The following is a 72,089-nucleotide window of genomic DNA, read 5'->3' on the forward strand; positions in this document are numbered from 1 at the left end:
AAGAAGTTAACCACTTTAGGAAGTTGCTAGGCAACAGAAATTGCTGCATCACTCACCATCCAATGAGATATCATGCTGATGATGTAATGCTTCTTTGGTTTGTACTGATATCATTATAGAGGAAGCCAGGATGCAGTATTGTTCTGAAAACGGGGACAATTCAACTGGATTCATCCTCAACCGTCTGTTAACAAAATTGGAGCAGGTTTGGTTCTGTTCACTGTACAGCTCTTATTGCAAGACAAGAAATCACAGTACAGTAATGTCTCCTTAAAAACCCATCACTGTCCTAAAAAGTGCACAAATGTAGTAATATAATTCACCTACAAGCTTATGAACTAGACTATATGTTACGCCCACTTTGGGGAAGGTGCTATAAATAGCAGGGATGGTGAGTCCAACGTGACTTGACTTGAGTTGAGTCATGAGTCTCCTCCCTGTGACTTGACTAGGAAACAAATCCTAATGGCAGACTTTCCGAGTCACCCAGTGAGTTTTGGTGACTCAAAAAGACGAGTCTTTCCCTTTAAAAAGCCAGCCGCAGCCCCATGGAAAACAACCAAAGCTACTGCTGCATGTGTGTGCGTGTGTTGGAGTTCTCTTTAACCACTCCCCTGATGTCCCCATCCCATCTGTAAACAAGACAGGAAGGGCTGGGAGAGCAGGGACAGAAGCAGCAAGAGGGAAGAGAGTTATGTGCAGCAGCTGGGAGGCTTACCAGTATGACCCAATCCTTTGCAGTTCTACTCAGAAGTAGTCCCATTTGCGCCAGTCGTTACTTGAGGCTTCCTCCTCCCAAGTAACAACAGTGCCCAAAGCAGCCTTGTGGTTGGAAAGTGTGATTGCTACAAACCACCTCCCTCGGCTTCCCTGCCCCTCCCTGGGCTTCTCCAGTCAATTCTAAGAACCCCCTTGCACTCCTCCTTCCCATCCTTCGTCCAATGATCATTGGTTTCTTCAGAAACAGAAAAGACAGCCCCCCCCCCCCGCTGACACCACCTCCTGTTTGACACACAAAAAAAGCATTAACCCTTCCCTGCCTCCTGGCTGGAACTTCCCTGCTACTTGTCTGGTCTGAATGTTGACCCCACAAGGTCTTTCACACTGCAGAAAAAGTAAGCAAGCACACCCAGACACTGAGTGCCAAGTCAGTGGCCTCAGACGCGAGTGTACATGAGTCAGCAAAAAAACATGTTTTGCGACTTGGACTTGAGTCACCTGACTCGAGTTCCCATCCCTGGTAAATAGCATCTTCCCCTACCATGAGTTCTTCCCTTTCCTGCCACAGCAGCTAGGAGCATTCAGTGTATATAAACATATTGAGGGTCTCTCTGCTGCTGCCGGTGCCAGCCATTGATTGAGAGTGGAAGTGGATAAACACACAATGTCAACTGGTGTCAACTGGTGCCTATTTCAAGACATTAGGGAAGGGAGAACTCTTTCTGGGGTGTTATTTTTTGGCAGCCTTATCATGACAGATATACACCTGGTTCTAGATCTGGACAAATACATGTTCTCCAAAACTCGCATGAATGGTCATAATCCAAAATAATAGGTGCCTCAAGGCCCACATGAGCTCCTTACAGTGCAAATATCTCCACAAAGAAGGGATCCTATCTCCATGTGCAAAGGGAATGAACGGATTATTATGTCCCTGAAACTGAATAGGGAAGCTGCAAGGAAACTGAACTCCAATGTCTGGAATATACCTCTAGATTGGATTATAAACAACATTTTTATTTAAGTAGCATATGAAGTTTCCTTACACTGAGTTTGACCATTTGTTCAGCTAGATCGGTCTTATCTATCTGACTGGTAACAGATCTCCAGGAAGTCAGGCAGAGGTGATTCCTACTTCTGCTCCCTGAAGTCCTTTTAATGAGAGATGGTGAGGATTTAATCTTGAACCTAGTGAATGGCTGCTTGCGACAGAAATAGAACTTCCTACCTATCAGATATTTGAATGGTCCAACACTTCATAGGATACAGAAAATGGACTAGGAATATAAAGAAATACATATTAATAAATGTAAAATGTTTAACCATTTTTGACATCTTCCACTTGCTCACAATTACTTTTACATTGTTAATATAACAAAGTGTAGATCAGGGGTGTCAAACAGCATTCATCATGCCTGCCGAGGGCCAGAAGTGATGTTATTACTCATTAGGCAGGAAGTGATGTCATTAAACAGGTTATAACAAAAATAAGCACTTTTTCTCACTTAGGAACTCATTAGCTGCAAATGACAGAAAATATGCAAATCTTGATCATATATAAAGATATGGGGAAGCCCAATTTTCATGTGGTTGCCCTTTCAGCAGTAGTACGTCAGCACTGCTCAGCAGCTAAGAGCCTGAGGGCCAGATAAAAAGCTTCCGTGGGCCACATCCAGACCCCAGGCCTTATGTTTGACACCCCTGGTGCAGATCTTCAATTTGCTTTTTATGAAACTCATTATAAATACTGTATTTCGACTTCATGTAACTCTTGGTGTACTCACCACCGTGTCTCCTTGGTGTTGACAAGGAATGCTATTCATTGGGTTGTTCTGCAAAAGTCATGTTATTGTAGTTAAACTGGGTGGCAGATACTGATGAAAGAGCATGGCATGTCAATTATAATGTGATCAGTGTTGTTCTCTGGATAATTTTAGCATTCAGAATGAAGGGTAACATAAAGCTGAAAAGCAACGCTAATTGCTTTATGAATTCACTGTGACCATCTGCATGAAATTTGTACTTGTCTTCATCACATGCTGTTGCTGCTTTCCTATGTCAGGAAGCCAAAAAAGTGACCAAGGTCCTATGAAGGAAGCATTGTCACTCTTGAGACTGATGCCAAAGACCTTTTTATCTCCCATGCAATTAAGAGTAACATGACAATAACAGTGACAGTAATGGACAGCCAAAATTGCAGCATTGTGGCTTCCTTGGTTTTGCCTTACACAGGGGTGAGTATGAGCAAGGCAGTAATTGAGGCCATTCTATGTGCAGGTGCAAGAATATGTTTTATTTCTTTAAAATATTGATTTGCCACCTTCCTGCCCCATTAAAGGAACCACCACCATGGTTTACTAGACCTAATAAAGGTATTCAAAACCATTTAAAATAATCTTGATGCAGGCAGGTGCAGGTCAGCAAACACAACCAGAGCAAAAAACTGGAACTAAGCAGGAACAGAACTAATAATGGCCAAACAAAAATGACTTTTCAATGTTCTGTTTTTCCCACCCACCCCCCCCCCCTAATTAGAGGAACATTCCTAGGAGCACCTGTAGTTGGTCTATTTGGTGTAATCAGTTCTATATTGTTCCATATTTAGTTTACTATTCCCTCCAAGATGTCAGTGAATTGATTTTCTTATTAATACTTTTTTGCTCCTCAATAGCATACAATTTTTTTAAATTAGGCCAGAACTTCACCAGGCCAGTATAGGTGACTCATTATCATTCTGTACAATGACAAAGCATTTTGTGCATTGTCTTCCCATTTAACGTGGGGAATCACAGCCTGTTCTTACTTTTTGTCCATATGCTCTTAGTTTTACTTTTTATTTGTCCCTGTAGTTGGGTTTCCTCTGTAACCCAGCAACCACACTTTCAGGCATTGCATTCGTTTGTGCTCCAGTGTCCAGTTTAAAATTCACTGCGCTACCATTAGTCTCCAATGTAACACTCCAGTTGTTCTGGAGTGCTCTTCCTCAGAGGCAGAACTGTCTTCCTCCTCTAACACTGTGTGTGCATGCTCTGCTATTTTGTCTTTGTTAGTGTCTTCAAATCCATTTATCACAGTATCACATTTAGACTTTTCTGCTGTAGTTAGTGAAAAGCTATTAAGCCAATCAACATTGGAGAGTGGGAGAAGCAGAGGCTGGCACATCACCTGGACGTCACCCATTTGGCTTTGCCCCTCAGGCATCAGGAGGTCTTGAGGGGTCCTATTTACACCCCTGCTGGAGACCTGTGCCTCAGTCTTGGTAGGTACCACATGTTGTTCATTGCCTCATTGAAATGGGTATAAGCTCTGCTGTATACTAACACAAACTCTTTCTTATAACTATTTATCTTGAGGATTCCACAGCAGAAAGAGCCTTCTTGCTTGTCTCGATCTTCTCTAGTGGGTTGTCACACCTGTCACTTAATAATCTCTATCTGATTTCCTTTCAGCCCATCTGTGATGATTGATCTCCTCTTGCTCTCCTTTCCCTCTCATCAGGTACGATACTGGCTCTCTACCACCATCTGGTTTAACTCCTGGTTTAACACCAGGAGTCAGACCTGTTGCTGGAAGGGTTTGCCTTTGTTGCTCATGCCCAGTGGTGTATCTAGAGGGGGTGCAAAGCACTAAGTTTTGCAGGCAGCTTCACCATGGTGTGCAAATGGTCCCTCCCCCTCCCCTTCAGATCCATTCCGGGCTGAGGGAGCAAAACGGAGTTGTTGGCCTCTGAATGGCTCCAAAGGGGAGGGGCCACATGCAGGCAGTGAGGCTCCCTGAAAAACTTAGTGCTGTGCACCCCATCTTGCTACGTCACTGCTCATGCCTTGCCCATTATACTAGCTGTCATTTAGTGTGTGTGTGTTGGCATCCTTCAGCCTCGGAAGACTATGGTATCGTGCTCTGAATAGTGGTTCTGGAACAGAATGTCCTCTCCAGTGCGCGAAGCCTGGGTAAAGTAGATATGGAGGATAGACTGTTACCCATGCAGCAAATCCACCCCCCTCCACGTCACTGAAATGGTCCAATGGAAAGGCAGAAGCCAATATGGTTGGTTCCAGCGCCGTCGCAGGAGTTGCCAGAATGTGACTGTGTTCAGCCATGAACTGCCTCAGGGACTCCGGCTCCGGATTTTGCCTTGAGGTTGACTCCTGAAGCCTTTTCCATAACTGGATGTAGCCACAAGGCAGTTGAGGTTTGGGATCAGAGTTTTCCTTCTCTCAAGTGTGTGACTATTTAAAATGTTCTGAATCTAACTTCCTAACCATTTTGAGGAAAAAAGCGTACTCCTAGTGTCCAACCCGTGTCGGCTATCAACCACATCAAAACGACAAAACCCATGCACCAGCTTTGAACCCATTATATCATCTAGTTCATTTAAATAAATATTCTATCTGTACAACAGCTGGGAAGTATGCGGTTTCTTCCTTAAGTCTACCAAAGTGATTTAAAAGCAGTTAAAAACATTAATGTGTATGCCATTTGTAATAAATTAGGCCTGTTGCTTTTAATTAAAGAGACCAACCGATAATTTCAGTCATGTTTGTGCAATATATTTTTTCCGTGACACTTTTAAATCTCTTTCCCTTTGTTTTTCTGTGACTGAAAGGCTTAAGGAACAGTCTTTAATTAGCTAACTGAAATGAGCCTCCTAACACTGAGAACTAGATTAACAAAATCCTTTTAATTACTGGAACCAGATTTAAGTTTGATGGTGAATGCTAGTTAAATACACTTCTTAAATCAGACCTTAATTAAAAGTGGTGAGGTGCTCTTTATTTACATGAGCATCCCATTTGAGCTGGAACTTTGGCTTTGGTGAAATTGGTAGGGGAGGGTTTGCTCAAATCTTCCCCTTTGTTTAAGAATCAAACCAAAGGAAGTTAGTTAAAATTGGAAGGACCAACTACAGAGCTGTGATGCAAATTACATGAGCTCCTCTGCACTATATAATTACTTTAAGCAAATGTCTTGGGTTTACCAGCAGTCGTGTAGCCTTTGAACTGAAACAATAACCCAACCATATGCTTAGGGTATCCATTCATAAAATATCATATGAAGCAAAAAGTGCAACATTGGGTACTGTATAAAATTTTTTATTTCACATTTTAATGGTTTTTTTTAAAGTGTGTTTGCTTTTTTTTTTTTTTTTAACTAACTGCCCTGTAGTGGTTAACCAACCATCCAACCACACACACCCCCCCTGCTAAAAAATCAGGTGAAAAATGTCATTCTGCCAGTAACTTCTGGATTGAAAGACCAGATGCAAAGCAACATCTCAAGAGGCTCAGGACTCTTGAGGGCTTTTTCCAAGTGTGTGGAAAGCACACGCTGGAGCTCTACCTACTGAGCCTAACCTACTGCTGCTTGTCATATTGCATTGCTGGTCTTGCTGCCAGGTGGTGGGGGGTTCCACTGGACACCACGTCAAATACCACTAGTGGTTCGATTACCACTGGTTGGGAAACACTGGTATAACCTAAGTCATCTGTGAAGAGCTTCTTTATCATAATTTCAGGGCTATGTGTACTGTGTGATTATGTTTTCACCATGGTCTATAGCAGGAACATTTTCTTCCCCCATCCCAAGCCAGTTTCCATCCTAAAGCTTCATATTAATTTACTAAATGGAAGTGGTGAGCCTGCTTGGAAGTATGCATCACATTTTCTTCAAATAATGCCACCTTCTTTCTCAGACTGAACCTAAATACATGTTCCATGTGTTTACAGCAGAAGCTGGCTGTGCACAGCTCTGGTTGGCTGAAACTGGTGATGTCATGAAACCACTTCTTCTTCCCATCCCTGGAGCTCTTCCTCAACCATTTGAAAACTGACTCTGGTTTTTAAAAAAAGTAAATAGACAAATATACATTTAATCAACGTACATACAGTGTTTTAACATGTGGGGGAAAGGCAGTTAACCTGCCTGAAATATACTGAGGAGGAACGATAATTGACTGACAGTGCAATCCTATCCACCACCATGCTATAGCATGCCAATGGAGCATATGATGCATGCAGTGGTGGAGGGGGCAATCACAAGGCCAACCAGAGTTAAGTAAAAAAAATACTTGCCTTCTGGTTGTCTATGGGTCTGCCCTTGGATCCATGCCAGTAATTTTGTTGGCATATACCTGAGGAGACGAAGGGGGAAGAGCAGGCTAGAAAATCAGAGTTAAGATGCTGCAGAGATCCACTCCCTCAACCTCCTCACCCCAGAATGCCCCTGAAACTCCCCTCCCTGGCCCTGCCACCAAGTTACTGACACTGGCACAGTCACAGTGGGAGCCAAGGCAGATGTGCCGTACTTATGCCCATTTGCACCAGTGGCCGAAAAGCGCATGATGATGTCCAGGCAGAGGCCGTTGCGCTACCAGAGCGCAAGTTCTGGCAGCACAAGACCCAGATAGGTTTGGGCCATGACTCAGTGTTCAGTTAGTTGGTCAGTTGACCTACATCCTGAATGCAAGAGGAGGATGGACTCATGGATAAATGAGTTATGACTCTTGTACTTTTGATGTACACCCTGTACTTAAAATCAGGTCTGGGGAACATTCAAAAGCTGTTTTACTGCTTTGTAACTTTGGGTTGGTCCTAATGATATTATTTCATAGACCCTTTTGAGATTTTTATCTAATCCCAGTCTAATCCTAATCCAATTGGTGGGATTTTTGACAAATGTTTTGATTATCTGTTGAAAAGGACTGCTCAGACCAGAGGTGTAACAAGGACGGAAACTGAAGGGCACCTGCTCCAGGTTCTATGCCAAGGTGGGCACAATTTTTTCCTCTGCTCCGGAGGAGGAAGCACCCCCCCACTGTAAGGTACAAAACAAAATGCAAGAGGTATGCTTACTGACCTGCAGCATTGCTGTGGTTGGATCCTGGATTTCTGGATAAGTCACTGGGAAGGAGGTGCTGGCAGTGGCCATTTTGTGATCTAGCTGATGCCCTGTTCCTTCTCCTAAGGGGGCTCTCCTATGGAATGCCCCTTCAAGGGGGACCTCCCACAGGAGAAGGAATGGGAGCAGCCAGATCATACAGGAGCAGCCAGATCACAAAGCAGTCACTGCCAGCACCTCCTCCTTCTTGAACCTGGAAGTGATGTCTTGAAATCACGTGACAACATGTGGTCACTGCCCCAGGGTGATGGCCAGAGCTGTTAGTTATGCTTCTGGTGCAGACATTACAAACTTCAGTAGTGCACCTAGAGGGGGGAGACATATCACTCTTATTGGCTCTCCCACTCTCCTCACTTTCATCATTTTAAAAAATGTTATATTGTTTTAGTAACTCATCTACAAAGTTTAGAACATAAATAAGTACTTGTTACTACTTTAATGGAGACTGCTGCAAAGAGAAACTTTTCCCAGTGTTCCTGATCAACAAAGATAAAGGAATAGAAACTGTGGAGGCCAACCTTAAACATTGTCTGGGCATAAAATTTTTGTTCAGAATTGTCATATCTTAAAGAATGCTCGCTTCTGTTTCAGGAATTTATTCCTGCTTTTACTGTCTTCCAGCCACTGAGGAGACAGGCTGGCTAAGCTGCTGCTATTCCCTTTCATCCATGCATCACATATATTTCACCCTGAGCAAAATTTCACCCCAATATCAAGAAAGTCACAGTCAAAATAAGCAGGCACATCCAATGCCATTCACCCAAGAGCTTAATTTGCTAATGGAATTGTTCAAGTCACAGCATAACGTAAGGTAAGGTTTTAAAAAATGCTGCGTTTATAAAAAAATTCAAAGATTATTCATTAAAGTGCAAAAGTCTCATTAAACTGGTTTATGTTTTTATAATAAGAGAATGAAGGCAAAGACTGGAATTAATTTAACTATTCCCCTGAGAGGCAAATCCAATTCAGGCAGTATTTCAGATCATTGGGTTGGTTTGCTCCGTTTGCACTTATAGAGAAGGGCAAACTCCCCAGGCTAATCTTTGTGGATTATCAGGAATATTACACATGTGAAGCATATTTTTTCATCACAGCCCACGTTATTAAGAAATGTGCCCCAGGCTGAAGAGTACATGCTGAGTTCCAATATGCACTACGAGTCACATGAAGATTTGGGCAGCAGCGACTGACGTTTGATAACATTTAAAAATATTTCCTACACCAGCATCCCTTCCCGAAAACCCAGATAAGAACATAAGAACATAAGAACATAAAGATCTATTTTTGTGGTGCATAAATATTCATAAACCATTTATATTGGGGGGGGGGTGCTTAACATTTAACTTCCTGTATTTTTTCGATCCTGCCAAACACATTTTCCCATTATGAGCGCCACTTGTCTTTTATGATCAAAGACATTCTGAAGCCTTGTTCTCACAATCTGTTTGGCAGTATGTTAAAAAATCAATCACTTCTTGAATGCAAAATATCTTTTTATTTTTGCCCTGCATTTAACTAAGGAAGGGGAAAATCAGAGCAGCTTTGCTAAAAGTTTCAGTCAGTACTGTCGCAGGAGAAGTGTGGCTGAGCTAAGTGTAGAGGCTGTGACCACAATTCAGAAAACAGTCATGACTAACTAGCTTTATTGGAACTTTGGATTTCTGTATCTCAAAAAGCAGCCTCCTTCCCTTCTGGCAAATTATACGGTATGGGAGCCTGCAATTCCCTGAGAAACATCAAAAATCTCATTTGTGTGTGTAATAGTCATCAATAGCCCAATCCTATCCAGCACAGGAGGAGCGGGCACCAAACAGCAACCGCTGGATCCTGTGCTGGATCCAAACAGGCTGGAGGTCTCCTTGGAGGAAGGGAATATTCATCCCTTTACCCCTGTTCCACCCTCTCCTGCCCCCCCAGAGGGGCATTTGCCACACCCCACTCCCTCCCACCACCTTCCCCTCTCCAGTCAGTGCTTACCTATACTCCTCCAGTACCCAGGGCTTCATTTGCAGGGCCAATGAGGTAATGCAGGCCTCCCCGCCAGCACCATTTACTCTCTGGGCAGTGCAAACTTGACTTATGGCACGTTTGCGACACTCAGCACTGGCACTGATGCCCCATTAGATCAGGCTGCCCATGCGTTTAATAATGCAATCTCTGAATTGTGGGGTTTTTTTGGTTTGTTTTTTTTTTTTTAAAAAAAAAAGACTGTCTCCACTTGAGATTGTTTTCTGACTCAGAATCTTCGAGCCAGGTGGAAGTTGCACCCAAAAGAAATGCCAACAAATTCTGTGTCAGCATCACACCTTGAGTTCTGTCAGCAAGTGGAACCACTTGTGCTGGTGCCGCTGTCATTCTCAATTGCCTTGCAAATGGGTGGAGAACCAGCACATTTCAGTTCAAAATACGTAGAACTCAGAGGGACTGGATACATGGACATTTGATTCCTCTGATCCCATATGTGTGGATGCAGTCTATATTCCGCTGAAGTCGAAGGTGCTTTGAGAGAACACATACATATCATGAAATGGAAAAAGAAGGTCCTTTTCCACAACCCCTATAACATTTAGGGTGCAATCCTAACCTCTTATGTCAGTGTTTTCCAGCACTGACATAAGGGCAATGCAGCTCTGAGGTCAGGGAACAAACATTCCCTGACTTTGAGGAGGCCTCCGTGAGTGACACCCAACTGCAGGATGCAGCACATGTCCCATTGGCACCGCTATGCCAGTGCTGGAAGGCACTGACATAAGGGGTTATGACTGCACCCTTATGCTGCTCACTTTGTCTCAAACTTTGATGTAAACATACTGTCCACTACAGCATATCTCAGACTTAACAACCACAGGTGGTTTGCCTGGAAGCACCTGCTCATTTTCTCAGTAGGAAGCAAAAAAGTAAAAAGAAAGTTACTAGATAAAGACAACAGCACATTAAGGGCCCAATCCTGAACTCCCTCCGTGCCAGCGCTGAGCTCCAGTGCTGGGTGTTGCAAATGTGTCATAAGGCATATTTGTGGCACCGAGAGAGGAGGGGCCACCAGCACTTGGCATGCACCAGTTGATGCAGGAGGGCCAACTAGTGCTATATCCTATCCCCCCACCCGGTCCGGGAGACCCAACACAGATTTCCTTGAATCTGCACCTGTTCAGTAGCGGGCACAGATACAAGGAGACCCATTGGGGCTGCCTGGTAACTACATGGGGTAAGGGAACACCGAGTAGCCCAGGACTGTTTCCCAGCCCCATGGGATGCCCCTGGTGGCCATTTTGGCACTGCTGCAGCTCTGGGTGCTGAGAAGCTCAGGATTGGGTTGTTAGTCACCTCATGAAGTTCTTATTAGCCCATCAGAGAAACAAGTGCAGGATCTGTATCACTCCCCATCCCCTACAGGGCTACTGCTACCCTCAGGATGGGGCCTAAATCAGGGCAGCAGTGCAGAAGAACGAGTTAAACATTCTCTCCAGAACAAGACAAATAGGCAAACATCACAAGATGCTGAAGTAAATAAAGCAGTATAATTTATTTATAAAAGTACCCCCTATGCCTATTTTGACATAAAATAAAAATTTGGAGAGATCCAATCAGATCTCCCAGATCAAGCATGGATTGGACCCTGAACATCAAAATATGGGGAGGTGAGGGAACTGGAGAAGGGTATGTTTTGAAATGTGGTTTGTAAAAATATATTCCACAAATGTAATGTTTCATTATGGGATATTATTTATTAGTACCAGTACAGGACTACAATCTTGTGTGAATGCTTCTGGTTGACGTCATCTATCTCGCTTCACTACTTTATGGGCACAATTATTTTTCCCTGGTTGACCAGCCATCCTAACTGAGGCTGTTTACATGTTCTGTACAAGTGACATCACCCAGCAAACTCACTGAAAGTAAATGAAAAAGGCACAAAAATGCAGAATACATCCTGCCTTCAAATGCCTCGGGGTTACTGACCTGCAAACTCCAAACTGATCCCTGTGTTATGAGGAGACTTCTGGGACCGCTGTGGTGCCTTGCAAGTCTCAGGGAAATCCACAGGTCAGTAACCTTTTCTTTCTGACCTTTTAACCAGCTCTAGTCTGCCATGAAGACCTAAATGCCATTTTCGTTCAGATTCTCAGGAAGCTTCAGGCCTCTTGGAATCTAATTCTCGCTGAGATTTTGCTCTCATATATTCAGGTCACTGATATTGCAACAGCAACTTTCAGTCATGTGTGAGAAGGGAAACTTTTTGGTCATCCATGCAGTTAGTACTCTGTGACAAAAACCACCTAAGGAGCATCTCTCTCTAAGCGGGTAAGAGATTCTGGTTATCTTGCTTGCTTTTATTTCTAAAAAATGGTCTCCATGTAAACCTTGAGTAGACATTCATATACGACCACATGGAGGGGGTGAAATGAGGGCTGTGCTTACTGGCTAAATCCCTGTCCTCTTATCAGTGATTTTCAGCCTTTTTCATCTCACAGCACACTGACCAGGTGCTAAAATTTTCAGGGCACATTATCAGTTTTTTTGAAAATTGAGAAGGCACACTGCAGTGGTGGCAGGGGGCTCACATTCCCAATGGCTCTACTAGTAGATTGCTCGCCCCAAACTACTGTGGCACACCTGCAGACCATTTGTGGCCACAGCACACTGGTCGAAAATTGCTGTTCAAGCTTCTGTATGCACAGGGTCTTGCATGTGTACTTTACATGTCTACACTCTAATAGGCACCCTACCTGTGACCCATACCCTGCAAAAAGGGAGACCTGTGCTTAATCAGGTGTATGTACATAGGCCTCTGTGTAACTGTGTTGAAGTTGGAGGCAGAACTAGTGGGTGCAGACTGATCCTTCTGCTCCACGTGTTCCTTAATGGTTGAGGAGCTGCTCATTTTATCAGGGTAGTAGTGTGAAATGCTGGCAATTAACTATTCCCCTATGCCATCTTGGTGGTGAAGTGGTTCTGGAGTTGGACTTACATGGGGAAAATCAACCATGAAGCTTCCTGGGTGACCTTGGGTCTGTCACTATCTCTCAATTTCACCTACCTCACAGGGCTGTTGTGAGGAGAAAAGGATGGAAGGATCCATGTGCACCACCACCCTGAGCTCCTTGGAGGAGGAGCAACATAAAAATATGAAAGAAATAAATGAAATTGTCCCCCTCAAACCGCCATTTGCTCAAATTGGGGGAGGCGGGACAAGCATGAGAAGGTGTCTAGATTCCCTCCTTCTCCAAATGCCCCAACCTCCCAAACCAGTTGCCCAATCAAATATCTCCCCTCACCCATCGTCTCCAATTGGACATCGGGTGATTGGGCTTGAAGCTCTCAGGTTAATGCATGGTTTGTCCCTGAGCACCTGACCCAGCCTTCAGGAAGGATTCTTTCCTCTGTAGCTCTTCTTTCGTATATGTAGTCAGAGATGTAATGAAGGGAATTTCAAAGGGAATGACCCTTTTGTCAAACCAGTTCATCTCCCCACATTATATAAAGCAGCTCCTGCTGAAGTGCACACACATTACTTATATCCTGGAGTAGAAAAACAGGGCCCCTTGTAAGTCAGCAGGTTGCTGAAGTTCTTAATATGTCAGGAGAGGAGGAGAGTGGTTTTTATTTTCTACTTGGCAGTCTGACAACAGTTGTTTGAGAGACTTGAATTCTGAGGAACAGCCAACCCCTACTTGATATTTACTGACCCGGGTGCTGCTCGTTCACTCACCTCAGTCAACATGACAACTTTTCACACAATCATTTTTTTTTTTTAAGCAATCAATGTGCACTTGTTTCCAGCTTGTCGTCTGATGGAATTTTGGCTAGTTAGTGCCGCATTTTGTACCTGAAAGAGTATCTCAGACCAGGGCTTTTCAACCAGTCCTACCATTTTGATGAGAAGTCAACCATTCTGTTGACTGCCACAGTTGCAACCTTGATGCTGAGAAATTCATTTTCTGGGTTTCAAGGCCACATTCACCATGTCTAAATAATAACCTGATGTTTTGTCCTAAACTCTGTAGAGCCTTCCCCCACCATCTTACCTCCTCTGGTGAGCAGGAGAATGGAGGAGGGAAGGTGCAGGCTTTCCCATTGGTGCTCCCAGCAGCATGCAATGTGGCATGTTGATGAAAGTTTTTGTGACTGGTGCTGACTGCTTTATGTCAGTCAGTGCCAGTGGAAACCCTGACCCGATAGCAGCTGGTAAGTTTAAAATTGGGCTCACAATTGCCCCTTCTCACACTATTGTTTTCTTAACCCACTTCTGCCCAGCCCACAGGTGTACACATTTAATCCCTATTGCATGTATGCCACATTGGGCAGAAATGGCTTAATGGAAAAAAAATACAGGTGCTTTTATTATTGCCCCATGGAAAAATAGCAGCTGGGGAGAGATTTTGACCAGGAAAGCAAAACAAATTCTTGGGAGATCAATCACAGACTTTCTGATGTCTCTTGGCCCTAAATATTCATGATTTAAAAAAAAAAATTATTTTGGGTACAAGCCCTGCTCAAACACTTTCAATATGTGTTTCTTAAGGGGGTGAAGTCTGCTTAGACTGAAGAAGAGTTGTGAAGGATTTGACATCCTGTTCCGATAGTGGAAGACTTGTAACTACAGTCCTGAAGGGAAAAGTCCTATCTAGGGCAGCTATACAGATATATTCACAGTTGAGGAGAAGGAACATCATGAAAGATCAGAAAGAATGAAGGCAAAAGAATTTCTCAGAAAAGACCATGTTCCAGAACAGAATGAACTGGGCAGCTACTTGTTAATGAGAGGAAGTAGCATGCAGCTCTTGTCAGGACTTCATTATTTTTTTTTACCCACAACAAAAATCAGGTTAAATGAAGATTTAAATCACACAGAAAGCCAGAACAGTCAAAATAAAGCAAATCTAGCCTTCCTTTCTCCATTGCCATCTTGGAGGGCATTTGAATTTAGGAAACTGATATTCTGCATTAGGAGTTACATGATGGGTAAAACAGAAAAGTGATGAATTACTCATAGAGTGGCAGTAATATGACTAGATCAATATGTCTTTAAATACCGGATGGCTTTAAAGCCACATTTTAAAAAAAATAAATTTGCATCTGGTTAATGATTTGTAATTCCCAGATGGAACTTTTGCCTATGATAAAATCCTTAATTGCACAAAAGATAATAAATGCTAAGTGGAGAGATAAATTTTAAATGTCTGCAAAAATGCCTGCAACCCTCTACTTCTGTGTTTGCTATATGGGTTTACATTACTGAAAAAAGAAGCAAGAAACGGAGGAATTGATTAAAAGAGCAGCCTTCAGTAATTCAGGGAAGCAGAATGATAAACAAGGAACCAGTAAGGATTTTCCCCCCACAATTTCCAAATTTGCACATGGTGATTACTACTTTTTATATTTTAGTTATATCCCACCCACAGAGCTCAGAATAGTGCACACAGACTGCTCCCCCTCTCCATTTTATCCCTGCTGGGACAACAGCTGTGTCATCAGATGGGTGTATGTAAAGTAAGTGTAAAGTCATGCACATTGGGGCAAAAAATCAAAACTTCACATATAGGCTAATGAGTTCTGAGCTGCCTGTGACAGATCAGGAGAGAGATCTTGGGGTGGTGGTGGACAGGTTGATGAAAGTGTCGACCCAATGTGCGGTGGCAGTGAAGAAGGCCAATTCTATGCTTGGGATCATTAGAAAAGGTATTGAGAACAAAACGGCTAATATTATAATGCCGTTGTACAAATCGATGGTAAGGCCACACCTGGAGTATTGTGTCCAGTTCTGGTCACCACATCTCAAAAAGGATATAGGGGAAATGGAAAAGGTGCAAAAGAGAGCGACTAAGATGATTACTGGGCTGGGGCACCTTCCTTATGAGGAAAGACTAGGCGTTTGGGCCTCTTCAGCCTAGAAAAGAGACGCCTGAGGGGGGACACAATTGAGACATACAAAATTATGCATGGGAAGGATACAGTGGATAGAGAAATGCCCTTTTCCCTCTCACACAACACCAGAACCAGGGGACATCACTAAAATTGAGTGTTGGGAGAGTTAGGACAGACAAAAGAAAATATTTCTTTACTTAGCGTGGAACTCTAAGTTCCTTGCCTAAGTGTCTGTGGAACTCCTTGCCACATGGTGTGGTATCTGGCCTGGATGCCTTTAAAAGGGAATTGGACAAATTTCTGGAAGAAAAATTCATCATGGGTTACCAGCTATGATGTGTATGTGCAACCTCCTGGGCTATGTCAGAATGCAAGATGCAAGGGAGCGCACCAGCATGCAGGTCTCTTGTTATCTGGTGTGCTATGCAGGTCTCTTGTTATCTGGTGTGCTCCCTGGGGCATTTGGTGGGCCGCTGTGAGATACAGGAAGCTGGACTAGATGGGCCTATGGCCTGATCCAGCTGGGTTGTTCTTTGTTCTTATGTGATGAGTGGTCCAAAGTCAACCAGAGAGATTCATAGCTAGTGGGATTTGAATCCAGATCTCCCCAGACCTACACACAATCCTATGCATATCTACTCAGAGGTGAGTACGACTGCATTCAACTCCTCCTGAATACTCCTTCATTCCCAGGAGTGTGCATAAGATTGTAACCTACCCTGGCTCTCCATATCACTATACATGAGATTAGATTGGCCTGGCAGCATCATTGTGAAAGCGAGAGAAGGAACACGTAGCATTAAACCGAGTCTCACATCCTTGCAGCACCTTCCTGCTGATTTGCCACCCTGGTGCTGAAGCAGTCAAGAGGCAGGAGAGAGTGAATCATTATAATGTCAGCTGGGGCTCAAATCATGCAGGGGCTGATGGTGAGATGAACAGCCTATGCACAGCCACTGAAATAGAATGAATATGCTCAGTCCTATTGAGGAAGAGAAGTTCCCCTCCTTTCTTTTCCCAAATTGTCAGTCAAGAAAATAAGAGGTGGTTTCGCTTTCCCTTTGGTAAGGCTTTCCTGGAGGATAAAGATTCCTTCCCTTAAAAAAATCAAGTTTTTGCAACTCCCATCTCAGAAGAAGAATTTCCCACAGCCTGAGAATTCCTCCTCCTAGCCACAAAAGGGAAGGTGCCCAACTGATCTGGGGTTAGCTCTAGACCAGGGGTGCCCAAACCCCGGCCCTGGGGCCACTTGTGTCCCTTGAGGCCTCTCAATGCAGCCCTCAGGGAGTCCCCAGTCTGCAATGAGTCTCTGGCCCTCCGGAGATTTGTTGGAGCCCGCTCTGGCCCACACAACTGCTCTCAGCGTGAGGGCGACTGTTTGACCTTGTGAGCTGTGGGATGAGGACTCCCTCCACTGCTTGTTGTTTTACGTCTGTGATGCAGTAGCTGCAGCAAAGGAAAGGCCAGCCTTGCTTTGTGCAAGGCCTTTTATAGGCCTTGAACTATTGCAAGACCTTCATTCATTCATATAAATTCCACCTCTAGTATAATAATTTATTTAAACTTTTGTAAATTTATTCAAATTTTAAATGTAAATTAATTCTCCCCCCCCCCCCACACAGTGTCAGAGAGATGATGTGGCCTTCCTGCTAAAAACTTTGGACACCCCTGCTCTAGACTGAGGATAGTCTTACTGTATTGGTGGTGGTTAGAGCCCATTGACTTCATTTGTTTTAAGTCGGAGATTTTCCCCAGTCTAGTAATGACTTTTACAGCAGAGGATCCGCCTGCAGGCCAGTCTCAGAAGGTGGGCCTCGCCACATGTGTGTGTTCTCAGGAGGGAGCTCAGGGGAAGGGAAGGGTGCCACTATCAAGAGAGCGACGGGCCAGGGGAGATATGGCGGTGGGGGTCGGACAGGCCGTTACAGGAGAAGGAGAGTTAATCACAGGCAGATCATCTCCCCTTCTGGTCCCTCCCCCAATTCTCGGATGCCTGGTGGTCTTGGCGGTGAGTCCCTGGATCTGAAGCTGCTACTTTTGAATGCCAGGTCGGTGAATAATAAGACCTGTATCACCCAGGATTTGATTCTGGATGAGAAAGCCGACCTGGTATGCATTACGGAGACCTGGTTGGACATGGAGGGAGGTGTTAGTCTCTCTGAACTTTGTCCACCAGGCTTCCAGGTGTTGCAGCAGCCAACATTGCAGGGACAGGGAGGGGGAGTTGCAATGGTCTATCGTGAGTCCATCTCCCTCACCAGGTGCCCTGTCCAGCAGTCTGCTGGGTTCGAGTGCCTGCATGTTGTGTTGAGAGGACTGGACAGGATTGGGATTCTGTTGGTGTACCGCCCGCCCTGCTGCTCAACAGTTTCCCTGCCTGAGCTGACTGGGGTGATCTCGGGGGTGGCATTGAAGGCCCCCCGCCTGTTAGTGCTGGGGGACTTCAATGTTCATGCCGAGGCCCCTGCGGTAGGTGCAGCTCAGGATTTCATGGCTGCCATGACAACCATGGGCCTGTCCCAGAAGATCTTGGCCCCGACACATACTGCAGGACACGTGTTGGACCTGGTGTTTACAGCTGGGCATGGGGGCAGTGATCTGGATGCAGAGGAGATCAAGATCACTCTGTTGTCATGGACAGATCACTTCCTGGTAAGGTTTAGGCTTGTTGCGACTTCCTACCTCCGCAGAGGCGGGGGACTGTTTTCTATGGTCCGCCCCCGGAGGCTAATGGATCCTGAAGGTTTCCTGAGGGCTCTGGGGGATTTTCCCACTGCCGAGACTGGCGTCTCATCTGAGGCCCTGGTTGACCTCTGGAACGGAGAAATGTCCAGGGCAGTGGATGAGATTGCTCCGGAGCGACCTCTGCCACGTCGCAGACTCGGAGCGGCTCCTTGGTTCACTGAGGAGCTGTGAATGATGAAGCGGCAGGGCAGGCGTCTAGAGTGACGGTGGCAGAAAACTCGTGATGAATCCGATCGAACACGGAGTAGAGCTCATTATAGAGCCTACTCCGTGGTGGTGGTAGCAGCGAAGAAATTATTCTTCTCTGCTACCATTGCGTCTGCTGATAGCCGTCCAGCGGAGCTGTTCCATGTGGTGCGGGGCCTCCTCCATCAGGCCCCGCCAGTGGACCAGGAGGAATACACAGTCAGCCGCTGTGACGTGTTTGCGCAACATTTTGCAGATAAAATCGATCGCATTCGTTACGACTTGGATGCCACATTGACAATGTCTGATGATGTCCCCCTGGCAACTGCTTGTCCAGTGTTGTGGGATTCTTTTCAGCTTGTGCAGCCTGAGGATGTGGACAGATTCCTTTGGAGTGTGAGGCCGTCTGCCTGCCTGTTTGACCCTTGCCCAGCTTGGCTGATAAGAGCTGCCCGGGGTGGACTGGCTGAGTGGACGGGGAGGGTGGTCAACTCTTCTTTGGGGGAGGGGACATTGCCGCCTGCTTTGAAGCGGGCGGTGGTTCGCCCCCTCCTGAAGAAGCCCTCCCTGGATTCCACTGTGTTGAACAACTATCGGCCAGTCTCCAACATCCCGTTTCTGGGCAAGGTAATTGAGCGGGTGGTGGCGGCCCAACTCCAGAGGGTCTTGGATGAAGCGGATTATCTGGATCCTTTTCAATCTGGTTTCAGGCCGGGCTTTGGGATGGAAACTGCCTTGGTCACCTTGGTGGATGACCTATGCCGGGGACTGGACAGGGGGAGTGCATCCCTGTTGGTCCTGCTGGACCTCTCGGCGGCTTTCGATACCATCGACCATGGTATCCTTCTGGGCCGATTGGCCGAGCTGGGAGTTGGAGGCACTGTTTTGCGGTGGTTCCGCTCCTACTTGGAAGGTCGGTTCCAGATGGTGGTGCTGGGGGATGCCTGTTCGACACCCTGGCCACTGAGGTGCGGGGTGCCACAGGGTTCAATTCTGTCCCCCATGCTATTTAATATCTACATGAAACCGCTGGGTGAGGTCATCCGGGGGTTTAGAGTGGGGTGTCATCAATACGCTGATGACACCCAGTTTTATCTCTCCTTTCCTCCAGACTCCAGGGTGGCGGTTGAGGGCCTGGAGCGCTGTCTGGAAGCAGTGAGGATCTGGATGGGGGCTAACAAGCTGAAATTAAATCCGGATAAGACAGAGGCTCTCCTGGTTCGGAAATCCTCGATGCAGGTGCTGGATTATCGGCTTGCTCTGAATGGGGTTGCACTCCCTCTGAAGGAGCAGGTCCACAGCTTGGGGGTCCACCTGGACTCGCAGCTGCTCCTGGATTCCCAGGTGGCGGCTGTGGCTAGGGGGGCCTTTGCTCAGCTTCGGCTGGTGCGCCAGCTGCGTCCGTACTTGGATCGTGCAGACCTGGCCACGGTGATCCATGCTACGGTGACATCGAGGTTAGATTATTGTAACGCGCTTTATGTGGGGCTGCCCCTGAAGACGGTTCGGAAACTGCAATTAGTGCAGAATGCGGTGGCCCGTGTGGTCACTGGAGCTAGGCGGTTTGACTCTGTCAGCCCGCTTCTCCGGGGGCTGCATTGGCTGCCCATTCGTTTCTGGGCCCAATTCAAGGTGCTGGTTTTGACCTTTAAAGCCCTATACTGCTCTGGGCCAGGTTATCTTAGAGATCGCCTACTTCCGCACAATCCGGCTCATCCTCTCAGGTCATCAGAGAAGGCCTTTTTACAAGTGCCGCCGCCCAAGGAGGTTCGTGGGGCGGCGGCAAGAAATAGGGCCTTCTCAGTAGTGGCACCAACATTATGGAACTCCCTTCCCATTGACTTGAGAGTGGCTCCCTCTCTTGAGACCTTTCGGCGAGGCCTGAAGACCTTGTTGTTTAACCAAGCCTTCTGACTTTATGGCCTTTTTAACATCTTTTATACATCTTTTAGTTGCTTTTTTACAGGCCCGATTCCTCTAAGAACTGCTGTTTTATGCTCTTTTATTCTGACTTTTATCTGACTACTGTTTTTATGGGTTCTGCTAATGTGTTTTTTAATATGTTTTTATCTGTTGTGAAATTATGTTTTAATCTGTTTTATATGTTGTTAGCCGCCCTGGGTCCCTTTGGGGAGAAGGGTGGGATAAAAATAAAGTTTTATTATTATTATTATTATTATTATTAGTAGTAGTAGTAGTAGTAGTAGTAGTAGTAAGAGAAATTGAGAGCAAAGCAGGCTTCCATGCATATAAGATGCAGAGGCACAACCCATCTAAGCGGAAATGCTTTGTCTAGATGAAAATTAATTTGTTGGGTAGTTTTTTTTTTAATGCATATGGGCATATACATTCCCATCTGGAGCCAAGCATTTTTAAACCTGTCTGGTTTGGCATCTCTAGAGCTGGATTGGGGACATGGACTTTCAGTAATAGAATCCCTTGTTTCTCTGGTTCTTAAACCTATAAATCTTGTCATTTCCTCAGTAACTTTTCTGATTTATAGTCTTAGATTTCATACACTGGATCTCGTGTCCCTATGACACGAGGAATGAAAGAAATGAAACTGTCATTCATTTACTCCATACAGGGGTGACTTATGTGTTTTTAAGTGGGTTCTGCTACAGAATGAAACCAGTTTCCCTTGACAGATTGCTTTGCTACTGTATTTGATTTCAGTTTCCCATTGAATTGTAACACACACAATCTGTTCTGCTTTAACTTATAATATGACTTTCCCGAGCAACACAATCATATCAATCATCCCAGGTCTTTTAAGTATATGTTTTTAAAATGAAACAAGTTCAGTGGGCATTTTTTTCAGTCTGACCTTTGGACCCACCATCTGAATAAGCTGCATTCAGATTATAATGATAAACAAATGATACATACAGGGTTAGTCTTTCTTTCCAAATTGCATTGCTGTTGGTAAAAATCTGCTACCTTATTTTATATGCATGGTGGTGGCGGGGGCTGGAACATATATTTTAAGTAATGTTAAACATGGGTATTTGTGGACAAGATCATGTGACTGCAAGATTTCTGTGTCTCATGCAACTCCCCTGGTTAGGACAGCATTCAGTGCCCAAGCAAAAAATAAATGGACAGGCATCCTTGCCCTGAATGTATGGATGTGCCTTATACTAAGCCAGTCCAACTCACTAATCTGAACTATGACTGGCAGCAGCTCTCCAGACTCAGAAATGGAAGTGCTTTTCCCATCACCTGGCACAAAAATTTGTCAGCTAGAGACACTAGGGGTTAAACCATCTGATTGCAAGGCAAGTTCTCTGCCACTGAGCGATGACCCTTCCCCTGGGACCTTTCCTAACTCTGGAGCAAAAAGCCACAGGGACTGGTTGGGGGCACAGATTGAAAGCCCCCCACTCCCATACTGTAGTCCAGAGTGGTGATCTGCACAATTGCTATGGATATTTGGAAATAACATGCATGCAGGTGTATTGTCTAGCTTGGCCCTAACTGGAGGCTCTGTTTGGTCCTCTTTGCCCCTTTCCTCCATATTTCAGCCTATAACTATCATGTGGTAAACACTGGCCTTTCCAGATAGCCAATTCGAACAGATAAACACTCAACTGTATCAGCTTCCTGGTTTATATACTTATCCCCTTGTCACGCTTATCATAAATATTTGACTGCTCCTTCATTGTTGCTATTGTTGTTTGTTGTTTTAAGTTCAGTAATTGCTTATTTTAGCTGTGGCTCTTGACAGTGCTCTGTTTTTACTGAGGGGGGTTTGGACCTTCAAGATGCTCTGATGTCCTCCTTGCCTTTGATCCTTCTCAGGCTTTGTTGCCTTGCTTCTGGGATGGTCCATTGTGTGTGGTCAGTTCTACAACACTTAATTTTCCCACCTGCTGGTTGCTTTCCTGGGAAGATTCACACCCTCTCAAGACTGTCACTCAACAGCCATGAAACATGATTAAAATACCAGGTTCTTCCGCTGGACCGTTAGTCCACTAGCTCAAAGCACTAACACTCACCTCTCTTTTTACAACCTCTCCAAGATTCCAGAATTTCAAACATTTCAGCATAAATCTTTTAAAAATATTTCCTAACCTCCAAAAATGTGCTGTTTTTGCCATCACTATGTAAACAACCCTGTCTGTTGCAGAAGGTCAGGAACCTACTGACTCTTAGGCTGCAATCCTATCATATTTTCCAGTGAGTAAGCCCTATGAAACACAAGGGGATTTGCTTCTATGTAGACATGCATAGGACGTTTTTTTAAAATAAGCCAATGGAAAATATGGGTGCAGGAAGCTGTCATATGGCACAAAATGGGACTGTCAAACCAATAATGTTGACACAGTTTTGCTGTGGCTCTCCAAGGGTCCAGACAGAGATTCCTCTCTACCTTACTTAAAGATGTTAGAGATTGAACTTGGGGCCATCTGCGTGCAAAGCTTGTGCTCAGCCACATAATAGGCAACCTAATCCTAGGCATGTCTACTCAGAGGTAGGTCCCATTATAAAGTGAAAATATGTCACTTTCCTGTGAGTAAGCCTCATTGGACACAATGAGACTTATTTCTGATTAGACATACATTTAATTAACTAATTAGACTCAAGGTGTTTTGAGAATGGGCTGTAAGTTGCTCACTTGCAGCATTATGAATTTGACTTGGTCTAATTATGGCCCAGTAGACTTTGTGTACCTTGGCTCAACGATCTCCGACACTCTTTCTCTCAATACCGAGCTAAACAAACGCATCGGTAAAGCAGCTACCACGTTTTCCAGACTCACAAAGAGAGTCTGGTCCAACAAGAAGCTGACGGAACATACCAAGATCCAGGTCTACAGAGCTTGCGTCCTGAGTACACTTCTGTACTGCAGCAAGTCATGGACTCTTCGCTCACAACAGGAGAGGAAACTGAATGCTTTCCACATGCGCTGCCTCCGATGCATCCTCGGCATCACCTGGCAGGACAAAGTTCCAAACAACACAGTCCTGGAATGAGCTGGAATCCCTAGCATGTATGCACTGCTGAAACAGAGATGCCTGCGTTGGCTCGGTCATGTTGTGAGAATGGATGATGGCCGGATCCCAAAGGATCTGCTCTATGGAGAACTCATGCAAGGAAAGCGCCCTACAGGTAGACCACAGCTGCGATACAAGGACATCTGCAAGAGGGATCTGAAGGCCTTAGGAGTGGACCTCAACAGGTGGGAAACCCTGGCCTCTGAGCGGCCCGCTTGGAAGCAGGCTGTGCAGCATGGCCTTTCCCAGTTTGAAGAGACACTTGGCCAACAGTCTGAGGCAAAGAGGCAAAGAAGGAAGGCCCATAGCCAGGGAGACAGACCAGGGACAGACTGCACTTGCTCCCAGTGTGGAAGGGACTGTCACTCCCAAATCGGCCTTTTCAGCCACACTAGATGCTGTTCCAGAACCACCATTCAGAGCACGATACCATAGTCTTTCGAGACTGAAGGTTGCCAACACACAGCAGCTGGTCTCCAAGCTCTGTGTCTTCCAAGCTCTCTCAGTAGATGTGCAAAGTCAGAGCATCTTCTCAACCATTTAGCCTGATAATTGTTTGTGATACCTTATGGCTATTCCTTTGTTTTGAAAATTTTTGTGCTTGTCATCATGATTACTGCAATTCTCCTCTCACCATTAAAAATAAAATCCTGGTCACATGAAAGCACCTATGCCTTTGGGAGACCAAAGACCAATTCTGACAGCAGAGGCAATGCTAAGCCTTACTACATGAGCATCTAAAACTCATATAATTGCTGTGTAAAGAAGGGAGGGTAAACCAATTTAGCTGAATTGGGCAAGCCCTCAATGAGAGAGGGGAAATGTTTAAGCAGAGCAAAGTGCCTGGGGCTACTCCTGCCACAATTACAAGCTACAGTTGAGATAAGTTAATTTTAAAGTACTTTTTTAAAAAAATGAATGAATAAAAGGAAATGAATCAGGCATGAGCCCATCTGCTTCAAGGCTTTTTGTTGAAATCAATGTAATGCTGGATAAAGATTTTTTTTTTTATTTAAAGGAAAACAGCAATTGTACTTTGACAGGTAATCACTTCTCCCAGGTATGTGAATTATTTTTTGGATATTTAACTGCCACTATTTCAAAGTCCTGGTTAAAGAAGGAATGAAATGCTCAAGAAGAATGTATCCTTTTTCTTGCTTCAGGAAAGAAGACTCAGAGCATCAAGTGAAAGATTTATCACTCATTCCAAGTAGTGAATTACTGTTTATAGAGAAAAGGTGACAGAGTGGATGCATCTGCCTGTGAGTCAGGGCATAGGGGGTTGGCCAAGTGAGGAGGAATTAAAGAACCTCTTGATGAGGGTGGAAGAGGAAAGTGCAAAATGTGACTTGAAACTTAACATTAAAAAAAATAAGATCAAGACATCTGGGCCCTTCACCTCATGGCAAATAGAAGGGGAAGAAATGGAAGACATTGCAGAGTTTATCTTCTTGGGCTCCAAGATCACTGCAGATGGAGATTGCAGCCATGAAATTAAAAGATGCTTGCTTCTTGGGGAGAAAGCTATGGTAAACCTAGAAAATTTAGGGCACAATCCTATGCATGTCTATTCAGAAGTAAGTCCTATTGTGTTCAATAGAACTTACTCTCAGGAAAGTGTGGCTAGGATTTCAGCCTTAATTAAAAGCCAAGACATCACCTTGTCAACAAAGGTCCTTATAGTCAAAGCTATGGTTTTCCCTGTAGTAATGTATGACTGTGAGAGCTGGACCATAACAAAGTCTGACCTCCAAAGAATAGATGTTTTTGAACTATGGTGTTGGAGAAGACTTTTGAGAGCCCCCTGAACTGCAAAGAGATCAAATCAGTCAATCCTACATGAAATCAATCCTGACTGTTCATTGAAAGGACAGATACTGCAGCTGAAGCTTCAATACTTTGGTCATCTCCTGAGAAGGGAGGACTCTTTAGAAAAGACCCTGATGCTGGGAAAAATTGAAGGCAAAAGGAGAAGGGGACAGCAGAAGATGAGATGGTTAGATAGTGTCACTGAGGCAATGAACATGAATTTGGACCAACTTTGGAAGTTAGTGGTAGATAGGGAGGCCTGGCATACTGGTGGTCCATGGGGCACGAAGAGTCAGACACAGCTTAACAACTGATCAACAACAATAACAACAAGTTGGGTACTGGCTGATGATCCCTGCCTATTGGAGGTCCACTTGACTGGACCCACTCTTTGAGCCTTTCCTGCTGCAACAGATTCCCCTTCTGCCATTTGCCAATGTTGATGAGTGTGAGGAGCTACTGCATTATGTCTTCTGTCAATATGCTTGGGGGAGGGATAACAACACAGTTCAAAGCTTCCCAACAGCTTGGAGTCAACACTGTTAACAAGTGTGAAGTAGAGAGAATGTCCAATATGGGCCCAAACTTAGGGTTTGTTGTAATGAAGTGTCATTGAAATCAATGAGATTTGAGTTAAACCACAATGTTCCATTGATTTCAACAGGAGCAGAGTGTGATGAGGCCTGATCTACATAGTCAGCAAAATGAAGTAGGTACAAGGTGGCGGAGTTCTGAGGTGGGAGAAGGGGTAGCATCAGATCAGACTTCAGGGCCAGCCCATCCATGAAGAGGATAATGCAGCTTACATCAAGTGAAGTGAGGCAGGGAAGTGACAGACTTGGTGTGCCCCCTCACTCCATCTGCTGCTGCCTCCCTGCAGCCCATCACCATGAAGCAACATTGGCCCACCTCTGTATCCGCTCTGCTCACGCCTTTCTCACATGGTCCCTCTAAACTTGAAAGGACTGTGCAAGGAAGGAACAAGGCAGTGGTGCTAAACAGGACCATTGCCACCTGCTGTGGAGTAGTAGTTTTCCACAATCTCCATTGGGGGGAGGGGATGGGGGTGAGGATGATGCTTACTGTGATTGCATGGCAAACATTGCATGTGCAGCCCTGGCCCCAGAAATTGAGCCATACAGGGCCAAGGGCAGGCAGGAGGACCAATTTTGCATAGAGGGGGAAGGTGACTGTGCAGGTGCAGGGGGTGACACAATGACCCAGGGGTATCCATCCCCCAACTATGCTACTAGAGCAAGGTAAGCGGGTAGGGAAGCTGATCACTGCTGACCATGCCCCCAAAATCTCAGGGGGCCCAGGGACAACCTGCTTTGCTATCCACTCACCTCATTTCTTCCTTACTGTCTCTTAAAATAAAACAAGAAATGTGGGACACGTTGGGAGCTGCAGCATGACCCACACTTCCTGTTTTGTTGAAAAGCATGGGGCCAGAACACTGCATTTTTCTGTCCTGAGTTTTTCTTTTCTTTTCAGAGGGCATGCAAGACAGCAGTGGGCCAGGGTGGTGTCAGGCACTGGATCTGGTTGGGCTATCCCTGGGTGGAACATAGCATTTTTGAACACTCTTCTATATGATAAATGAATAGAAGACTAGCATTTCAGGGAGAAAGATTCTCTCCTGGACTTCATTATTTGCAGGGGAAAAAGAAATAAAAGAAAGTACCCTTTATGACATCATTGGTCATGTCATATCTTTTCTATTATTTTGTAACAGTTCTTATAAGTGTGCACATCTTGAAGAGTCCTCATACATTATTTCATTGTATTGATAGTATCAGATGGCTGCTATGAAGACTCTTGTTAGGGGGGAAGGAGTTGATAAATGAAATAAGAGGAGACAGACAGAGAGAGGGGGGGCATTGTGCTATTATTTTACAAAAATTGCCCTAACAACTTTCTGGTGTCAGAGAGAACACCAAAAATGCTTAAAATGCACTTTGTCTAGCACACTGTTTGCTTATCTGCTGGCAAGAGATCAAAAGTGAAGGCATCAGAGTACATAATGGGGAGCAGAGCCAGAGAAAGGAGGCACCAATTCAAAATGGGTCTGTGAGAACTAATCGGAGTTCACTGTGACTTTTAGCTTCTCCTGAGAACTGTGTGAACCGCAAACTTTATTGACTCATGGGAAAGTCACAATAGCCTTTCACTCCATTGCCTCGTGATCAGCAGTGGTTGTGATTAAGGGAAGGCTATGTAACATTTATCTATATTTTGCTGATGGTTTGATTTGCTCTAGTAGATATCTGAGAGAGCAGGAGAGCAATGTTAAGTGAGGACCTTTCCAAACGGATGCTCTCTCCCAGGCTGATCATGCAGAAACTGAATTTGCTCAGGTGATGATATTTCAGCAAATTCTTGTTTTCCTCTTGAATCAAGATCTGATCATGAGGTCCAATCTGTGGATATGACCATGGTGGTGGGGGTGCGATGGGTCCATCTCTGCCCCAGTCACCTACATATTTCTTAGAAGGAACACAGCCTACATGTGAACTAAGGAATGACTGCAAACACCTGCACAAGAAACTACAAACAGCAGGGTTCCCAGTTGCATGGAGAGTTCCCATGTGGGTACACTTGTATACATGTTGACTTAATTGTGATCTTCACAAGCAGATCAGGGCAGGGCTGGTGGAATGATCCCAGCTCCCCCTCCCCCACATTCTGAAGCATGAATATGATTACATGGACAGAAGCACTGTTTCCCAGCAACCAACTAATTTTAGTTACCAGAAAATAGCAATTTTTGCATCAGCAAGCACAAGAATTGTGTGGTAGCCTGTTGGGAACAGTAGTTGCTCTAGTTGTCATGCGTACTATTGATTGCCAAGTGTATTGCTAGTCTCTGGGCCTTCCCTTTCATGCAAGGCTCACTCCCAATCACAGAGGTAGATCCACCAATTTCCAGTAGGAGGGAGAGAAAATATTGCAAATTGTGACTAGCATGTATCTAGCACTGAGATACTCCTACAAGATGATGTATGGTGTAGTAGAGGGGATAAAGAGATTTCTTTTCCCCACCTCTCAGAGTTGCTCAAAGAAATGGACTTAAAGCAGTGTCAGGACAGACAAAAGAATGTAATTTTACATACTAAACAAATGGAACTCCCTCCACACAAGGTGTGGTGATGGCCAATAACTTAAGGTGGCTTTTTAAATGTATTTGCTAAATTGTTCTCTGCATATTCAGTTTCTGTTTCAGAACCTTTATTGGCATATTACACATATACGTAGACAAACAATTCATAGACTTAAAAAAAAGTGATACTAATTCCTAGGATGTTAAGAGATACACCCCATTTCTCTAATACTATTGATTGGACCCAAATGTTTCAGGAGAAGCTTTAAAAATGCCCCCAAAGTCTCAATTAAAGTTGGATCCTCAGATGACAGTAAGTTCTTCAATTGAGTATCATTGGACCAGTCTGTTCGCTTGCTCAAATAGGCAGCTAAATATTTCCTATGGATCGTTTCATGAAGTGAACACTGAAAGATCATGTAGGAAAGAGATTCTATTTTACCCAACTCGCATCTGCATCTTTCATTATATGGGGTGCTAAATTGTTGGAGGATAGGTCTATCTATGGTCAGTCACTGTGACAATTAAATGGAACCTCCGAGTAGCATTAGCACTAGGTTGCTGGGGGTCCAGTCTTGCGCTAGGCCCCCCATGGTACTCCCAATGTACCCCTTGATGTTTTACTACTGCCACTGGTTCAGGGGCTGACCCAGCTGGGTAGACCCTTTGATTGTGTTGCCCCATAGAAGGTGCTTGACCTAACCAATCCATGACACCATCCCTGCCTCAAGATCCAGAAGTACTTTCTCCCCAGCATTTGATATCCAAAAATAATAAACACTGGGGAAGGGCTGTCATCTTCATGGACACATCTGACTGGAAACAGAATACTAAAGCAGATGGAGTTGGGGTTTGGCTGTGGTCTATCAAGGCTCTTTTATGCTCTTCTTATTCTCTCTGAGAGAATGTGCGTGTCAGGAAGGGGGAGGGAAGGAGAGTCAGACTAGGTACAGGCTGCACATTAATCTTTTCAAAAATGACATTTTCTTTGAAACAGGGCCTGTTTGTGTACAACTGGACTCCCCTAGAGACCTCTTTCAAGTTCTGCTAACACGTGGTAAGGTGTGATCACATGAGGGCTTTCCTGATGTATAAGATGAATGCACTGGGGTGGTGGTGGAGGGAACTGGGATTGCACCACTGGGTACTCCACCCTGTCCCTGACCCATGTTCATGTATTTGAAAGTCTGAAGGGACCATATGTGCATAGAGATCTTTCTACACAATTAAGAAGCCTGGGAAAGCAGGGTGCAGAATTGCGTGGAGGAATGCATGCAGGTTCACTAGTATGTGTATAGACACTCTTCACGCCTTCAGATGAGCACATGTAGCTCATGGGGGCAGAGCCTGGCTCCATGATCCTCTTCCCCATCATGTTAGTTCATCTACCTGAACAGAATGTCTGCAAAGCCCTTTTATGTCATTGCATGGTATGCTGTTCATATGCAATTCTGACTAGCAGATTGGGGTGAATGTCTACAGGCCAGTGCAAAAGCCCCCCCCCCCCCAGCTATGTGCAACTGGATATGGATGGCTTTGACCACTTTGGTAACTACCACCATGTGTAACAATTTCTAGCATATCATGCATTATTGTTTTTCATTCTCGGTGGTATATTTTTTCAGAATCACATTTTATATTTCTTCATTTTAAAAAACAAAGTCCTAAGAGCTGTTAATCATTTTGATGTTTAAAAAAACCAAAAAACCCAGCCAACATATTTCTGGATGCACATGACATATAGAACAAACTGCAACTGAGTTGAAAGAAAGAGTGATTTTCAGTTTGTCTATCAGACCAAATGCAAGAATACATCTTGTGTCTCCCACATCCTGTTTCACAAGAATCAAGCATTCATTCTCCATTAACAGCAAAACTCCCTGGAGCCAAGGATCCTGTAGCATGTGATAGCACCATCAAATGCTACATTATCCGCTGGTATTAGTCCAAGGCTTGTGCAGAGTGCTGTAAGCAAGAGAAACAAAACCAAGCACTAACCGCTTCCTTTATGGTTTGCAAGCTTGCCTGCTCTCCTCGCCACATACTGTCTAGAACAGATGCAAAAACTAAGCTACTCTGTCAGCTGAATAGATCATCCCCAGGTGAGCACCCAACAATGGCTTGGTCAACTTGGAAGAGCTCTGTTGGAAGCTCAGTGCTAATGTACCCTGAGTTATTCTTCTCCCTGAGAAAATCCAGGGCTTTTTCACAGGCTTTTCTTTTCAGGCTGGAATTATTCTTGAGATAAGCGGTAGCCAGAGGCATGAATGATGGATATGGTCTTTTACAGAATGTATAAATATATGCATAATCATGAAGCCCCATTGATTGTGCATGAGATGGCATGAGAGCATTTTATTTCAGGATAAAACTGAAGGTATTATCAGAAAGCCTTATTCAAGCAGTAAATACTCTTACAGTGCATGCCTCTTCAGCTTTACTCAGAAGTAAGTTCCACTTTGTGTATCCTATACACACTTACCTGGAAATAAGGCCCATTGAATTCAGTGAGACTTCTGAGCAGACACAAACAGGAATGCGCTGTTAGAAATGTGAAGTCTTGGGAGGGCGAACCCCCACAACAATTCGAGGGGAAAAACTTTTTTCCCCCCTATTTTTCTTTTCCAAGGCCCCAAATGAAGAAAAGATAATTTTTAAAAAGCTATTAAATATCCCCCCCCTCCCCGGTTTAGAATGAGTGCAATACTTTTTAAGGCAAAGGTGTTAAGATAATATTATTGCAGCCAATTTCCACTGCTGCAAATTTCATGATTCAGAGGTAGTGATGTTAGGGGATCATCTGACTGGATGCTGCTGTATTTGACAGGTTTACTATTCTTCAGATTTGATTCAAGAAAAGTACTTTCACCTGCTTCAGAATGCTGAAGATCTTCAGGTATTTGATCCAGGAGTGCAATTTGGGACACTGTTAAGCACACTGTTCCTGGTAAAAGGTCTTTCTACACTGCAGCCTCTGAGATCTCTTGATTCCTATTCTTATTCATTTATTTTATTTAAGAAATTTATAACCCGCCTTTTCCATGTCAAAGCAAGGGCCCAAGGCAGCTCACAAAGCTTTATAATCAAATACAAAGTATCACAGCAAGTAAAAACATCAAACAAGGCATTAAAACATTAATTTTAACATTACATAGTGAAAAATGAATACTAAAACAGAGCAAAATTTAAGGGAAAAAGAAAAAAAGAACTCATGGAGCCAATGGAGAGCAGATAAGTCCAGGAGGCAGTCCATGTGGCCTTTGGCTTGTCCTCTTCATCTTTGTTCCCCACTGTGCCCAAGCTTGAAGCACTTGTGATAACATTTGCCCATATTAGTTCCTCCCTTCCCTCTTATCTCCCCACTCCATCGTTTTCCCATTCTCTTTTCTATTTTTGATTGACAGTTTCTTGGGAGCAAGGTCTTGTCTATGTAACTCTGTAGGTGCCCAACATATTGAACACTTGAGTGGTTTTGTTATTGAAAAGTGGCATTAAAATGCTCAAATAAATGAATAAATAAATGAATAACCATGGATGGTGCACTCTGAATGATTGAATGAAGATATTCCAGTGTGGAAGCTGAGGTACAATTTGGTCAGTTACATGAAGTGTAGTGAAATATTGCCCTTTATGTACTTATTTAATCAACTGTGTACCTTTTCTGATCTTTCTAACAAGTAAGGACTCCAAGTGTCAGGAAGCCCAGTTCCATGTGTGCTTACTCAAAAGTGGGATTCACTTGATTCAGTGCAACTTCCAGGTAAGTATGCCCAGGATTGGCACATTAGCAGTGCATGCTGTTCTACATTGCTTCTCAGTCACAGTGCAATCCTGTGCGTGATTATTCAGAAGTCCCACTGTGACTTACATGAGTCCCACATGAGACTTACTCCCAGGTGAGAGTGTATAAAATTGCAGCCTCACTCCTCTATTCTTTCTACATAGCTTCAAATGCTTATCTCAGACATTTCATTTCCTTGTGTGCACACCTGTTAAGTTATATCCTTTACATCTACATTCTGTGTCTTTATCCAAAACTAATCTGGGGGGGGGGGGGAGAATAAAAGCTTCTTAAAGGAACTATTAGCTCCAGCATTTTTCTTAATGTGGTCAGGAGGAAATCTAGGGCTGTAAACAAATACAAGAGCCCTTTGAGACTGTCCCTTGAATAGCCAAGGGAACAATTAACACCTTATTGTTAGCATAAGCATTATGGTGTTAGCATCAAGGCCCTTTAAATGGGTACTGCTGTTTGTAGTTCAAAGTGTGATTGCACTGTAGTTTGCAATGGAAGTGGAGATCAAATAACTTCCAGAACAAATAATTACATGAAAGTAAATTCCATCAGATGTAGGAAGCTGCTTGGAGGTCTCTCTCTAAAGTAGTTAATACTTGGCACAAAGTAGCATGTGAGCATTACAAAAGACAGGCTGACAAAGGGGAAAACTGCCCCTCTCACTGATTTCTGAGCAACCCATTCATTTTGACCAGGGTGACTGTCTGCTGTGTCAGCAGGTCCCTTAGGAGACACTTGATTTTCCAGGGGATGGATTGTAACTCAGCTGACACCATTTGGTTAGGGCATCAATTTCGTTTCCCTTGTCTGTGTGGGGGTCATCTTGGTCTGCCTGGTTGTTTTAAAGGTGATGAAAAGAAAGCCTCTATACCAAAATATGGCTGGTGTGCATTTTCTCCACTTTGTCTACCACTGACAAATGTTATTAACCCAGCACATGGGACTGGAAATAAAATACTCCTCCATGTCTGAAATGGAGGTTTTCATAGAATAACATTACTTGATCCTAACAATTTACATTACTTAAGCACCGATGATGATAAAGCACCTGGTTCAGTTCAGTGACTAGACCATGTAAACCACTAAGGGCCCAATCCTATCCAATTTTCCAGTGCCAGTGCTGCAATGCCAATGGGGTATGCACTGCTGCTTGTGTTGGGGAGGCAGTCACCAAGGCCTCCTCCTTGAAGCTGCATTGTGACTGCACCAGTGCTTGAAAGTTGGATCCATAAGGCTGCAGTCTTATGTGCATTTTCCTGAGAGTAAGCCCCATTGAATATAGTGTGTCTTACTTTTGAGTAAGCATGCAAACCTATGGACTGCATGAAGTTTATGAAGATATGCAAAAATAATGTGCTCATTCCTAAACTTCTTAGTCACATCCATATCTATTCAAATGTTCAGATTTGGTCCTTAACTTGTAGTTGCTCCAGGGGAGACTTGAGAAGAGCTTTCCTTCCTCTTTCCTTTGTTTTGCTCCATCATTTCCTATACAAGTGAGGATCCTTTGAAAAGGTTCACTGGAAATAGTCCTCTTACTCCAAGACTGTTTCTTGTGCAGGAAAGAAGGCCATGTTTAGCTAATGCAAATGTTTTGACACAAACTGACAAAAGCCAGGAAACTGACACTTTGTAGTGACCCTGGTGATTCAATAGGCTGAGTGAGTGCTTTTGTTTCCAAAGTGGTGCTAGTTAAGGACAGAGGATCAGCTTCAGCTTTTGAATATCCAAGCTTTTGCCCTGGCCCCAGAACACTGTACCAGAATACCTTTTTCTGTCCTTGACATTAATGCAGAAAAAAGACTTTACATTTCCAGTAGCTAACATCTAAGTAGTGGAAAACATGGGAAAAGCCTTTCTGGGAAGAAGGCAAAGCAAAAACTTTGAAAAATGGCTCAGAAGGGGTTCTAGCAGAAAATAACTTCCCATAAATGTGCCTTTGGTTTTTATACACTGGGGTCAACTTGGATTTTTTTTTTTAAATCCCCTTTGTTCTGTGAGTGCTGTCACTGCAAACATGTTTATGAAGATGCTTGTTTTTTTTCAGGGGTGCCCAATAGGCTATTCCTATCAAAAGATCCAAATCCTGGCAATCTTTAAAAGCCCATTTTCAAAGAACAACAATGAGATTTATAGGGACATTAGCAGGCAAAGGATTCCAGTTCATCTTCCACCTTGGTACAGTGTTGGGGTCATTGGAGCATCTTTGAATGACTCCTGGGTAATTTCCTCCTTTAAGATGCATGCAGGAAAGCATGCAACCCCCATTAACCTTCCTGGGAGTTAATCCTTCCCTGGAGGTCAATGGAGTTTCATCAGGGATGAACTTACCCCTCGGGATGGGAATACTTTGGAGAATTCACAGAATTGTGACTCTGCATTTGAGGTAATAGGAGTTTTATATGAAAGGCAAATGAGATTGACTCCCTTGAGGACACACTTGGGAGCAATAGGCTTTCATTACAAATGTGGTTTCACGGGGAATTAAAAGGATCAAAGAAACAATTGCAGAATAAGCATGAACAAGGAAAGCCTTTTGAAACTCCAGTTTGTGCCTAACAACAATCCTGTCAGCAAGAAATTGGCCATTCCAAACATGCATGAGTGCAACAGCTCCCCCATAGGGGGTGTACACAGTTTCTGTCTAGCCCTTACATGCCAAATTGTTGGTTTAGCCTGGGCCTGACCTGCCAAGCTGAATGCAGTCCAGGACTTGATTGTAGTCTACCAAGTGCCTGGCAACCTGTGGGGGGCCCCCCCCCCACCGTTCCAGGCAAACAGTAAAACGGGGAGGTGGGCTAATACTTTGGGGGACTACCTTACAGTGGGGTAATACAACTACTCAAGGAAACCATCTCAGTGTTGCAGGCACTGAAGCAGACATACCATGGACCCTCACCTGTTAAGCGCAACATGGGCTCCCGGTATCTTGTGTGCTGGATCTCATTCGCTCTTTTGGAAGGACCATTTGCCAACACTGATGCTTTGTGAGATGAGTGCAAATGTGCCTGTGTTGAAATGTCCAGGTGCATTTGGGCAGTTCATCACCTTTTGGATGAATTAGGACCCAATCCTACCCAACTTTCCAGCACTTATGCAGGCACAGTGCAGCCCTGAGGTAATGAAATAAATGTTCCCTTACCTTGAGGAGGCCTCCATGATTGCCCACCACCACAGGGCATGCCCCCTTGGCACAGCTGCATCCGTGCTGGAAGGGTGGATAGGATTGGGCCCTTAGTCCCTTCTTTCATAGGGAGTTGTTTTCCTATTCTTTTAAATGAAGCTTTATAAGAAGACTCAATATCAAGTCATATAAAAGACTCCCTATTAAGACTCCCTATCAAGCCATATCAAAAATGTCTTGATGCTGCTCTTTCTGTTCTTCCTGTACTTGGAAGAATGACTAGTTTCTAATCTAGTGGGTTGACTGGGCATCTGATCATAGATCCCTGTGGCTTTATTTGCCACAGTGGCAAGAGATGTGGATGCTTGGTGAAGTGCAAGGAGGGCAATCATTTTCATGGGCTTGGACTGAACTCTGAATGTTTGTTTTTTACCATTCTGTGCCTCCGATGCGAGTTATGAAACCACAGAGCAGGTTGCTGCAGCTTAATAATAGCTGAAGCCCACATTTCAATCAATTTGTCAACACGTTTCAATAGTTCCCAGCCATTTAAGGCTGCCAGTCCATCTGCCTCTCATGCTTCTCCTGACTGGGTAGGGAAGAGGAGCTTTGTCCTACAGCAAGAGCTCCTCACCCATTATGCCTGAAGCTTTGTGAGTTGATTCCTTTAGGGGAGCTTTTGTCCCATGAATGCCGCCATCCTGGCCTATTGTCCGGAAGCTTGGCAGGGCAGTGAGCTGACATAGGTCATGACACTGCCTAAAGTGATTGTATTCAGGCCATATAGACAGAAATTGTCATTTGAGTGCTAACCCCCTGCCGGCAGAAGCCCTGTGTTCTTTTGTTCATATCCCAAGGCTCCTTTTCTCCCCTCTCTGCTGGCCTTAAAGACTGGTCCATCCAAATGAAATAAGGAGTTAGTAAAAGAAAAGGTTTCCTTGAGAATTGTAGGGAAGTCACAAAGAAGTGAGTGACAGGCCTCCTCTGCCAAGAGGCAGCTGGTGTGAAGAGCATTTGCACCTCCCAATAGAAGCGATTGTTCTGGGCATTTGAAGAACTGCTTATTCATTAGATCTGTTTCCACTGGGTTAATGAACTTACTGGGCTGGATTCTGTTTCTCTTCTCAGTTACAGGAATCATGTCATTCCATTTAGGAGGAATAATTTCCAAAGGGGCCCACAGTCTTGGAATAAACCATGTTGTAAGAAAATGAAGAAGGATACACATTCAATCATTTGAGTTTTATCTGGAGCTAAAACTTGAGGAATAAACATTTAACAGCAATTTTAGGGCCACAGCAATATGGCTTTTCCATTGTTGTCCACGTTTCCATTGTAAAGTGTGCGTTTGTGTGTACTGGGGCAGAGGAGACTTGGGCACTGTGTGTATTGTGGATGTGAGACTGCTGTGCTCTTCACTTATTGCTAGTGCTCTCTCCTGTAGCTAGGACAGCAGCATGTTCATTCTGCAGAAGCAAGCAAGGGAAAGAGGAGCAGTCACGCTGCACATAATTGAGATGTACAATACAACACTTACAATATTTTGTGTGGAGAGAAAGAAGCATTTGTCCCTCTCTCACAATACTAGAACTGGAGTTCCTCCAGTGATTGGTACGGGATTTAGGATGGACAACAGAGAGAGCACTTTGCAGAGTACATCATTGATGGCAAGAGCTTGGCGGCTTTAAAATGGGATTGGACAAATTCATGGAGAAGAGGTCTATCAATGACCCCTAGCCATGATGGCTTTGAGCTACCTTTGAGTTCATTGGCAGTCGGCCTCCAAATACCAGTTGCAGGGGAGCAACAGCAGCACAGAAGTCTGTTGTCATGAGCTTTGCCAAGGCAGTGGTGGGCCTTTGTGGGAAGCAGAATGCTGGATGGGCTTTGGTCTGATTCAGCAGGGCTGTCCTTATGGGCTGGGCTGGGCTGTATGGCATTCTACTGACAATGGAAATAACTGTTAAGAATCTTATGGATGGGCAGCCCAATTCTGAGCTGCCCGGAGCTCCCAGGCTCGGCGGCTCTGTGGAGGGTTCCTGCTGGATCCTGCGCCTCCCACGCTACCGTGGGAGGCACCTCGGGAGAAGGGGATGTTTGTCCCCTTCTCCCGAGTAAGGGAAGCAGCCCCGCAATGGGGCTACTGTCTTTAGTGCTGACCAAAAGGTCAGTGCTAAAGTAAAGGTGTTTGTGTAGGGCGCGCAGCCTTGCACAAGTGCCTGGGTTCCTGCGGAGCTCAGCTCCATGGATCCGCCTCTCTCCCTCCCCCTCTCTCCCTCCCGCCTCTCTCCCTCCCCCCGACATGCCTCCCACCTGCCCCTGGCATGCCTCCCGCCGGCCTCTCCCCTCCCCGGAACACCTCCCTCACACCCCAGCCACGCCCCTGCCTCCCATTCTGGGTGACCGCCGAGCTGTGGAACCCAGGCCAGCGCCACGTGCTAGCCCAGCTCTGGCTGGCCCTGGGCTAGCTCTGGCAGGAGCCCGGCGGTGAACCCCGCAAACGTGCCTTACGAATTGGGCTCTCAATCAAATACACACACACACACACACACACACACACACACACACACTGCACACTTGCACACACATTTCACAGCTTTGGATGGAATAATTTATCTTCTGTTTCTAAGAAAGAACTGCTTAAAACACACCAAACATTGATTTATTGGAGCAATAATAATTAAGCATGTTTTCAGGTGGAGGAAGGGGAAGAACAGAGCAGGGCTTGGAGCACAGAGAGGGTATATCAAGGGTGACAAAGAGGTGGTCATCAGTGGCAGTGCTTCTGTCCATATCTTATCACCCTTCTTGGTGTCAGTCAACCTCCCAGGGTCCTCTCAGAGTTGCTCCAACCAAAGAGCTGGGGCAGGTCCAAGTAGACCTATCAGGGAAGTGGAGACGTACCTCAATGAAGATTCCACCTCGAATCCCCTTCAGTGTGGGAGAGAGGTGGGATATAAATCCTGCAAATAAATAAATAATAAATTCTGTGACTGCCCTCTAGCAAGTTGCAGTTTGCTTGCAGCTTGCTGGAGCAGCTGTACTGGTGCAGGGAGATTTAGTTTACTGTACTGGGTCCGTTTAGGGAGAAGGGTGGGATATAAATAAAGTTTATTTATTATTATTATTAGTTAGGATTGTGCTGTCAATAATCGGGCACCCAGCTTTCAGTTGTATGATTAATATTATATTTTGCTGTCTTTGTCCAGTTTTATTTTACATTTTTGTTTGCAAAAGCCTTTAGCAAAACTGGAAACAAACAGTTAAAGTATTTAACTACAGAAAATATTTATTGTTGTATTCGATCTAGATCTATAGATTTTCACTGAAAACAAGAGCTTGATATTATTTTGCAGTGACATGCATCTAAATGGGCTCAATCAGTTTCCAAGTCACTTTTGAAAGTGCACATACCTGATCTCGGAAGCTAAGCAGGGTCAGGCCTGGTTAGTACTTGGATGGGAGACCGCCTGGGAATACCGGGTGCTGTAGGCTTATACCATAGTCTTTCGAGACTGAAGGTTGCCAACCAACCATGTTTGAAAGTCAGTGCCTGATGAACTGAACTCTATGATAAAACCGCAGTGTACTATAATGCAGGCAAGGGGTATGAAGGTGAGAGGTCAGGAAATGTCTAAAGTTCATTGGGTTCCTATGCTAGTGAGTCCATGGCAGAGAAAAGATTTCAACCTGGGATTTACTGATCTACAGTTCAGTTTCTTAGCTTCTGCATGGGTCCTTTCAAACCAAGTCTCAGCCTAGCAATTTGGTGCTAAGAGTTATGGCTTGCATGAAAGGTGGAATGAGTTTGCAAAGTGCATAGAAGAAATTCAATATGAAAGTCAAAAATGATTTATGCTTTACATACATACCTAGGGTACCAAAGGACTTCATTTAATCCAAGGACAATGTAAGCAATGAAATTTCACCCCTTTGGAGGTGGTCATGTTAGACTGTACTGTTTGGAACTTTATGGAGCTCTGGTTAAATGATCTGAACTGCAATTTGGTGGTCCAGCTTCATTGGAGAAGAGGCTTGAAGTGTGTAGTGGGCCATCTGTTTTAATGCCAAGGACATCGACTTGGGCTTGAGGAGGCCTTGTTTTTCTTCCCAGTTCAGTCATTGACTTTTGATGTGACTGTCAGAAGCCCAGGTTAAGTCTTTAATCAGGGTCAAGCCAGGTCAGGAACCAAGAGGTCAAGAATCGTGAGAGAGATCATAGTCAATGCTGAAGAGCCCAGCTCAAGAGCCAGGAGAATGGATGTTGATGTGAGAAACCAAGAGGATAAGGCAGAGCAGAGGTCAGAAGTCCATGCTGACCTGGTAAACCAGGAGTTCAGAGCTGGGGTAGAAGGCAAAGACGGAAGGAGGACTAGAGCAGAAAGGCGGCCAGGCAGGAAAAACATAGAGAAAGGAGCAAGATCAAGGCCGATATTAGAAGCCTATGCTAATGTGTAAGACATTTTTTTTGCAAGTGATGCATACACTGGTTGAGTTTGGGTTTGGTTTTTTCATTTCCTGTGTCTTTGTAACTTGAGTGTAAATAATGGGCTGGTTAGCACATTTGATGTTTGGTGACGCTTGCATAGGGCAGTGATTCTCACACGTTTAGCACCAGGACCCACTTTTTAGAATGAGAATCTGTCAGGACCCACCAGAAGTGATGTCATGACCGGAAGTGACATCATCAAGCAGGAAATTTTTTAACAATCCTAGGCTGCAATCCTACCCACACTTACCCAGGAGTAAGTCCCATTGATTATCATTGTTAAAAAAATATACATAGTAACTTGTTAAAGGTACAGGTTTGTAACATTTCCCAAAATGCAGTAACATACTTGTAGCATCAAGTCTAATATATTAAAAATAAAATATTGAAATGAATTCAGCACCATTCAGAACACCAAAAACTAATCTATTACCATAAGGTCAAGATTAATAAAATGAACAGTGGCGTAACTACGGGTGTGTGTGTGTGTGTGTGTGTGTGTGTGTGTGTGTGTGTGTGTGTGTAACACCACTACTAGTCAAAAATTTTAAAATCTTTGTATTTTCCTATAATACCATCATGTTATATATAATTTGATGCATAATTTCATGTGGAATGAAATGAAACAACCCGCGTTTTACTATCTCTATTCTATCAAAAATTATAGCCAAAAAAACCAGCGAGGATGGGGCAACTGTGCATCACCATGTCCACCACCTGGGTCATTGCCCTGCCCACTGCATGGGGGAAGCTCCACATGGGGGTGATGCACTGGCCTCCCACTCCAGGTGACTCAAACCCTTGTGACGCCACCGAAGACGAGCATCTCCATGCCAGGCTTCTGCTTCTGAAGTGACTGCTGGTACCAAAATAGGATGCTTCAGTGCTGGAAACTTGGATAGGATTGGGCCTTGAGAGGCTAAGTTTTAGCCATTTTTAGGCCATGGTTGGCCCCAGTTTTATCCCCATTTTGCAAGGGCTGGCAGTCTTGTGACACCACTCGGTTTTGTCTCAGGTATTTCCAGTTGTTCAGTCACATTTTTAAATGTATTTTTGAAAAATGATCTCCCACCATTCAACTTCAAAAGTTTACAGGGCAGCTCATAAACCAAATATTGCTATCAGTGCTAACCAGCCCCTCCAACAACAGCAGAAGTGGTCAGAATTGATATAGAAAACAGCTAAATATAAAAGAAGAGAACGTCACAAGCAGGCCAATGAATCAAAACAGGAAGAAAGCTGTAGTTGAAACGCAGATACAATCATTTAGGGAGCAGCAGCACTGAACTGAAAACAGGCTTATTCCTGTCTGAGTTTTGTGTTGCTGGGGGAAAACAATCCAATAAGATTTCCTATCCGTCAATCACATTGTTGTTCCTGCAATGTGTTTAGGGATGTTTGTGTGGGCTTTGCCAGAGGTTCTTGGAACTGCAAGCTGATGCGCGCTTGACTTTTCATACACAAATCTCCATATGTGCCCTCTGTCAAGTCAGACATGGGTTCTCTAAAAAATCTTGGCAGTGAGAGCCAGGAAGACATTAGGCTACTATCAAGTTGCTTAAAAAAATAAAAAAAAAGGAATACATACATCTTATTCTCCATGCATGCATCTTTCACATTTAACATAAAAACATAAGAAGAACCCTGCTGGATCAGGCCGAAGACCCATCTAGTCCAGCTTCCTGTATCTCATAGTGACCCACCAAGTGCTTCAGGGAGCACACAAGACAACAAGACACAACCTGCGTCCTGGTGCCCTCCCCTGCATCTGGCATTCTGAGGTAGTCTATTTCTAAAATCAGGAGCTTGCACATTCCTACCATCACTTGTAACCTGTGATGAGTTTGCTGGGCTGTGCATCCATTTTACACTCTATATCTGTGCCTGGGTTCAAGAAAAACCACTGTCGTTCCTGGAGATGTGGGGCGGCGGGGCGGCAAAACACTAAGTTTTTTCAGGCCCCTGAATGTCAGATGCAAGGGAGGGCAGCAGGATGCGGGTCTCTTGTTATCTGGTGTGCTCCCTGGGGCATTTGGTGGGCTGCTGTGAGATACAGGAAGCTGGACTAGATGGGCCTATGGCCTGATCCAGTGGGGCTGTTCTTATGTTCTTATGTGGGCCGCTGTGAGATACAGGAAGCCGGACTAGATGGGCCTATGGCCTGATCCAGCGGGGCTGTTCTTATGTTCTTATAATACTGGAGTAAAGCACCCCTTCCTCCTTACCTTTGGAAACAGTTGTGGCTGTGAAAGCAAAACAGAGGAGACATTTCCACTTTGCTTTCGTAGCCTTGACTGGCTCTGAAGGCAGGGGGAGAGGCTGCTTTACACCAGTGTTCAGGCACCTGAAAAACTAAGCAATCCCCCCCCCCCTTTCCAGGAGCATCAGTGAGAAAAACAGGTAAGAATCAGCCCTAAGACTGCACGTTTGGGCATCAGTTGCTTTGAATGCCCACTTGGGAAAAATATAAATTTGTAAATAAAATCAAATAAGGGTCACTTTCAAGATGCGATATATAGTTAAGAAGACAGTCAAGGTTCTTCCTGGTTTAAACCACAAGGATGGACATCTTTTCCACCCCTACTACAGTACTGAATACTGGAAATATGAAAGAGGAAACATGAACCTCTTTGCTTCAAAGGACTCATGGATCACAGAAGTAAAGGATACATAGATTCAGTCAATAGGAGTAAGGAGTTCTCTAAGGTAGATGTCCCTTTGCATCAGTTAGAAGGCAACCTGACTTTGAATTTGTAGCAGAGTGCTTTCCAGTTTTATCAGATAAGACCCTCCTTGGAGTCTTTTTTAAAAACAACCCTTTGTTCCATGGCAATGTCTTGGGCAAGCAAAGCCAGGCATCCCTGACTACTGAGAAGTCAGACATTCCTACTGAACCAGGCATTCCTACTGAGAAGCTGGAAGAGCTCTGCACTTGCTTGAAACTAGCAGCATTCAAGCAAGATCCTCTTTGTTTTCATGATAACCAAATCCTGTCTCCTCTCCACCCCCAGTCCTTTGACAGGCCTAAGGGGCATTGATGAAATTAGAAAAGCTCAGCAGGATGTAAGGACTTAGTACAATAATAAACTTACTTTAATACGTGCAGTGCAGGTACATCCCTGGTTTAAATCATAAGGAATGCCATTGTATTACATCAAGGATTATTTGGTCTAATACATTTTAATAGTCTCCTTAAGGTATTCATTATCGCCTAGGATTCATTTTTGTTACAATATTTATCACGTAGCTCTTGGCACAAATGGCTGTTTATTTTTGGCAGAAATTTGGCATATCCTGGAGCAAGTAGTATTTTTATTGCGAGAGAGCAAGAGAGTGCAAGAAATAAGAAAATGAACTAACTGTGGTTAAATGATACCATATTCTGCCTTCTCTCGGGCTAAGATTAATTATTGCAGGAAATACTTTGTCTTAGGTACTTAATATGCAAACTCCAAATCTTTGAAGGGTTTAGCCAATAGCAATATGACAAGCTAAACACAAAATGTGCTTTATGGAGACGGATTTAATTATCTTGAGTAATGGAGTAATGAACTGCTGGAGCTTTCTTTTATTATCAGGAGCTTTATGTGCCATTAAATCTATCAAACAAAAACCAATACTTAGTCCCAAATAAATAAAATCCAAAGATGAAGCAAATAAAACACTAAAATGATTCCAGTAACATATGCAAGGAATTATATGAAACTGAGTTGTAGCAATGGAAGGGCTGATGATCCTCATGAAAGATGCAGCTAATGGCTGGGGGAAGCATGAGTTCTAATGTTCCTCATTTCATGGTGCCATTTGGCTGACAGTGCAGCCAACACCTTTTGGCTTTTTCAGCCACACTAGACGCTGTTCCGGAACCACCATTCAGAGCGCGATACCATAGTCTTTCGAGACTGAAGGTTGCCAACACTTCACACACAGCCAACACCTACAATTAAGGCAATGAGGAATGTGGCTTCTCTTTCCCTTTTCAGCCAATGCCAATGCTGGAGGTTGATGGGACCAAACCAAACATGTTTCCATAGGATCCCTGAATCAGACTGCTCTTGCTGGTAGCCAACTGGCTCTGCTTTCTAGTTTCTTATTTGAATGCCTGTCCTGCAACAAGGGAGTTCTGCTAAACAAAGTGTCCATCTTTGTTCTGTCTCAGTTGCACGTCTTACTGTGTTGTTTACTAGGGTCACCAGCCTCAGTACGACCTGGAGGCAGAAGGTCTTGAGGAGGAGGAGCCCAGATGGAGCCCAGAGGCTTTTATAAATTTAAGCCTGGATCCTAGCAGTTTTGTTGAGTCCATGATAGTTCAGTTATCACAAATATCACAGTGCTTCATTTGGGGGTTGGGAGAGGGCAAAGGGAAAATTGGGATCCCCTGGAACATCTCTGTGCACCCGGAGGTCTCTCAGGAAAGGGAACACCCAGTAGCTTAGCAGTTTGAAGTAAAACTTCAGGCCTAGGGGTCTGGTGATGTCAGTGCTGCCCCTTGGGCAGAGATGTGGCGAGAGAACAAAGTGAACAGTCCATGAATCTGACCTTCCCAAGTACCTTTTTAACAGAAGCTGTGTAGTTTCACTGCCAGCAGGAAGTAGTCCTGGACCAGGATAAAACTAGGGTGCCCATTCTTGCCTTCCCCCTTGCCTATGGTTAGCCCCAAAGGCCAGAGTCCTCCTATTGGCATGGAAGCTAATGGCTAGAGGAGCATTCCAGAAAGCTCACTGACCAGGCAACCCCCAACACTGAAGCTCCCACCCTTGCCATGAATAGCATCAGCCCTGAGCAGTCATCAGGCTGAGGCAAGAGAGCTTTTCACTCTGGACCAGGAGTGTCCAAAGTTTTTGGCAGGAGGGCCACATCATCTCTCTGACACTGTGTCATGGGCCGGGGAAAAAAAGAATTAATTTACATTTAAAATTTGAATAAATTTACATAAGTTTACATAAATGAATATATTAAAGTTGAACTTATATGAATGAATGAAGGTCTTGCAATAGTTCAAGGCCTATAAATGCCTGGCACAAAGCAAAGACAGCCTTTCCTTTGCTGCCACTGCTGCATCACAGACATGAAACAGCAAGCAGTGGAGGAAGCCCTCATCCCACAGCTCACAGGAGAGGTCAAACAGTTGCCCTCATGCTGAAAGCAGTTGCATTGGGCCAGTGTGAGCTCCAACAAATCTCTGGAGGGCCAGAGGCTCATTGGAGACTGGGGACTCCCTGAGGGCCGCATTGGGAGTCATCAAGGGCCGCAAGTGGCCCCAGGGCTGCGGTTTGGGCGCCCCTGCTCTGGACAGAAAGAGACGGGCAAGTCTAGTAAAAATTGCAAGAGTTTATTAACACCCCTCCCCAAAAGAAAACTGAGAAAAGGACAAATGGCTAAAACAGGCATTTACACTGAGACAAGCTAGTCTTAGAGGCAAAATGAAAACAACAAATTCTCATGTGTCTGCCTAGATCAGTGATTTTCCTCTCAGGGAACACTGACAAGGTGCTGAAATTGTCACCATACAGCTGTTGGGGGGGCTCACATCCCCCACAGGCCCTAATAATAAATGACCCTCCCCCAAACTCCTGCAGCACACTTGTGGACCACTCACGGCACACCAATGTGCTGCAGATAATGAACCCTGTCTAGAGAAGCACTTGTGTTGTTGCAATTGCCTCATTCACCTCTGAGGGAGCCGGGGGGATAGTCGGAAACGGATAGTTCAGCTTTGGTTCCAACTGGAACAAAACTTGAACTCAGATTTGAATTGTAGTTACTTGTATGGCTTTCGGGTGGCTCCTAATTATACGGTTCTGATTGACAGAACCAAAGGTGGGCAATCTGTGGTGAGGTTCTTTAACTTGCCCTTGGTCATGGCCAGGTCTATGTAAATAACCAGGTATTAGTAAGACTCAGCAGGATGCTGGTCATTTCTTCTCCAGTACTTTGTTTCACCTGGGTCAGACCAGACTCTCTGGCATTCTCAATACACACCCTAGCTAAGCTGCTCCTACAGATGTTCAGGTTAGAGGTGTCTAGCAGCAGATGCTGCCCAAGCTGACTCAGGGCACAATCCTAATCAGCTCTGCTCAGCAGTAAGTCCTATTTTGTTCAATGGGGCTTACTCTCAGGAAAGTGTGGTTAGGATTGTAGCATCAGGCTAGCCAGCAGCATATGATACACCATGAAGGCCTTCTAGGAGGATGAAGGGTTTCCCACTGACCAGGGCAAGTAAAACAAATGCTCTGTCCAGGTCAGCCTTATGCAAAATGTTCATCTTTCAGTGCCAGGCCTTCTTACCTGTAATGCAGGGGTGCCCAAACCCTGGCCCTAGGGCCACTTGCGGCCCTCGAGGACTCCCAATGTGGCCCTCAAGGAGCCCCCAGACTCCAATGAGCATGTGGCCCTCCAGAGATTTGCTGGAGCTCACACTGGCCCGACGCAACTGCTCTCAGTGTGAGGGCGACTGTTTGACCTCTTGCATGAGCTGTGGCATGAGGGCTCCCTCCACTGCTTGCTGTTTCACATCTGTGATGCAGTAGCGGCAGCAAAGGAAAGGTCAGCCTTGCTTTGTGCAAGGCCTTTTATCAACCTTGAGCTATTGCAAGACCTTCATTCATTCATACAAGTTCATCTTTAATATATATATTTATGTAAACGTATGTAAATTTATTCAAATTTTAAATGTAAATTAATTCTTTTTTCCCCGGCCTCTGACACAGTGTCAGAGAGATGATGTGGCCCTCCTGCCAAAAACTTTGGACACCCCTGCTGTAATATATTAACATTAATTGGTTGCTTTTTACCAGGTCCTTGTGGCACTCCATTGGCCAGTGTTAGAATTTTGTGTTAGATCTGTAGTAACTTAGGTGTCAATTGGTACTTGGACAGCTCATGGAATGCAATAGATAGTTGGCTCTTGTCTGGAATTACCATTTTGCATTTCACTCTTGCACCCACCTCAAGTTGCTGGGGACCTTTGGGTGAAAGGGACCTTTGGGCACATCCTTGAATTGGTCCCCCCAGTGGTACCTTGGATGCAACCATAGCTACCAGTACTGATGTTTCAGGGTCAGCCCAGCCCAGCTGATAAGCTCATCCCCCAAAGGTATCACCTCCGTTGATCATGTGAGCTGAATTAACCCAGAAGATCATTTTGCAGAGTCATGGTTTTTCCTGTAGCACCAGCAATTATCATTTGATAAACAAATTGTTCAGGTTTCTGTCATGCATGTTGCCTCTTCTCATGAAGCACTTTTCAAGAGGACACCTTCCCCCCTCCCCACATGCCCGTGACATGGTAATTTGATTCAATTCTTAGAACTGCTTCACATTGACCAAATTTTCTAGGTGGAATCTGCTTCTGTGTAAGCAAATATCATCAAACATTTTCATCACACGTGATTATTGTATGGAACAGATGTGTACTTATTGCCAAACATGACAATCTATGTATGGCTTTCATATCTTTTTTTACCCTGGATGGATTCCCTTTGAAGTACATGTCGTGTTTACATGACCCTTAACTGCTGATGTTTACAAGAACAACGGGCATACACACAAGCAAAGACATTTACACAATGAAACAATGATAAACCTTCCTTAACACTCGCACAGTTTGGTTCAACTTATTTACTGCAGAATAGTCTGAGTTTAATGGCACATCTCCAGAGTCAGAGGTCTAGGAATTGTTGCTTGAATCTGTTATTTTATAAATACAATTCCATCCAGCTGAGAAAGGCATGCAGAAAGTTTGCAAACAAGCAATCTGACTGACAGAGTCTGGCTCTGGGGGAACCCTCGGGATTGGCCTGTTTCCACTGTCTGTGCAGAGATCAGACACAAGAATAGAGGGTCAGGCTGTCTGAAGGTTGGAGCTGCCAAAAATGCAAGTCACATGGGCACGGCCATGAGAAAGAATACAAGCTTCTGCAAAAGAATGGGGTGCTTTCCCTTCCTCTTTGGAAGGCTCGGGTTTTCTCCTTCTTGGCTGCTGCTATTCCCTCCTGCTACTGCTATTGAACATAAGAACATAAGAACAGCCCCACTGGATCAGGCCATAGGCCCATCTAGTCCAACTTCCTGTATCTCACAGCGGCCCACCAAATGCCCCAGGGAGCACACCAGATAACAAGAGACTTCATCCTGGTGCCCTCCCCTGCATCTGGCATTCTAACATAGCCCATTTTTAAAATCAGGAGGTTGCACATACACATCATGGCTTGTAACCTGTAATGGATTTTTCCTCCAGAAACTTGTCCAATCCCCTTTTAAAGGCATCCAGGCCAGATGCCATCACCGCATCCTTCGGCAAGGAGTTCCACAGACCGACCACACGCTGAGTAAAGAAATATTTTCTTTTGTCTGTCCTAACCCTCCCAACACTCAATTTTAGTGGATGTCCCCTGGTTCTGGTGTTATGTGAGAGTGTAAAGAGCATCTCTCTATCCACTCTGTCCACTCCCTGCATAATTTTGTATGTCTCAATCATGTCCCCCCTCAGGCGTCTCTTTTCTAGGCTGAAGAGGCCCAAATTCCGTAGCCTTTCCTCATAAGGAAGGTGCCCCAGCCCAGTAATCATCTTAGTCACTCTCTTTTGCACCTTTTCCATTTCCAGTATGTTCTTTTTGAGATGTGGTGACCAAAACTGGACACAATACTCCAGGTGTGGCCTTACCATCGATTTGTACAATGGCATTATAATATTAGCCGTTTTGTTCTCAATACCTTTTCTAATGATCCCAAGCATAGAATTGGCCTTCTTTACTGTTGCTGTACATTGGGTCGACACTTTCATTGACCTGTCCACCACCACCCCAAGATCTCTCTCCTGATCTGTCACAGACAGCTCAGAACCCATTAACCTATATGTGAAGTTTTGATTTTTTGTCCCAATGTGCATGACTTTACACTTACTGACATTGAAACGCACCTGCCATTTTGTTACCCATTCTGCCAGTTTGGAGAGATCCTTCTGGAGCGCCTCACAAATCACATCTGGTCTTCACCACTGGGAAAAGTTTGGTGTTGTCTGCAAACTTAGCCACCTCACTGCTCAACCCTGTCTTCAGGTCATTTATGAAGAGGTTGAAAAGCACCGATCCCAGGACAGATCCTTGCGGCACACCGCTTTTCACTTCTCTCCATTGTGAAAATTGCCCACTGACACCCACTCTCTGTTTCCTGGTCTTCAACCAGGTCTCAATCCACGAGAGGACCTGCCCTCTAATTCCCTCACTGTGGAGTTTTTTCAGTAGCCTTTGGTGGGGGACCGTGTCAAATGCCTTCTGAAAGTCCAGATATATAATGTCCACAGGTTCTCCCGCATTCACATGCCTGTTGACCTTTTCAAAGAATTCTATAAGGTTTGTGAGGCAAGACTTACCTTTACAGAAGCCATGCTGACTCTCCCTCAGCAAGGCCTGTTTGTCTATTTGTTTTGGGATTCTATCTTTAATGAGGCATTCCACCATCTTACCTGGTAAAGATGTTAGGCTGACCAGCCTATAGTTTCCCGGGTCCCCCCCTTTTTAAAGATTGGTATGACATTTGCTATCCTCCAATCCTCTGGCACCATGGCCATTTTGAGGGACAAGTTGCATATTTTAAGAGATCAGCAACTTCATTCTTTAATTCCTTAATAACTCTTGGGTGGATGCCATCCGGGGCTGGTGACTTATTGACCTTTAATTTATCAATGAGATCTGAAACATCTTCTCTTTCAACCTCTATCTGACTTAATTCCCTGGTCAGGAGGGGCCGTTCGGGCAGCAGTATTTGCCTGAGGTCTTCTGCCATGAAGACAGATGCAAAGAACTCATTTAAATTCTCTGCCATCTCTAAGTCTCCTTTTATCTCCCCTTTCCCTCCCTCACCATCCAGAGGGCCAATCACTTCACTGGTGGATTTCCTGCTTCTATGGGAAGCAGTCCCAGGGCAGGCCTCTGCCCCCCAACTGCAGGATGCAGTACATGCCCCACTAGCACAGCTATGCCAGTGCTGGGAAGTTGGTTAGGACTGTGCCCTAAATGACACATGTAGGCATCTCAGACCAGCTACACAACATTCGTGGCAGCAAATACACAAATGCTGTTTATGGGTAGCAAGAATAATACTTTCTCTTTTTAGAGAGAAAATTCTTTTGCAGGTTTAGAAGAAAACATGTATACTATTTAGGGCACAATCCTAACCCCTTATGTCAGTGCTTTCCAGCACTGGCATAGGGCTGCCCATGGGACATGTGCTGCATCCTGCAGTTGGGAGTCACTCACAAAGGCCTCCTCAAAGCAAGGAAATGTTTGTTCCCTTACCTCAGAGCTGCACTGCCCTTAAGTCAGTGCTGGAAAGCACTGACATAAGAGGTTAGGATTGTGCCCTTAATTAATTAATACTATTAATACTAACTAATAATTTAGTATCAAATTAGTATTTATTAAAAATCATTCAAACAATTAATCAATCAATTAATTAATGGATACTCACCTCTTTGTCCCCAAAGGGACTCTCAAGGTGGCTTATAATAAAAGCATTAAACACTAACACAAAATGATACAATCTAAATCAGAAAAAGGGCAGGCAAGCTAAAAATCAATGAAGATATCCATGGGTATGAACTATGCCATGAGAAATTTGTTGTTCTCCAGATGCCAGACTCTCTCTTGTTTTTGTGGCACCAGACCAACACCGCTACCCCTCTGGAAGCTATCCCAAGCCATGTGTTTTATAATCAACTGAATTTGAATTTTGGAGACCTGGTTTGTGCAAATGATGAAAAAAGAGTACGAAAATCTGATTGGGGCAATCAATCCTGGTCTCCCAGAAATATTTGCATTGCTGTCAGACAGGATAGGACAGCTTGATCAAAGTGAGATGATACAATGAATGTTAAGTGGGTTGAATCTACTGTTCAGACTAGTTGTCTGGCCTTTAGCTGTCTAATGCAAGCAGAGCTGACAATATGGAAAAATACAGCAAAGAAGGCCTACATTTTGGTTAATGTATCACATCTATGTCTAATACAAGCATATTTTTCTACCCTTGTCACACACACCATTAGTGTAGTTAAGTCCTAGGAATTGAGCATGTTTTTTGTCAGCAGTGTTCCAAGGTAACAACTGCAATCCAAGCAAATGCATAAACAAACATTTGTGGTGTTTAGATACACCAGCATTATTTGCGTTATATGGAATTAAAGTGCTCCACAATAGTTACACGGAGATTCCTCTACAAACTTTATACTTTCATTGCGTTTTGTTCATGACTATAGGAACAGAATGCAGTCAGCAGCATCTACCCTAGCAAAGAAGAATATAAATAATTGCACACTCCCACCCATCATGCCCTAGGAATAGATTGTCTAGACTTTTTGAACGAACTAGTGGATGATTTTTCTTGTTTTCTGCCATCCACAAGATGAAGAACGTATGACCACATAACTAGTGGTTTATGACCATATAAAGGGTCTGGATATCTCTGATCTCAAGAAGGTGGGAAAGGGGAATAGATGTTCAATTATGTTAGCCACATTACGGATAATGCCCATCTGGCATTCTGTTATCAAAGTGTATTGTTTCTAAATCACTTTAGTTTAATGACTGAAACATGAACAGTTCTGTATATTAAATCTATTTTGAATTGTCACATGAAACAGCTGTCTGACACTAGCGTATCAAATTCACCAGCTCCTACAGCAATTATTTCTGATCTAATGCCTTGTTCGTAACTGATTATAGTATCAAGAAATGAACTGAGTGCTGCATTTCATGACATTTTGGTGCAGAACCGTTTGAGCTGGAACAACTGGAAATGCAAAGTCTCTGCATGAGAGCTAAGTATGTTGGCTGGTGAACAACTTTTGTTAAGCCCTTAGGGCTTACTGATAAATAGGCCTGTTGTGATAGTTGTACTATGAAGTACAAAAATGTTGTTAATTCTTTGAAGTGGAACCAATTCAAATGGCTTCATTTAGGGTGAAAGGATCAACATTTCAAACATAAGGGACATTACAGAACTGTGACTGTGTATAATATGATATAGTAGACACTGATAATGTAAAGGATATTGCACATTATTCTTTTTTTGTTATTGTTCTTGGGCTTGATTACTGGGGAACGCATAAACAGCTTGATGGATCTGGTTGAAACTTTGAGAAATAATTGCAAGGAAAACCATATTGTTGTGGGTATGGCAAAAAAAAAAACTTGGTCTGTTTTATGCTACATTTTAATGAAATACAAATAGATGAATAGAACAGTCTCTCCCCATTTTGTAACATTTAAGTTGGCTCCAGCCTTCCTCACGGTTTAGAGACAGAGGTTTTGATTCAAGGCCAATTTTAGTGCTCTGTAATAGCTATTCAGTTCAATCTGGTTTAGCATTATATTCTCAAGCAATTTGGGGGATGGAGTTGCATTGAAACGAACTCCTAATATTATCTTTTAAAGATATCAAGAACTGGGGATCGTATAAAGAGTGATATCCAATTATATACCAAGAACTGGGAATCGTATAAGAGTGATATCCAATTATAGTGCTGTACAATTGATGAAAAGAGAATTGCACAGGTTCCTTGATATTTTCAAATCTCATTTATTTGATTAGTGGGGACCAAAAGAGCATCCTGAGACAACCGTTCATGTCCATAGAACAAAAGAATCCTGGAATATGTTAGATCCCATAGGTGATATTCAAGCAACTCATGCATTTGCGATTTCTGGCTGAGGCATTCATAGTCTATTTATTTCTTGAATTACCTGTTTACATTAATTTAATTTGGTTTGCAAGTTATAGAATTAAATGTGCAAGATAAGACCAGGGCAACATATATTCCCAAAAGCTGTGGGACGTTAAACTGAATTGGACTGTTTCTTGGATAGCTGAAAAGATTAATTGATGTATCTTTCTAGCCCCAAATGTTCTAAAGATCTAAGCCAGGGGTGCCCAAATCCTGGCCCGGGGGCCACTTGCGGCCCTCGGGGACTCCCAATCCAGCCCACAGGAAGCCCCTGGCCTCTGGCCCTCTGGAGACTTGCTGCAGCTTGTGCTGACCCAATGCAACTGCTCTCAGCATGAGGATGACTGTTCGACGTCTCACGTGAGGTCTGGGACAAGGGCTTCCTCCTCTGCTTGCTGTTTCACATCTGAGATGCAGCAGCGGCAGCAAGGAAAGGCCGGCCTTGCTTTGTGCAAGGTCTTTTATAGGTCCTGAGCTATTGCCAGACCTTCATTCATTCAAGTAAGTTCCATCTCTACTATATTCATTTATGTAAATTTATTCAAATTTTAAATGTAAATTAATTATTTCCCCGGCCCCCAACACAGTGTCAGAGAGATGATGTGGCCCTCCTACCAAAAAGTTTGGACACCCCTAATCTAAGCCATGAAAAAGAAATTAGCATTAGATGCAAACTGTGGAAGTACGTATTTCTTCCCAGCTACTTGACAAGGGGATTTTGATGGGGAAAAATACCAATGGGGATATATTTGGAGGATACAGGTGTTGCATGCAGGTGTAGTATTGGGACTTCAGACCATCCACTAGTGCTCTGTCAGCGTGAGTCAATCCAGGATGTTGTGATGGTGTGGCAGTGAGGATTGAAGCCACTGCACCACCTGTTAGTGCAGATGGTATAGCAGTCATATAAGGCTGAGAAATGGACTTTGTGGAGCATGGTGCTGGTGAAACAGAGGTCGAAATGGTGATCACTCCAAGCCCAATCCTATTCCCCCACCTGCTTATGCCACCAAAAATGAGCTCACTGCATCCAGTGGGGGGGAGGGGGACCGGGAAGCTATGCAGGGGAAAGGGGAATTATTACCCCACCGCTGCCTTACATAATCAGGAGGTTGCTGTGGGAATCAACGCAAGAGGTGGCAGCGATCCCAAAAAGGCTGCTGACAGAGCCTGCACGCTCCTTTGGTGGCCATTTTATAAGAGTGGAAGACTCTTCCACTGTCATAAATCCCCCAACAGCCCAATGTGGGATAGGATTGGGTTGACAAATACATACCCCCCACTGTATGTAGGAGCCATGGATGCAAGTGATGTGCCAAACTATTTCAAAATGGGGTTGCAAGGAGTGGCCAGGGCACTTTGACCAGTGTGACGAAACAGGTCCTTAATCATAGCCATGATATAGGTGAGTCTCGAAAATAATTACCGTTCTGTTTAATTTCCAGCGAGGCCTTCCTAGTTCTTGTACTGGACTAGCAGAACAGCAAGCACTCTTGGAATAAGAGTGTTCAGAAGTAACAACACACATTTTTCATTTAGGTGGCAGCTGCATGTTTTCAGTTTGGTCTCTGCATATTGTTTTAATTTGCCATGATGCTCTTTTATTATTCTATTGTTGTTTCTTTTGTTGCTGTATATTGTTCTCATGATTGTAAGCTGCATGGGGCTACAATGTATAGCAAAAGGGAGACAAAAACGTTTTAAAGAACTAAACTGAATTTTGATAACAGCAGAGGCATTCCGGGGGGGGGGGGGCATAGCACCACATTTTGAAGGGTGTCTCAACGCTCCATGTACGCTGCCCCTCCCTGTTGGAGCCATTCCAGGCGGTGAGAGCAACGCAAAGGAGATACGTCTGTGCTGCTCTTACCGCCCCGAAGCAAGGGGAAGGAGCAGTGTACACAGCGCATTGAAGTGCCATGCAAAACCTAGAGCTGTACCCCCCTCTGGGAATGCCACTGGATAACAGTGTGCCAGGCCTGCATTTTCTGATTCCTGGGAGCACCCCTTTGTGTTACCCTACCTTGTCTATTTTTCAGAATGCTATGTATGCTTGAGAACCAGATCTTGCTCTTGCATAGTTCTCTCTCTCTCTCTCTCTCTCTCTCTCTCTCTCTCTGTATATATATAGAATTAGTATACTCACTGCAAGTTGCCTGTCCTGCACAGTACTCATGCTGCAGCTAGCTTTTAGCCTCCACAAACAAGGGCCATTTGCCATCGCTCCTCTTTCTCCTTTTAGGCTGAGAGGCGGTGACTGGCCCAAGGTCACAGTATCATGGGGATACAGAGGAGATTTGAACCTAGCTTTTCCTGGTCCAAGTCTAACACTCTAAACACTATGCTGCACTGGCCAATTATATGATCAGAGCTTATGATGGTCACTCATTGCCATCCTGAAGGAGATGGGTGGATGAAGCACCCAGCCAAGCAACTGACACAACTGCCAGCCAATGGGAAGTTGCAAGGTGATGAAAGGAGAGATTAGGAACTATGATGGCCTGCTGAAAACTGGGTTGGGGAGAGGACTTGCTACTTCCAGAGCAATACCAGGCAGAAGGAGCCCTCATGTAATTGTATATTATTATTTTATGTAAGCCACCTCCTGGATTGAAAAGCGGGACAGAAACCAATCAAATAAATACATAAATAGCTGCTCCATTTGGGGCGGGGAAGAAAAACCTCAAGTCAGCCTTCTTCTGCAAAGCATTTGCAAAATCATCACTTACGCTAATATGAAACATTGCATAATAAAGGAGCTTGTTGTGCCTTGGCCTATTTTCTGCTACAACAATATTTTCTGTTGCATCTCCTTTATGGAAATGCAGCACACCAGAACTACCGGCACCAAGTAATTAGCCTTCCACCCAGAAGGGGCTTGATTGGAAGTTGTCAATTACCCTCCAGCCATTTCCTGGAGGGCTACTAGTGCAATGCTGACAATGTGGCCACAAGGAAACTCTTGTGTCGCAAATCAGATCACAACAGCAGGTCAAACCGTGTAATTAATATGTGATGTATGGTGCAAGCAGCAAACTGACGCCGGCCGACCCACTGCTGTACAAATGTAATGTCAAATAAGCATCAGCGTATGAAAATATGCAGACAAACGTTTTCCTCTTTAACTCGGGATTAATTAGTTGGTGGCTCTTGCTGAGCTAGGACTTGAGAAATGAGCGGAAGATCATGCTTTAATCTCTCTGTCTCCCTCCTTGTTCATATCAGAATTTATATGATGGTTTCTGGAGCCTTGCCAGAACCATAACAAGAAGGATAGGATAAGAACTAGGTATAAATACCTAGTTATTATTATTATTATTATTATTATTATTATTATTATTATTATTATTATTATTATTATTATTATTATTATTATTATAAGACACAGGGCCATTAACTCCCAATACAAAGGATGTTTACTTGGGAGTAAGGCACCACTGGATTTAGTGTAGTTCCAATAAAAGCCCAATCCTGAGCTTTCCAGTGCTACTAGAGCAGCAGCACCAAATCAGCTACTACTATATCCAGCAGGCACCAGGAAGCAGCCAGAGGGGATTCTTGTCCCCTTCCCAAAGGGAAAACTGAAGCTCTGCAATGGGGATTCTCAAGTCTTTGCCGGCTATTTTGCTTGACATCGAGTTCAGGATATGAGGGTGCAGAGCTCCACTGGTCCCACCTCCTTCCTGCCCCAGTTCCTTCTCCTGCCCCGCTCTCCCCCCACACCCTCAAGACCACGCCACCCCCTGGTGGTCACCTTTACCCCCGGCAGCGGCGCAACCTCCTTCTGCCAGCGTTGGGCCCAGTGCTGGTTCTCCTTACTTGCTGGGTGCTGTAAATGTGCTTTATGGCATGTTTACTGCACCCAGCGCCGGCACTGGCTGAGTTTAGGATTGGAATTATACTGCAATGAATAGTTACCACGAACATCGTGGTAAAATGGCACAAGCTGGTGCTTTATTGCAAACATAGTTATTTGGGGAACCTGCTTTCATTGGGAGGAAGGGCCATAACTGGGAAGCTCACATGCTTTGTATGCAGAAGGTGTCAGTTTCAATCTCCAGTATCTCTAGTCAGAGTTGGGAAAGACCTCCATCTGAAACCCTGGAGAGCCATCACCACCACTCAATGTTGACCACGCTGAACTAGGTGATCCAGTGGCCTGAGTTAGTAAACGGTGGTGTCATCTTTTAATTCAAAGGGTCAGAACTAAGGTGAAAGAAGACGACTCTGAAATACAAGCCAGAATGGGGCACTGTGTGCTCCTCTGAGGGACATGGACTATGAAGTCAAAATATTTCTAAAATAGCACTTTGTTTATTCTCTGGTTCAATTTCACCACACATCCTGTTCGGCCATTATTTTTCCATGTGTGTTCCATGGTGGCTCATACACTGATAATCTTCTCATTTTGTTCAGTTCCATAAACTGTATATGTCTTTGTGCCAGCCAGAAAAATAACCGTATGCAGAAAGCTATTTTTGGGGTGCTTATGATGGAAAAGTGCACACCTGGAACAACAGGAAGCTGATTGTGTTTGGCCTGATTACTGTGTGAGAAATGTGGATTTTGAACAGAGATTACTTGATATTGAACTGTTCCATAGAGCCATTGATAGATCCCTTCTGACCCCCATATAGTCAAACCCCCTCATGCATTAAGTGCGAGTGAGACAGGTGTACAATTTACAGCAGTGTGTTCCAAAACATGCAAAGACTACCAAACAGGAAACAGCTCAATTAGAGTTCATTCATGTTTACTAGTTCAGAGCCCAGCAAATAAAATGATGGGATGAAATGAACTGTGCTGAGTAGGTCAACTGGATTAGATTGATAACACCCTCCTCGACTAAGTGCATTCATTTTCCATTAAGTAAACATGTTCCTTAATTTATTGCATTACTTCCCAGTGCAATGTCCAGATCACTGGTTTTGCAATGGCTTGTTTCTGGGAAGAGTGCTAGGACGATTTATTTATCTTAGGGAGAAATTCATCTCCGGGTGAAAGGGATGGTGAATACAAGACCAATCTTCTGCTTATTTACTTAGCTGGGAAGTGCATGTGGTCTAGCATTTATCATTTTTGTTTATGGCTTGGTTTTGATTCTAAAAAATCTAGGGCTGTGATAAATATTCATCCATTTTGATTCCATGGTTTTTGAAGGGGTCAAAATCCCACTACCTCTTGCTCACCTTCTGTGCTGCCTATTAATATGTGATTGGCTGAAGTTTCAGCTGCAGCTCTTTCAAACTAGGTCATCTTCTTCCTGGACATAGTGAATTTAGGGCACAATCCTATCCTGCGCTGGAACAGGTAAGCCAAGAGGCCACTCAGGATAGTGGCCAGAAGTGGCTTACCTGGGCAAGGGGAAATTTTTCCCTGTACCCCTGGGTAAGGGCCGCTGGCCCCTATGGGTCTCCTCGGACATGCGCCACCTCTGGAGGTGGCACAAGTCCAAGGAGAGTGGAGCAGCCCGAAGCCACTCCATTCTCTCTGGGAACGGAGAACATTCCCAGGGTTCAACGTTCATGACTGCCAGATCCCAGCCCCGCCTCCCTCTCCCCACCCACCCGCCCCTGGAGGAACACCTCCCTCCCGCCTCCTCCCTGCTCATGTCCTCCCCGGATCATGTTGTGAGAGTGAGGATGTCAGGAGGTTACATACCAACAGCCCATTCCTACCTAAATCCCCTTGCAGTGATGCAACATTGCCAGCATGGTGTATGCTGCATCCTGCAGGGGAATTTGGGCTGCTGGAGGTTTCTTCAGGATAAGGGGACATTTATCCCTTTACCCCAGGGTGAGCCCCAGCAGCTGTAATGGGTCAACTTGGACCTGTACCAGTGATATCGCTGGCACAAGTCCTTATTTATCTGTGCAGGCGGATCAGGCCCAGGAAGGGGATTTGGATACGGCATGCGCCGGTGCCACTGCTACTGTACACACTGGCGGAACATGTGTTCTGCCGATGCATGCCCTGCATAGGATTGGGCCGCAAATCTGATTTGGCTCTGTGAAAATATCACAAAGCTGACTGAGAGTGGATTCAGTACTTTGTGGATCAGCATTGCCTTCACTCAGAATACTCTTGCCCCCTATTCTACAGCACTTCCTTAAAAAGTTGCCAGAGAATGTATGTATTTTTCACTATTGCCAAAAGCTGTCCTGAAAATCTTCTCCTTGTGGCTCAAGCCTAGTAAAATCATACACACTGAGCATTCTTATAGATACAGCAGTGAGAAGGAGGTCGATCTCTCACAGCCTGATAGGGGTGGGCAATCTTTTCAGAATAAATGGTAAAGTGCGATAAGAAGGACCCATTTTGTTTTGTTCCGCCTCTGCAGGAGTCAAGTGCAATGGCCATAAACAAATCCCAAAGGAGTGGCAGACCAATTTGACATTTAGATCTCCTTCAACTCTTATTACTTCCACCTACACAGCAGCCACAAACAGAAGAAGGGAATGAGAAAGAGCAGGGAGAAACGTAGCAGCTTAATTCTTTCAGTTTTAGACTCAAACACATTTTCACAAAAGTGCCCAAGAATCTCTTAGGACTTTTTGAGACACAGAAACTCCAGTTGCAGTGGCTAAATGGCAAGGAGGAGGAATGTTCAGAAAAATAAAACACAGGCACCATGTGCTCTCTTTAGTCATCTGGATGGGTTTGGCCTGGTTCTGACTGGAGGAGGAGGAAGAAATGTTGCAGATTTTTCTTTGCTGTCTGCAAAATTTACATTTTTTTCAGTTACATGTTGCCTTTTTATCCCAGAGTTTCAGTTTGTCATTTGCAGATTTTTGTGCTGGGCAGGAAACAAGTACTGTATGTCTATTTCCATTTATGATTTTGAAATGCCAGCATTATTTCTCTCAGTCTGTTGAGGAATGAGCTGCACTTTTTATTATCTTTCAATTTTAATTTCCACCAGTCTGAAATCACTCTACCCTAACTTTCGTATACCAGTCCATTTCATGTGGATTGGCTGGGAAACCACATGGTTATGGGCAGATGAACTGGAGATGGTTCCCCCACTGAAGTCAATGGTCAACCTGCAGTAGGGGTGCCCTTTTCAATTTCCTGATAAGCAGATCCCTGGAAAACAGGCTTGATCTTTTGAAGCAGTCCTCTTTTTAAAAAAAATAATTGTGCAGTGTGGCTGAAAAACAGTGAAGGTAAGGTCAGAAGAATGGTTGTCCAGTGAAAACCAGTGAGGACTGAAAACGGACAGATCAGAAAATGGAAGTGGTCAGGCTTTCCTGATATCATGAGTGTAATTCCCACAATGCACACAGACACAAATTACATGCAAAAAGGAAGAGAGTGAGGAATGTTTCAATGAATAGATATGGGCGGGTGGTGATATCACATTCACTAGCTCCATTCCCAACTCAGATCAAATGTTCATCTGATGTTGTGCTCATCATCTATGTTACCTACAAGCTTTGTATTCCAACTGCATGGCAACAGCCTACATAGCTTGCATTTTTACAGATTGTGTGCACTGATAGTGTGTTGGTAGCAATGGAAGGAATGTAGGAGGATAGATGGCAGTAGAGAGTAGAAGGAGGATGAGAGAAGAGGCCTCTGAATGTCACTTTTTTCTAGTTCAGACTTGACTGATCACAAACATCAAATGAACCACGAACACCCAATTCTACCATTACTCCAACAGGGGAAACACAATTCAGTCCACACAGAAAAGCAGGGGGTGGTGGTGGTTTGAATCTGATGCTAATGTACTGATACTGCACCTCCCTCTCACATTCTCCCTCTTCTGATCCTCCAGGATTAACAAATGTCTCACTACTGCTTGGTGAGGTTGCTGACCTACTCTTTCCAGTCAGGCCTCTAAGGCTTTGCAGACTGCATGACAGACAGTGAACTAACTGGTGCAGCCGGACCACACTGGCACCTGTTACTTGGCTGCATTGTTGGATAATTTGCAATTGCACAATAACCCTGCAAGGAGGAGATGGTTGGCAACCCCACTTGTGTTTTTCTCTTTGGATGCTGCTCTATCACTGTTCAATGAAAATCTTTTGTTCAATGGAAACCTACATTGTTATAGCAGGGATTCTTTCCTCCCATCTTAGTTGCTTCTATTAACTGGCCTCAAGATGGCACTCTGCGAGTGGGGGGGGGGGGATCTCTCTGCTCCCAGAGTCCTCAGCATCCTCACTCCATGACTTCTTGGGTGGGGACTCTCCTCACTAATTATGAACCCCATGTTCTTTGTTGTCATGGTACGTGGTGGACAGTGGCAGGGGGTCAGGAGAGGCAATATACTGACAACTATTACTGGGAAGGGCTACACCAGTGCTGCTTTGCCCAGACAATCTTGGCATTTGACCCTTGTTGTGCTGGTGTCAGTGTGCCATCAGTGTGACATTGGCAGGATGGCCTTAGGGTATGATGGACATGCACTGGTATCCATATGATGTCAACACAATCTCCAGCTAGGATTGGGCCATTAGTGGATTACATACTGTGAAAATGCTCTGGAATAAAATGAATGGTGCTTTCAACCAGCATGGCAATGAACAGATTAAAATGGAGAGGCAGGATGTGCTCCAAGTGCGAGCAGCTTCCTATTTGGCTTGCCGAAGCTGTAGTCTAACTTGAAGGAGGGAATAGGATGTTCAAAGGAACACAGAATAAAGGACACCGTGGCCTGGGGGGAAAAAATCATATGTCAAAGACTTGCAAAGCACATTTTTGCCTTTTATAAAAGGCTTTGTGAATTGGTGTGCAGAGAAATTATAAACAGACCATTTTCCCAAAGGAGGATGGGTGGTGTGGGATTTCATGCAGAAAATTTAAATGAAATGAAGTGAGAATAAATGATGCAATTTTATGAGAAGAAAGAAAGAAAGAAAGAAAGAAAGAAAGAAAGAAAGACTTCTTAGGGCAAGTGTGAACTACAGGGATATTTGATGGAAGGGGATAAAAGCTATTCTTTCTTCATTTCTCATCTTCCTAGAATTTTCTTTGTCTGCTCTTTGTGAGTGGGTGGTTTGCACATGGAACAATTGGAATCAAAATTACTCATAACTAAGCACCACGCATTTTCATACCCAGTTTCTTGTGAGCAGGTGCCTCATGCTGGGGTAATTAACTGTGAGTAGGTCAGGTGGCAGGTAGGAGTCGAGCCCAATCAGTTCCAGTGAAGCTGGAACAGTGAAGTGGTGCACCTGTCATCATCTTGGAATTTGCCTAAGAGCCTGGCCTTAGTCAGGTGAACAAAGGAAGTGGGCAGGATGTTGCTGAGTTGGGCTCACAACTAGGACCAACCCAGCCAGAAGATAAGTACAGAAGAACATAAGAAGAGCCCCGATGGATCAGGCCAAAGGCCCATCTAGTCCAGCTTCCTGTATCTCACAGTGGCCGACCAAATGCATCAGGGAACACACTAGACAACAGACACAACCTGCACCCTGGTGGCCTTCCCTGCATCTGGCAATCAGAGGCAGCCTACCTCTACCTTGCACTTACCTACCATGATGACTTGTAACCCCTGATGAACTTTTCCTCCAGAAATTTGTCCAATCCCCTCTTAAAGGCATCTAGGCAAGATGCCATCACTACTTCCTGTGGCAAGGAGTTACACAGACTAATTCCACAGAGAACTGACAAGTTCCACAGACAAGTGACATGGTAATGTCAGGAAGCAGATTAGGGGAGCACCCATTCCTGTCCATCTACTTGCATCTACTGCTCCTCTTTTTCCTTTCGCTCTCTGCATTAAAAAGGAAGATGGGGACAGAGAACAAGAGGAAATGTGGAGGCAAGAGGCAAGATTCAAAGTAATTTAAAAACAGATTCTTGGGCCCCAAGCGCCAGCAGATCTAAGCTCCTCCTTCCCCCAACACAACCCCTGCTTCTTCCCCAAAATGCTTCATTACTCCAGTGGTGGACCTGCCATTCACTTGATGGGGCAAATGCCCGGGCACAGAGCCTTGTGCACCTTTAGGACCCCGCGGAATCATCTCTGAGGTTCCTGATGCGGTCGGAAACTGTGCTCCTGGTTTGCCAGAAGCACAGTTTAAAATGTTTGGGAACCTACAGGAGGCTTCCCAGACATGTCCTGAAGTCGCGTGAAGTCCTCCATGCATTCTAGGTAAGTGGGGGGGGCTGATTTGCACGCAGGGGGCAGTGGGATCCTGCAGAGGGTGCCATCACGGACCTTTGCCCCAGGGCGTGGGGCTGGGGAGGTCCGCAACATCGTTCCTCCCCCTCCCTGCCTCCCCACCATCAACTTACAGGTATCTGTGGAGCCTCCCAGACTCACTGCAGCACACACCGTGCCTCTCACAATTTGTGTCAACAGCCCTGCGGCGAACAGGCGTGACCTGGCTTTTGTGCTGCCATAAAGGGCCTTGCTGTGCAGGAATGCAAGTTCTGGCATCTCCTGGTCACTTGGGGCCCAAGTCTACCTGTGGCTCTGAGAGAACCAATCTAGGTATGCAATACTGCCATTTTAAGGAGAAAAAAGAGGGTTTCCTCTGGAGAGGGGGACTAGCGCACAGAAGCTTGAATTTTCAGTTGCAAGCCTTTGACACAGAACTTCTGGTCCTGCTTTTGAAACTCCAAGGTATGACTACAGAAATGTTGTGATAGAATCCTAGTTAATTATAAAACAACCCTCTTTTGACATGTGACATTTGGCACTCCTGATCCGTAGGAAGAATTATTGGCAGCTTCTGTGCTAGTAAAAACTCTGCTGATTGTTTGCTGGGCTATGAAGTTATAGCTAAATCCTGTTCAGGCAGAACCCTGCATTTTTGTAGAAGTTAATGGAGGTTGCAGGGATTTAATAGCCCAGAATTTGTTTCTTGCTGTAAGCAGATAAAGACATTTCTCCCTTGATTGTAGAAGGCAATTTTTATAAACCTGTCAGCCTTATCTCAAGTCATAAATATAACTTTTTTTTTGGTAACAATTTCCTCTGTGGCTTCCAAATTCCCTCACATTTGTGAGTCTGATACGCTCTTCCATTTGGAAGGTCAGTAGCTGTCTATTTCTTTCACGTGGCAGTTAGACATGCTAAAAATGGGGAGGGAAGAGGGAATCCTATACAGCCAGAGATCATGTCGCGAACTATATATGAATGGTTATATTTTCTGACAGTTCCATTTCCTCCTGCCAGCTGTGTCCCTTTTCTTTCTTAAAAAATAAAAACTGTCAGCCATTTCATTTTATTACCTTAAGTTAAAAATCCACAGAAGGATATTTACTGTTGCAGCAATTTCATGTGCAGGCAACGACTAAAGCGGAATATTCTTACAACATCAGATAAAAGGCAATCAGAGCCGAGTAATGGGAGAAAGTGTCCTTATTTTCAAGCTTTTAAGGTCATAGGATGGCAGGCCAAAAATAATGGAAGTTATGTTAATTTCACCCACATTAAAGACTTAAGATGTGCAGCTTCATGCAGAGGATGTCTTCATAGCAAGTGTAATAAAGAAGAGATTTCAGCACGGATTATCTCTGTTGAAGCAGAGAGCTATGGAATTTGGCTCATACTGAAAAGCCAGAACTACTTTGACATGATTTTTATTGCATGGATGCTCAGAACTTGCCTTAGTTTTGTTCATGAAGTTGACCACACTTTTAGCCATAATCTACACACACACACACACACACACACACACACACACACACACACACACACACACTTTGTTCAAACTATATGAGTATTCCTGTACACACACACTCACACACAGTATCTTATTCAGCTCTACAGAGCAAGCCTGCCTATTCTTATACCAAATTTCTACTTTTTTCAGCTTTGACTCATAAAATAGCTTGCTGTATTTCAAAGAACTCCCTGAGATGCGCACGATTGCTGGGGTGTGCCCTTTTTGAGGCCAACAGCAGCCAGACTAGGGCACTATCTAGCTGCTATTTACAAAAGAAAAAAGCATGCAGAGCATGCAGTTAACTTGTCTAGTGTGACCCTCAATGGAATTGAATAGCAGGAAATACTGAACAGGACCAGAAGTAAAAGTCTATTCCACTGTTGGGAGATGTAAAAGCCTCAGCCATATTCTAACCCCCTTTCCAGACCTGAAAGCTCTACATGGGGCTACTCAGACTTGCACCAGTGATTTAGCTGATGCAGATCCGATTAGCCCCATTGGGCAGGCCAGGGCTCGACACGGGAGAAGGGGACAAATGTTCCTGTACCCTGAAAAAACCTCTGGCCTGCTCAGTTTCAGTGCCGAATATGTCATGAGCCATGTGGCCCCGCTGTGCCAGCCGTGAATAGGATTGGGCTGTGAATCATTTTATTTCCAAGCCCATTCTGAAGTTTGACTGTGTCATGTCCATGAACATGATGGGGCCTAAGAGGGTATCCGCTTTTCCCACCAGCTGTCCCACAACCTCCTGAGATCCTTGTCCCCTCCCTTTTCCCCATGCTGAATGGCGGTAATGGGAGGCCTCATAATAGAGCCACATGACATGGCCTCCATTATACCCCAGAATACTGTCACATTAGAAACTCTAGAAAATGTCGTTCTTCATTAGGAAGCCAAGAGATCGAGAAACTAAATTTCTGCTGTTACCGAAGACACAACTGCAAACCTTCCTAGGTGCATTGGTGGATATCCTGTTGCCTCACAAAGGTCTGTGAATGGGGGGTCAAATGAACTCCTTTTACAGCTTCAGTGCCACCCCTTTCCAAAGTGCCCTCAGGCTGCTATCACCCCTCTCTGTAGCTTGGCAACAAAGTCCACAAGGCACCTCTAGGTTTGCCCTTGAATACAGGAATTCCTCTAACAGCTGTCCACAGAATTCCCATTTAGGACCTCAGAGAAGGAGGATCCTTATGCAACTTGTCCTCCAGGAGCAACAGATGACTCCCAGAATCCCAGCACTGTGACCTTCACAACTCACAGTTTTGGAGCCTCAGCACTACACTATTGATTGGTAAGACGACATCATCTGGAGTAATAAATGAAACATAAATATTTATGTTGTACTTTTTGCTGCTGTGGCCATTTTCAATGCTTCAAACACTTCCTGTGGTGTACACCCCAAAAAGGGGGTGAGATCATACTTTAATGACTGGAATTACAGCCCCCCCTGTATGGTAAGGAAAGCTGTTTTGGGCTTAAATGTGATTGTCTGATTTATGTCTCCAGCCGCTGGACTTGTCTTTTTTTTTTTTTTCCATACAACACATTTACAAGTGTTGCCAAAATATAGTACTTTTAATGCACTCAGAATGGCACAGAAAAGGTACTTTTCTTTCTGTTACCTATTGGAAAGCTCTCCCGGGAAGTTTGGCAACAGCTGGATTGCTCATTAATCAGCAGAGAATTTTTTTTAATAGCCTAGAACTGTTTATCTGCTTAAACGTACAGTACAGTATGTGTGAAACGTGACATTCCCCTGTCGAAGCTTGTAGTGGAAACCTTGGAACACAGACACCACCAATTAAGGGATCTCCCAACAGTGGAATGTGGAAGAAAGATGGATAGTACTAGGGTTTGTTGGAGATTGTCTGGTAAGGAAAGGCATGGAAGCAATTTCAATAACAAAAACGAGAAATCTGTGAATCTAATCTCACACTGCCACTGGAGCTCTTTATACCCTGTTGATATAGAAAATGGAATCAGGTACCAGTGGAATAGGACTAGCACATTATTTCAATAAGGTTAAAAATTAGGTACAGTAATGTAGTTTTGGGTCCACAGGACACAGTCAGATGATGTGATTTACAGTCTGATTCTGAGCATGGCGTCTAGCCTGGACTCCTTTAAAAGGGGATTGGACAAGTTTCCGGAGGAAAAATCCATTATGGGTTACAAGCCATGATGCGTATGTGCAACCTCCTGATTTTAGAAATGGGCTATGTCAGAATGCCAGATGCAAGGGAGGGCACCAGGATGCAGGTCTCTTGTTATCTGGTGTGCTCCCTGGGGCATATGGTGGGCCGCTGTGAGATACAGGAAGATGGACTAGTTGGGCCTATGGCCTGATCCAGAGGGGCTGTTCTTATGTTCTTATGAGCATGTTTCTTCTTAGAAGTCAGTCCTAGTAAACCTGAATTTCCATTGGAGAGAAAGCCCATTTAACTCATTCGGACTGAAATCAGAACTTGGGCTGTTACACTACAAACCTACATACGCATACCAGGGAATTGGGTTGCCTGGTTACAACCCAAAGATTTCTACCTCAAAATTTGTTGTTGAAACTGGGCAGGGAATTAACCAAGGCTTCTTCCATATGGATTGTCTGTGGGCTCCCCTCTCTCATCTGCTCATATGGTCAGGACTCTAGATGAGCCAACAAACGGATCAGTCAAAATGGGTTGGGGGGCCCTGGCTGCCTCCTCTCCTGCTGAACTAAGGGATTTAAAGGTATAGTGCAGATCTCTCAGTTGCAGTCCTACCTGGGTGGAGTTCACATTCAACTCTGTGGGGTTTGCTTACACATAAGTATCTGTAGAAGTTTCTGTGTTTGCCATTAAAAATAACAATACAATTCTTTTGAGCAATGTGTACCCACATGTGAATGATTTCAGTGCATTTCTGCATGTGCAGAAATCCTGTTTTTAATTGGAGTGAGGTCTGCTGAGAAGGCTTGATGTACAAGTGCATTTCAACTGTCATGCACTTACGGTGTAAACCTGGTACTTATTAGAATTAATGCAACTTTCAATTAAAATGTTCTGGCTCAGGGTGTTTCCTAGTTTAATGCTTAGACTGTAATTGGCTATGACAGCTTCAGACATGCATGCACCATGCTGAAGTCTGCAGCTTTTGGCAGAACCCACCTATTCTAAAACCTGCAAAGTGTAAGCAGGTGCTGTCCTTGTGGGTTGGCATCTGCTTGCAACATCTGTAGAGCAGTATGCTTGCTGTCTGAAATCTACAGTGTTGAAATGCAGACACTATATATGTATATAGACTGACCTGAAGAATAAGTGCTATCTAAGCATTATGCCCAGGACTGGTACTATCATCGGACCAACTAGGCAGCCGCCTAGGGAGCAGTCCTCAGAAGGGCACGGTACTGACGTTCGAGGGGCAAGGTTTTATACAGATTCGTGTTTTTTTTAAAACCCATGTAAAAATGCAACTGACTATATTTTTTATTTTCAAATAAATAAGACAACAGAGCTATAGAGTAGAATTAATTATGAAAAATTCCTGTTTAATTTTGACTTGCCTAGGGCACAAAATAGCCTGGCAGCAGCCCTGATTACGCTTGCTGTGTGGTTCATGTGCTACCCGCCAAGCCAGTTTTGCTGTCCCTCTTCAGTGTGCACTTGTGCAAAAGTGTGCATATCAGCCGCCAACTTCTGTGCACCAGCAACTTAGTGCCAGGCCGTGCGCTGGTGTGCGCTCCTGCATGTACATGCACAATTTGCTTTCCTTGCATTAGGGTGTCCTCCACTGCTGCCTTCTCTAAGCTGGCCAGATCCCTCCCACCTAGCCAGGAGGAGATGAGGCAGCAGCCAGGGGGTTTTAGAAATCCCCACTGCAGCAGTTGTGGAAGCCTCCTCCTTCAACTCCAATGCCACAATCCTTGGCAGAGGCTCTGGAGGCAGGTCCAGTGACTCACCCACCCATCCACCATTCGTTAGACCTCCTCTGTCTTCACTCTGTCACTGCTCTGAAATAGAGCAGCTGAGCAAGACTGGAACAAGGAAGTTGGAAGAAGCACCATCTCACTTCCAGAGTAGCGTCTCCATATTATCATCTAATCTGGCCCTTGAGTAGGCAGTACTTGAGACCAAGAAGAATGGCAGTAATTTTAACATACAGGGCACAATCCTAACCAGGTCCACTAAGAAATAAGTCCTATTTTGTTCAATGGGGCTTACTCTCAGGAAAGTGTGGTTAGGATTGCAGCCACAGAGATATAAATCTGGATTATTTGATATGCTTTTATTTATTCTGGTCAATAAAATGGACTAGTTCTGTCTTCTGTAAAGTCTACATTATGTATTTCTTTAGAAATGTTTTCTTTCTAATTCACACTGATTTGTTCCTCTTTTATGATCAAAGTTCAAACTTTGAGCTGTGTAGGAAAATCAAAGAAAGATAAAGAGATGCGTTCCAAATAATTTGAAAATATTGGCCACAATTCAGCACAGAGCTATGCAGTGTTAACCTCTCTGAAATGGGCTTAACTGATCTTAATGCTGTATTTGAGTATTTGTCTAGCTGAGATTTCTTTCCAAAGATACACTTTAGTACAATTATAGATGGTTTATGTCAGAATGGCTTGGCCTGTTCCTTCCCTCAAATCTGTAATATTTCCATTTGTTAGGTTTGATCCCGATATCCATATTTATAGAATCAGTTCGGTCAATTTCCCAGACAACACTTTCCTCAGTTGCTCTTCCACACATGGTGGATGGTGCATATTTCCACCCCATTTATTAAGTGTACCAGTCCCACTATCCACTTGGGTGTCACATTTGCATGTAAAATCCAGAGTGTGTTTCATTGAACAATGCAATCAAGCATCTGAGATACAATTGTGGAATTGATCATGGCATTTGAGCTTACATGATTGTACACATGTATAATCAGCTATTATACCCATGATATGTGATGCCCAGCAGCCTTGGAGGAGGGACAGGCACACAGGTATGTTGGAAAGGAAAGATATGTGCTTGTTCCACCACTGTGTGCACCAGAGAGATCAAGGAGACTGTATTCCATTTTAGATTTATAAACCTCTGCAGGAATAAACAAGGCAGCTGCAAGAAATAACAGTACTACAGAAATTGCTTACTTCTCTTAGGGCACAACCCTAACCTCTTATGTCAGTGTTTTCCAGCACTGGTATAGTGGTGCCAATGGGGCATGTGCTGCATCCTGCAGTTGGGTGTCACTCACGGAGGCCTCCTCAGAGTAAGGGAATGTTTGTTCCCTTACCTCAGAGCTGCATTGCCCTTATGTCAGTGCTGGAAAGCACTGACATAAGAGGTTAGGATTGTGCCCTTAGTTCACTAAAGTAGATGTTTAGTTGATGCTTACAGTTGTTGGCTTCACACATAAACATCTTAAACAATTGGATAAATTATCAGGAGTTAAGCGCCTTCCTTTGCTTGCTGCTGAGCTTTGCAGCGAAGCAAGGGAAAAATCAAACAGAAGTACGGAAAGACCTGCAAAACATCATGATGTGAAGTAATAATAATAATAATAATAATAATAATAATAATAATAATAATAATAATAATAATAATGGTATTTATATACCGCCTTTCTTGGTCGTCAGATTTCTCCTCAGACTTTAATTCAAGGCAGTTTACATAGGCAGGCTGTTCTAAATCCCCGTAGGGATTTTTGCAATTGAAGAAAGGTTTCAAGAACCACACAACATTTCAGATGGATCTTTTCTGTTCTGGTATAACATTCAGGCCTCCAGTTTCCTCCCACGCAGGCTGACAAGTAGCTCCTTCATCTCTCACTTGAAGGGCAGCCAAGACGCTTCTTCACTCACACCAAAGAGCAGGTGGAATAACTGGGCTCGGCTTGTCAGCTGCTTCAAGGTCTCGCCATTCACGGTGCCGGTGGCCTCAAACTTGCGACCTTCAGATATTCAGGCAAACGGAGACTCGACCCTCTAGACCAGACCTCCTGCCCATGCTCTGTAAGTATGCTTTGCAAGGCTGCACTCCTACACATGCTTACCTGGAAGTAAATCCACTTGCACTCAGTGGGGCTTACTGCTGGGTAGACATGTCTAGGCTTGCACTGTAAGAGTCTGTGGGTAGGGTGCTAATTTCTGTCACATTACTGTGCATCCCTCTGCTCCAAGTAAGGTTAAGGTTGACTGGACTGTGGAAGTGGGAAACCGGTGACCATCTTGTAATTGTGGCCCCACAACTGAGCCTCAGAGTGCAGATTTTCAGTCTCGTGCAAATGCAAGTCAATTCCTCGAATCTGCTGATGCTGGAATCGTTAGAGATAACGGGCAAAACAGAGAGATAGCAGAAGCGTAAACTGGCAGCTGCAGCGTGTGGTGCTCAGAGCACAGGGGAGGATACCAAAAAAAGGAGGCAAGACCCAGGGAAGTCCCAGCACCAGAGTCTATTTACAGACAGTATTTATAAGCAGAAGGCAGTTCCAGAAATGGGCAATCAGAGGCAGTCCAGCAAACAGTTCAAGTAGTCAGTAAATCAGGTGTCAGTCCAGCAGAGATTCGTGCAGCAACTCACTCCTACAACCCACACCAGTAGAGTGTGCCAGTAGAGACATTTATACTCCTGTCAGCCAATGGGGGGCCGCCATGACCTCATCACTGAGGAATGTCATTGCATCATCCTGGGTGGGGATTGCATCAGATTTTCCCTTCTCTCCTTGTTCTGTGCAATGACTCAGCACTTTGCCCTGGTAGGCCCTTGCCTCATTGTCTGACAGGTATGCTTACATTTGCTTACACAAGACAGCAGTCTGGTAGGCCTGCCTTATCCAGCCACCAAATTGCCTTACCGTATGGGGCACATACCATAACAGAATACCTATGCAGAAGTCTCAGAAGTGATTCCCCAAGGACAGCGGTTCCCAAATTCTTTTGAATGGCAGTTCCCTTGACCTACTGGGCCACTGGCCATGGCTCCCCATTAGGTCTTTAATCCTATACATCAGCGGTTTTCAAACTCTCAGGAAGAGTTTGAACCGCAGTAAGTCTTGGTTGGGGCTTGGTTGGCCCCAGGATCACATTGCTAACGGGGCTGCAGGGACTGGGATGCACTCACCAGTCCCTGCAGCAGACATCCTGGGGTGCGGGGAGCCCTGCATGAGCATCTGCAGGGCTCCCCAGGTCGTCAAAGTGAAAGTGGAGTGATCGCACTCCACTTCTGCAAAACTGGAAGTGGAGCGTGATCACTCCACTTTCACTTTTAGAAGGCTGGGGAGCCCTGCAGACGCTCACGCAGGGCTCCCCGCACCCCAGGTCAGCCGCTGCAAGGACTAGTGAGTGTATCCTCGCTGCCCCCACTCCTTAAGGGGGTAGAGGCCAGGGCTGGGGCATCGTGACACCCCAGTTTGAAAACCACTGCTCTGCATCGTATAGGATGGCAAGTTTTTAGTGAGGATTCCATAGCTCCCTTGGCAGTTTTCCACGGCTCTTTGGGGAGCCACAGCTCACAGTTTGAAAACCACTGCCCAAGGAGATCTATTGAATGCAAATCAGCAAAACGGTCCTGATTTCAGAGGACATCTGTGAGTGCTGTCATGCCAGTGTGATGCTCTTTCCCTCTTTATCTCTTTCTATTGAATCCGATATGGTTATAATATGACGTGTCCTAAATAATCCATGAGCCAAGGGTCAGCTGCATCAGGAGTCTTAGGTCATATGGTTAAAATTATCAATGTCCTCTTTAGGGCACTAGTCTGCGCACTCCAGATGGTAGCCAGTTTGGAGGCCATATGGTAACATAAAGCCAAACTTTGGGAATAGCAGGGTATCTACCTTGTTCTGTGAAATAAAAATTGCAGTAGAGTCAAGCACATGTATGTCACTCTCATCCAAGAGTCCAGAGCAACTGAAAGGAAATTATCATGTAATGGTGTAGTAAATACTGACAATATCCCAATCAGATTTACGTGTATACCACACATGCACAAGGAGAAAGACTGAGAGTGGAATGAAAAAAGTTGAGGAAGATGACAGGCCC

Source organism: Tiliqua scincoides, chromosome 2 (genome assembly GCF_035046505.1).
Source record: "Tiliqua scincoides isolate rTilSci1 chromosome 2, rTilSci1.hap2, whole genome shotgun sequence".
In the NCBI taxonomy this organism is placed as follows: Eukaryota; Metazoa; Chordata; class Lepidosauria; order Squamata; family Scincidae; genus Tiliqua; species Tiliqua scincoides.